The following is a 72089-nucleotide window of genomic DNA, read 5'->3' on the forward strand; positions in this document are numbered from 1 at the left end:
ACTTGACTGGACCAGAGGTGAGATTCTTCCTAGACGTCGGTCAGGGGGCCTGAAGATGGCGTAATGTAGTGCTGAAACTGACTGCTCAAATAAAATAGACGGCAGAATGTGTTTTGATTGGACATTTTATATTGAAGAGCCGAAGTTCCGTAACCATCTGTACAAACAGACTTGAATCAATATTTTGTCCGACTTTTCCCGGAAAGTGCTCTCTCCAAATTTCAATAGTAAGCCATTCCATGACGCATAACGCCTCTCTTGTAACGTCTGCCATTGGAGTGTGTTGAGCATCTCTGTAACGCTTTCGCGCCGACTAAACGATGCCATGACGATACGCGCCGCTCTACGTTGCATTTTCTCTACCTCTTCTATCAGTCGTACCTGGTAAGGATCCCAAATTGATGAACAGTATTCAAGAATCGGTCGAACAAGCGCCTTGTACGCCACTTCCTTCGTGAATGAGCTACATTTCTTTAAGATTCTTCCTACAAATCTCAGTCTTGCATCTGATTTTCGTGCTATTCGTTTTACATGATTAATCCACTTACGTCGCTCTGGATAGCTACTCGTAGATATTTCACGGTGGTTACTATTTCTAGTAAATTGTCATCGATAGTGTAGTTGATCAATACTGGATTTATTTTCCTATGTATGCGCAATATGTTACCTTCATTTATCTTAAGGGTCAACTGCCAGAGCCAGCATCATTCATCACTCCCCTACAGGTCATTCTGCAAATCGATACTGTCTTCTGGGGTTGCTACTTCCTTATAGACAACCACATCATCAGCAAACAGTCTTAAAGAGCTTCCGACCCTTTCTACTATATCATTTATATGCATTTTAAGCAGTAAAGGTCCTGTCACACTTCCTTGGGATATCCCCGAATTTATCTGTGCATTTGTCGATTTTGTTCCATTAGGAGCGACCTATCGAATTTTATTTGTAAGAAAGTCTTGAATCTAGGCGGAAACCCGGGCCGATACTCGGTAAGTTCGTATTTTTTTTTATTTTTTTATTTTTTATTTTTTTTTCACTGAACGGCAGTGCCGAACGATGCCTTCCTGAAGTCAAGGAACACGGCTTCGACCTGAGCGCCGTTGTCTACAGACTTACGGATCTCATGAAAGAACAGAGCGAGCTTAGTTTCGCAAGATCTTTGTTTGCGGAATCCATGTTGATTTCTATAGAGAAGGTCTTTGTTCTCCAAAAACATCATAATTCTTGAGCATAAAAATGCTCCGTAATTCTACACCAGATTGAAGTCGAGGTATACGCCTAAAATTATGTGCAGCTGACCTGCGAACCTTCTTCAAAACGGGAACGACCTTCGCGTTTTTCTAGTCGCTAGATACCCTTCGTTGCTCGAGTGAAGTACGATAAACTGCTGCTAGAAGGGGAGCAAGTTTTTTGGCATAATCTTTATAGAATCTTTTAGGTATCTCATCTGGTCCAGATACCATTGCGCTACTAAGCGACTGCATTTCCTATTTTATTCAGTAGTACTGAAACTGAACGACATGCTCACTATGAAATAGATTTCATTTTTGTGGTACGTTCTGACTTTCCCACCATATGAGTCCGAATAATTCTGTGATTTGAAAAAGATCCTCCGTTTTAACATGCCCCGGCAGCAGCATTTTTTTTTATATGTTCGATTGTACTGTGTATGTAAGTTTTCTCATATAATTTTGCTGTTGTCACGAATGTCATCTTTAAGCGGTATTTTCCTCTTCCACACTGCCGACCTTCTTTTGATGCCTCGTAGTCCGATTAACTCCACGAGTATGGGTAAGAGCTTTGAGACGTGGTCTACTCGGATGCTGCTCGTCCGTTGAAGCCTTTCACCAGTGGATGTTCATATTCGTTACATCCCTGTTGTATGGCTCTGAGCACTATGGGACTCAACATCTGAGGTCATCAATCCCCTAGAACTTAGAACTACTTAAACCTAACTAACCTAAGGACATCACACACATGCATGCCCGAAGCAGGATTCGAACCTGCGACCGTAGCAGTCACGCGGTTCCGGACTGCAGTGCCTAGAACCGCGCGGCCACCGCGGCCGGCCCCTGTTGTAAAGATAAAGGGTATCCAGTAGTAAGTTTTAGTCAGTGACAGATTTACATTTACCAGACTTACATACCCATTTAAGTGCTCAAATTTGTTAAATATTTCCATTATGTTTATAAACTTTGTTATTATTTCATCCATGTTGCTTTTACTGTTCGGTTTATTGTGTATTACAGCACATGGACTAATAATCTGATTCATGGATTTCCATTATTCTGTTGTTGTGGCTTGCAGAATATAAATTAATAACACTGTGACATTCCATTCCACAATTTTTTAGTTCGCACGATCGTGCTCCAAGTTGATTTGGGATTGCCTATGCTTGTGCAAGGAGAAAAATCTGCGTGTTTTAAAGACAATGATGATATATTTTGTGAGGCGTCTCTTTGCAGAAAGAAGTAAAAAGGTATGTCCTGATTTGTGATCTGTTCATTTCTGTATTGTGTGAAGGATGATCCTATCAGACGAGGGATTTCCATTCCTTCTTTCAATTAATGTATATGCTCAACCAGCCAATTTAACGTGCGTTTCGAGGAGCAATAAAGCTTGTGGGGTTTAGAGCCTGTCTAGTCGACACAGAAGTCTTTAGACACGAAATTTTTAACTGCCCTCCACCATCCCCCCCCCCCCCCCCCCCAACAATTTTAAGACTTTCTTGGGACTAAGTTGTGTATCTCTATCAATTTAGCATTAAATTTCAAACACTAAATCACAGCACAATGGCAATCATAAACATAAGAGGATGGAAAAGTCACGTTCGAACTCGGGAGTGCTAGGAATATAACCCAGAGGCAACGAAGCGGCTTTACATTAACTAAATAGCTGTAACTGAAAACATCAGTAATTACAAGACTGTTCAACCATTTGTTACAAGAGACGGGTCCCTACACGCTCCTAGGTGTCAGCGATCACCTGCAGTAACATGAACAGTCTGCTTGCAGGGTGCCACAGGTGACTTCTAAACATGCCGCGCGGGATTAGCCGAGCGGTCAGCCGGCACGGTAGCTCAGCGTGTTCGGTCAGAGGGTTAACAGCCCTCTGTAATAAAAAAACTGAGCTAATCGATCAACAACGAACTTCAACGGATGTCTTACGACGTCCGCCACGAGCAGATGCAACGAACAAAATGAGATTAAAAAAAAAAAAAAGCGGTCTGAAGGCGCTGCAGTCATGGACTGTGCGGCTGATCCCGGCGGAGGTTCGAGTCCTCCCTCGGGCATGGGTGTATGTGTTTGTCCTTAGGACATTTTAGGTTAAGTAGTGTGTAAGCTTAGGGACTAATGACCTTAGCAGTTAAGTCCCATAAAATTTCACACACTTTTGAACATTTGAAGTAAAACCCTATTTTTAAATGCAGTCAGCACATTGGCTGATAAACTTACTATACAAGAAAAGATATTAATGTAAAACTAATAAAGATCGTTGTAGTTGGACACAGGACGAGAACACACACAAACAATCAAATCACGGGCAAGGAACAACGTTCATTTCATAGACTTGCAAATGGTCATCCTTACGTAGTGAAAGCTTGCCTATATCCAACTTCGTACAATAATTTTTCACAAGGCAAAACTCCCATCGTGAAGCCAACTAAAGGTGCGTCCCATCCACAGTAGACCACATTTTGGAAGCCACACAGTGCCATCGACCAGTGCGGTCACAACGGCCGACTCAACTCGATGCAATGTGGGGCTTACTTCAATACAGGACGGCGTATCTACATCTACATCTACATCCATACTCCGCAAGCCACCTGAAGGTGTGTGGCGGAGAGTACTTTGGGTACCTCTATCGGTTCTCCCTTCTGTTCCAGTCTCGTATTGTTCGTGGAAAGAAAGATTGTCGGAATGCCTCTGTGTGGGCTCTAATCTCTCTGATTTCATCATCATGGTCTCTTCACGAGATATACGTAGGAGGTGGCAATATACTGCTTGACTCCTCGGTGAAGGTATGTTCTCGAAACTTCAACAAAAGCCCGTACCGAGCTACCGAGCGTCTCTCCTGCAGAGTCTTCCACTGGAGTTTATCTATCATCTCCGTAACGCTTTCGCGATAACTAAATGATCCTGTAACGAAGCGCGCTGCTCTCCGTTGGATCTTCTCTGTCTCTTCTATCAACCCTATCTGGTACGGATCCCACACTGCTGAGCAATATTCAAGCGGTGAGCGAACAAGTGTGCTGTAACCTACTTCCTTTGTTTTCAGATTGCATTTCCTTAGGATTCTTCCAATGAATCTCAGTCTGGCATCTGCCTTACTGACGATCAACTTTATATGATTACTCAATTTTAAATCACTCCTAATGCCTACTCCCAGATAATTTATGGAATTAACTGCTTCCAGTTCCTGACCTGCTATATTGTAGCTAAATGATAAAGGATCTTTGTTTCTGTGTATTCGCAGCACATTACACTTCTCTACATTGAGATTCAATTGCCATTCCCTGCACCATGCGTCAATTCGTTGCAGATCCTCCTGCATTTCAGTACAATTTTCCATTGTTACAACCTCTCGATACACCACAGCATCATCCGCAAAAAGCCTCAGTGAACTTCCGATGTTATCCACAAGGTCATTTATGTATATTGTGAATAGCAACGGTCCTACGACACTCCCCTGTGGCACACCTGAAATCACTCTTACTTCGGAAGACTTCTCTCATTGAGAATGACATGCTGCGTTCTGTTATCTAGGAGCTCTTCAATCCAATCACACAATTGGTCTGATAGTCCATATGCTCTTACTTTGCTCATTAAACGACTGTGGGGAACTGTACCGAACGCCTTGCGGAAGTCAAGAAACACGGCATCTACCTGGGAACCCGTGTCTATGGCCCTCTGAGTCTCGTGGACAAATAGCGCGAGCTGGGTTTCACACGACCGTCTTTTTCGAAACCCATGCTGATTCCTACAGAGTAGATTTCTAGTCTCCAGAAAAGTCATTATACTCGCACATAATACGTGTTCCAAAATTCTACAACTGATCGACGTTAGAGATATAGGTCTACAGTTCTGCACATCTGTTCGACGTCCCTTCTTGAAAACGGGGACGACCTGTGCCCTTTTCCAATCCTTTGGAACGCTACGCTCTTCTAGAGACCTACGGTACACCGCTGCAAGAAGGGGGGCAAGTTCCTTCGCGTACTCTGTGTAAAATCTAACTGATATCCCATCAGGTCCAGCGGCCTTTCCTCTTTTGAGCGATTTTAATCGTTTCTCTATCCCTCTGTCGTCTATTTCGATATCTAGCATTTTGTCATCTGTGCGACAATCTAGAGAAGGAACTACAGTGCAGTCTTCCTCTGTGAAACAGCTTTGGAAAAAGACATTTAGTATTTCGGCCTTTAGTCTGTCATCCTCTGTTTCAGTACCATTTTGGTCACAGAGTGTCTGGACATTTTGTTTTGATCCACCTACCGCTTTGAATAAGACCAAAATTTCTTAGGATTTTCTGCCAAGTCAGTACATAGAACTTTACTTTCGAATTCATTGAACGCCTCTCGCATAGCCCTCCTCACACTACATTTCGCTTCGCGTAATTTTTGTTTGTCTGCAAGGCTTTGGCTATGTTTATGTTTGCTGTGAAGTTCCCTTTGCTTCCGCAGCAGTTTTCTAACTCGGTTGTTGTACCACGGTGGCTCTTTTCCACCTCTTACGATCTTGCTTGGCACATACTCATCTAATGCACATTGTGCGATGGTTTTGAATTTTGTCAACTGATCCTCAACACTATCTGTACTTGAGGCAAAACTTTTGTTTTGAGCCGTCAAGTGCATTGAAATCTGCTTTTTGTCACTTTTGCTAAACAGAAAAATCTTCCTACCTTTTCTAATATTTCTATTTACGGCAGAAATGGTTCAAAAAAATGGTTCAAATGGCTCTGAGCACTATGGGACTTAACATCTGTGGTCATCAGTCCCCTAGAACTTAGAACTACTTAAACCTAACTAACCTAAGGACATCACACACATCCATGCCCGAGGCAGGATTCGAACCTGCGACCGTAGCAGTCGCGCGGTTCCGGACTGAGCGCATAGAACCGCTTTTTTTTTTTTTAGTCTCGTTTTGTTCGCTTTTGTTCGTTGCATCTGGTCGGGGCGGACGTCGTAAGACATCCATTTATGTTCGTTGTTGATCGATTGACTCAGTTTTTTTTATTACAGAGGGCACGTTACCCTCTGACCGAACACGCTGAGCTACCGTGCCGGTGCTAGACCACCGCGGCCGGCTACGGCAGAAATCATCGATTCAGTAACCGCTTTATGATCCCAATGCAAGCCCTTGCAAGACGGGCAAATAACACTTCGGCGGCCAGCCTCGGTGGCCGTGCGGTTCTAGGCGCTTCAGTCCGGAACCGCGCTGCTGCTACGGTCGCAGGTTCGAATCCTGCCACGGGCATGGATGTGTGTGATGTCCTTAGGTTAGTTAGGTTTAAGTAGTTCTCAGTTCTAGGGGACTGATGACCTCAGATGTTAAGTCCCATAGTGCTCAGAGCCATTTGAACTATTTTAACACTTCGGCTGGTACACCTTCCAGACATCACACTGCCAACACAGCTGCCGTCATATACACATTCCTCGACCTCGGCTGCTGTCTACCACAATCATTAGGGCACTCTTCCGCGCCACATTATCTAGTGCCCGTCCGTAAACCAATAACAGAGCGGAGCACAGCGAACTACTTGGTCTCCCAACCGTGATATTCGTTTGAACATCCAGAAGTGCACTCCCTCTACACGAAATGTGTCTCGTTCATTCGTGCTTTCGGCACGCAGTGCCCTTCACCTAGCGGCGAGCGAAATATCGCGCGAGGAAAACAAAACAATCTCTGGAATTTTCCTACAGTATGTGATCACAGACCATCTCAATGATATCCCCAACTGGATACGCATGCCGAAGGAAATCGCCTGGGACCTCGTTCGAGCAACCACCATTGCGTTCTCCGGTCGGGTACTTGAAGCCTCTTCCTTTGAATATGAATGCAACGCCCTAGCGAACGATCACCACATTGATTCGAGTCGTTAAGTCTTGTGTGAATGTTTTAGTGTGTATAGCACAGAGAATACTGCCTCATGTCAGATCTCCACAGCATTTTTATCTACTCTGCACTGTCATCATGAAGATCTTTAAAGAGGCTACAGGAAACTTATTCATTCACTTAACGGGAGAAAACTAGGTGAGCAACGAAATTAATTGTATTAGCAGTAGAGTTCGGAGACTGTAGGTTGATGTTTGTCATAATGGCAAGTCATACTCCCGAATGCGACACTACTCGTCACATCTTTGCGATACACGTTGCTTTGAGTTTCCTCGGAATAGGGTAGTATAGAGGGAAGTAGACACAACCAGTCACAGTACTGATGCTTCAGACATGATCTATGGCTAGAGAGAAGAATCATCAAAAGAGAATATTAACCACGAAACGTCGTATTAAACAATAATATAAGTACTTGACGTTCTGGACACATGCTGTAGGAAAATGAGTTGGTGCACATACCAAAACTGAGCGACAAGGTGCAGTCAGTGGTTAACGCACTGGACTCTCATTCTTGACGGACATGGTTCAAATTCAGTGGTTCAAATTCATATCAGGTCACCCTGATTTAGGTTGCCTTAAATCGCTTAAGGCGAGTGCCGCTTAAGGCAAGTTCCAAGAAGGTTTCCTTGAAAAAGACACGGTCGATTTCCTTCCACACCCTCGCCCTATTTGAGTGTGTCCCCAGTTTCTGAAGGTTTCATCGACGACGGCACGCTAAACGCTAGTCTTTCTTTTCACCTCCTTTTTTTTCGTAACGAGATTGAAATTGAGATTAATACAGGTACTTTGCCGTGAAACAGGCGTCACGTCTGTTCGCTATTGTAAGTGACTGTGTAAACTTGTTTCCATAGAAGTTTACCGTCAAAAAACGTTTGTGGTTGCAGCAAAAGCTCCTGAAATTAAACCTAATTTTCTCAGTAAATGAAAACGATTTATTAGATAGGAGCAGCAACTTTATTTGCTAATCTGAATTCAGCTACTCTTCATTACTTTCATCTTCCTTCGGTTTGCTCTCAATCCATAGTGTAACCCTGCAACCCATACAAGGTTTCGTTTGCAGTAACAGTAAAGAAGGCAGACATTCAGATACGTTGGAACTGATTCACGATCAGTGTGTTCTTCGCCAGGTCAGTTGTATGTTGTACTTACACGAACTGGCAGTTCAGAAAACCATTTCATATCCTTACCAAACAGTATCAAAAAGAAAAAGAAAAACGTATATTCTGAAGTTTTGCAACTTTATTGTGTACACTTCTTTTAAAAAAACTGAAAAATAATAGAAATAAAAAACGAAAACAAAGGAGTCTTTCTCATCCATATTTTTTTAATGATTTATTGTAGTTTCGAGTTCCATACCTTTAAAGTGGAATGAGTCGCAAGGAGGAGCCGATATTTGCATCCGTACACAATTCCCAGGGATGCCCCAGATTAGGACACGTATACATTTCCCGTATATATTTAGCAGCTGTGTAGCATTGTAGGCTTCGCTAGTTATTGTAATAAAACTACCGACATATCAGCTGCTACTGCATATAGCCTTCCTCAGCGTGAATGCTTGTGGTTGTGATTACTGCGTTATATAATTTGTTTGAAAATGGGTGGGCATCCTAACAGGATGAAGGGGGAGTTGTATCACATGAATATCGCTGGGAATATTTATTATTAATTTTTATTGGTGGTCATCGGCGAATCATACAGTCCCTGAAGGGCTAGCGCAAAGACATCCAATTGACATCAGTTAATAAAGTGTAGCTGCAGCAAAATTCTATTTAGAGATATATTTTGGCGCTTTTAAGTAGCACATTACATATTTATGTGACTTTTATAATTAGATAACATGTAAGAGGCAACAGGAAATTTATTTGTCTCTTTATCTGCCTATCTATCTCTATCTATATTGCCCTATAATAACCATAGTATCTTTGCTCGAAATACTGATTAATGAAGATAAACTCTTAAGGCCAATAATGGCACACAGATTATTTCAAATTTTATTGGGTAGCAGCTACTCGCTGCAGTATTACACCCCTTACCATAGCTGGAGTTCGTACGTCAGCGAGAATTCCTGTACGAACGGTACAAGTCTGAACTAAGATTCTCGTGTCTATAAGCTATATCTCCATCGCCACAATGTTTTGCTTAGCTGCGTAACTTCTATTAGGAATGATGGTCCTTTTTCATTTTTTCATTAGCTTAAAAGCTCGCGTGACAATGAAGCCCCGGGAGGTTCAGTAACATTGCCCAGCCCGCCGAACTAGATGGCATCTGGCGTTGATACAAGTTTGCCACCGTTGCCAGTGAATTACATGTGGAATGTATCTGAAGGTTGACATTTCGGAGCTATCGACTGTGACCATCACACGCCTGCTTTCTGTTTACTTGCGCTCACATTATTATAGTATTTTAGAAACATAACACGTTCCGCTTGGAATGTGGCTTAATATGTTTATTTATTTGATAGTCGCTATTTTGTCACGTGTGTCATTCTTTAGTGACAACCTCCTATGAAATGCGTCAACACGCATTCTTGCGTTTACGAATCCAAACGCATGTTCATTCATATAAACATTTTTTCACTTCACTTGCACTTCCGATGTCATTTGCGTAATAAGTAAATACAGTAATCCAAGCGGAACATGCTGTCACTTCTCATGTTTCACGTCTGTTGAAGTGTTGTTGCTGCTGACTTGAAACACGAATAGCGCTGCTATGTAGGTACCGCAATCGAGAGGTGCCATGAGGTACTAGAATGGTATCTACCTCTACGCAGAAGGATATGCTAACCACGTTCGCGCCACGGTAGAATGGCTGGTAGAATATATCGCATTCTGAGTACGGTTCTTCTCACTTGTACAGCTACTTTCGAGCACCTGCAAAAATATTATCCGGTCCCACTGAAAAAGTAAGGTTCTTTTGAAACGCCCTGCTAAACCCGCAGGACAGGACAGGTAGTTGGAATTGTGGAAAGGGGCCAAAATGAGCGGCTGTCAGTTACACTCGAACACATATAACTTTATTTATTTGACCAAACATTACAGTACAAATTCTTGAATTTAGTTATCGGCTGAATACGCCACACTATCTTATGCCTTAAGGGCGCAACCACTTTAATTAAAAAAAAAAAAACGTCTAAAAGCCATTAACCCAAAATTCAGACACCCAAAGAGAATATTTAGAGGGCAGAAGGCCTCACGTTTAGTAAGTTCCACAATTTGGCTGAGGCCCAAAATCTAACACTTGAAAAGCAACAACCTTAATTTAAAGACGGCTGAAGGCCGATGATTTAAGACTCAGGGTAAAATTAAATAAAAAAACACAAGGCGGAAGGCCTTATCTTCAATTAAGCAAAAGGCCCCAAACAGTTTGATGCTCGAAAGACAAAGATCCTTAATTAAAAAACGGTTGAAGGCCCCATGACTCAAAATTCAAGATAAAATAAATTTAAACAACAAAGCCTTACCTTAAATTAGGCTGAAGGCCCCACACAATATAATACTTGACAAGCAAGGAACTTTGATTTTAAAACGGCTGAAGGCCCACGACTTAAAACACAACTAACATAATTTTCAATAGGCAGAAGGCCCAAGGCTTTATCTTAAAACAATATATTAATCAGGCTGAAGGCCCAAACAATCTAAATTCACTCTTATTCAAACCATAGAGAAATTATGAACGTTTAAGTCAGAAAGGACACAGACATAGATTCAGACCATTACCTGGTAGGAATAAAACTAGGCCCAAAACTTATACATGAACAATACCGACTCAGACGCAAATAGGAAATCAAGCAATACACACTGGTCAAGATTCTATGGTCACAGTAAAAGAATGAACCCAGAGAAACAAATAATCACTTTCTCTGAGAACAGAAATAAAGCCGAAAAGGACACGATGGAATGGATTGCTGTGATCAAAATTGGTCTGAAACTGGCCGGAATTACAACAGAAGACGTCAAAAACTGCAGAATCTTTAGGTGCAAAATTCACAAATGGCAAGCTGACTGAGAGGAGAAACCAAACAAGAATGAAATGAAATGGTCTGAAGAGAGAAAGGGACACCACAGGAAGACAATGTAATAAATATGGGCGCAATAGAAAGCAAATTCCCACTTCTAAGTATTTTGAGTAGTCTTAATGATCTTATTCACCAATAAAAATAAAAAAAATATTGTGGTACAGGCAACATTTAACTAAATTGCATAAAAGAACTGCTGGTGATTAGAATTCCAGCACCAACAATCGTAGCAAACACTGAAATTTTTACTAATTGTGTGCATATAATATAATAGGACGAACGTGTAGTGTTTGTGATTGACGGGGAGAACACACTGCCATTGATTTATCCAGGTAGCCAATAACAATGGAACTATTGAGTCTAATAGCACTGGAATGTTCTAGCAGGTAGGTGCTGACGTTGCACTGGAATGTCGGATGCGGGTAATCTTTGTCACTGCATACGGATGTTCGTGTGAGGATAAAATCCTTGGTGACAATGTCAAGTGAGTCAGTAAGCTCTGAGAGAAGTCACAGACAAGATCCCGCTAAGTGCTGTGCTGCGGTGGACTTCAAATGATTGACCGTAAGGTGTGGCCAGTGTAGAACATGGAGTGTTCTCCGACTGAGGAGCTGTTGGGCGCAGACGGCGTAAACCCGGAGTGTGATGTGACTACAGAGCAGTCACAAACATAAGCCCTTCCTGTGTTTGACTATGACGCAGATTGAGCGCTTGATGCGCTTTTCCTGCAGTGCTTCTTGTCGATGATGATGTTGTGACTCCCTTTATGGATCTTCCTCTGGTGTGACTGCGAAGCGGCGACCTAAATACTCGTCCGGCGGAAGGATACCGTCGGTGGCATGTGATTCACAGAAACGAGGTACTGCTCCGATGACAGTGCTGTTTGCAGAAAGGCTTATGCCTCTAGTGGCGAGGCTGATTCCATATAGTACCGTGGCGGCTGCTGGAGGTTCGGTTGTAAACATCCTGATGTATCTGTGTTGTTGAAGATTGTTTTCATCTGAGCTCCAGAGGAAGTGTCGTTAGTGGACCAGAACTATGGCACCCAGCTACACAGGTATGTTGTTAGTGGCTGTGTCAGTGGGGGATACAGCATCCCTTGCTGCAACGTAGCCATCTCGAAGATGTGGATGCTGAAGGGAGTCAGAGAGGTGGTCCCTAGGATGGATGCTCACGGCTGTGGAGGCGTTGTACATAGGTAGCATTGGCCAAAAGCAGGTATGCTAATGTGACCATGAAGAATGAGTCTGGGTTGGATGAGAGCCGGTAGGAGCAAACCTCAAAATGAGAGACGAACAGTCTCGTTGGGTTGGAAGGCTGATCTGGCCAATGAACACAGCGATGGTGGCAGGACACAGCGTAGACCACGTTTGCATCTCAGTGCACAACTGAGGGCCAGGAACGTCTTACTGAGGGCCTAATTGGAGTGTCCAGATGAGAAACACCTGCAGCTCTGTGCAATGCAAGAAGATCCTGAGGCAGCACACGGTGCCACTGGTGTGAGGAGTCCTAGAGGCGACCAAGCAGGGGCAGCACAGGGCGTGGATTTCAGAATGTGCGTCGCTTCTAGCAGTGTTGTCATCTGTAAACAGAGCAACAGTGTGAGATGTTTGATGTGTCTGAAATAAAGGAGATAGGAGAAGTATGTGAGATCCAGTGGAATGGTACAGAAGGGGCTTCACAAGGATGGATCATGGGCACACACATCGGTGGATGGAATGCGAGAGGCAGGCTGGCAGTGTTTAGGGTCTGCAGCATGCTGCAGAGGCGATGGTGTCCCTGGGGGCTGATGGTACCACTGGAGGCAAAGGTGTCATGGAGGAGAAGACGCCACTGGAGGTGAGGGTGCCATTGCAGGTGATGGTGTCATTGGAGATAATGGTTCCATTGGAACCGGAGGCAATGATATCACTGGAGAGAATGCCACTGGAGGCAAAGGAACCATTGAAGGAGATGGTACTGCTCAATGTGATGGAGCCACTGGAGGTGATGGTGCTGCTGAAGGCTAAGATGTTGCTGGAGGTAATGGTGTCTCTGGAAGCAATGGTGCTGCTGGTGGCAATGGGACCACTGTAGGTGATGATACAAATGGAGGTGATGTGCCACTAGAGGTGATAGTGCCACTGGAGATGATGGTGCCGCTGGAGGTGCTGATGGATGTGGCGTGATTGCTCTGGAAGGGGCTGATGCCAAGAGAAGTGGAGAACACAAGAGGGAAGGAAATGACGTGAGAGCATCTAACATGTGTGAGACTGGTTCTGCTCTATCTTCCTACCACAGTTGCACAAGGACACTCTGTGAGTGTTTTAAGAATTTGTGTTGAACCTACGGCCTGCAAGGTAGGAAGACAACAGCTCACCATGCAGAGTTCAGAAGAGTGCAGCAGTAAGTACAGTGATGTAATCAGACAATGATCTCAATGTCAGTTCCACTACACTCCCTGCAAAGGAAACGTTATCGCTAACAGAAATTATTGTACTGGTTCAGACATAACTATATGTTAGCAAAAAAATGAAAATCTTAGATTTTCGCTATTAAGGTTTATATTTTATTCTAAGTATGACTTTATGACATATCAATCATAACTGCAATACGTACAGGATGGTAAAATATTGATATTGGGTGTTTACAACTGTGAAGCGAAATTCTTAACTATTCTAAGGTTCTTTAATTGTAAGATGGTTGATGACCATGTCTGAGTCCACCCTTGGTAGCTAAGTGGACAGCGCGACGGAATGTCATACCTAACGGCCCGGGTTCGATTCCCGGCTGGGTCGGAGATTTTCTCCGCTCAGGGACTGGGTGTTGTGTTGTCCTTATCGTCAACATTTCATCCCCATCGACACGCAAGTCGCCGAAGCGGCGTCAAATCGAAAGACTTGCACCCGGCGAACGGCCGACCCGACGGGAGGCCCCAGCCACACGGCATTTCCATTACCATGTCTGAGGGTCGATAAAATACGAACAAATTAAATTCTATTGGGGCCAGAGTATCAATTAAGCTAAAAATGCACAATGAAAATACTAAAAAATTAATGGGGTCTATATAGGGTACGTAAACATCACTGCAAATATAGTTGCACAATTAAAACAGTTTAATAACTTCAGAGTATAAAGCACTCTACAGTGGCTGATCAATCCTTTCTGTTAGATCGGATGACTCGCGTTTCTGCTTCAATTAAGCCCTACAATCGTGAATATGTTTAACTACAGGTCATGGTTGAATGTGCGAAAGAATAGAAGACACGGAGACGACCGCAGTTCTGAGTGTCAACTGAATGTCACTTGCTGGCGTAGCTCGAGCGCGCTTGTTTACCTTTCGTCGGCGGCGGCAGTGGCTGGTGTCGGCGCGAGCTGCGAACCTGAGAATCTATTTTAAATCTCTCTCGACTGTTAAACACCAGTCTGATGCATTTCTTGCGTCTTCAGTGAAGCCGAGACTCCTAGTAGTTCCCTAGCTTAAGTTAATTGGCATGTTACACGCTATTTGGCTGGAATAGCGCGTACACCGTTGTCCTCAAATGGCTTGCAAGCATTAACTGTCAGTGGTCGGCGCAGTTCTACGTACTAGGAAACTTTGCAGTATAACTCCTTGAGAGCTGGTGAACAAGTGTTCACATAATTAATCTCACAATCGTGTCAGTGCAGCGTGAGTCGTCTTGCTCAAAAACTCGGCGATTTGCTGCAAGAGAAAAAGCGAATTTTTCTGCCTGCAAATCGCCTATAAGAAAGCCGGTGGCCACGCTTTTTCTTACTGGCTAATCAGAGCTTTCTTATTTGTTATAACTCCACCCACTAGAGTTTCTGTAGCCTGTCACAGGCATCGTTTCTTTTGTAGGGCAGAGTTTAACTTCTGCTACGTAATACTGAGATAAACAGCTTCTTTCCACGTGGGTTTTTACTGAGGTGGCTACAGTGAGTACCAGTGTTTCGAGTTGGATTTCTCCGGACGTTTATCTACCATCTCCAGCCTTGTTCCTGTAGAAAGGCTCTCTGAAGGGTCGTCGCTAAAAGCAGGGACAAGTGCGGCTTTTGCTGACGGTCCGGGGTCAGGTTTCGGCCTAACAACGGGAGGGGCGTTGCCTTGTAAAATTCTCTTTCCCACAGAACTGCGTCTCGTTGCTCGGGGTCTGGGAAATTATTTCCATACAATTACTAGTGTGAGTGTTAGTGGTTTATATTCAGGAGATGTCAGTTTGTTTATTCGATTTGCATATCAATAAGATTCGTACAATTTCACTTAACTATGTAGTGTGGCATATCGATTTAACCGGAATTTTTTCGGGAATTCAGTTTAAGGTGTGTTATTTGTTTGACACCTTACAATCATGTATACACATCATCATCAAAAATAGTCCTTTTCGTTGTAGAAACGATGTATACATCTCAAAAATAAGCCTTTTCACTGTAGAAATGATGTTATGGTATATTTACAGTGTAAGGCTTACTTATGATGATGATACACATGTCGGAGGATTTTGAAGTCTGGCATGTGCTGAAGCAAAATCTTTTGCAGTGTCACTTGAAAAAGGCCCAAAGGCTGATACTACAGTTTTGAAATATGATGTCCTTTAACAAGAAGTTCGTGTTTTCTTACACTTCCTCACGCTAATGACGCCGTTGCTTCTCCTCCAGAAATTCATATCCAGCGCTAGTGATCTTTGTTGTTGCCTCTTATTCATCTATCGAGTCTCTGAAGTGTATGGCTAATACTCTCAACATTTGTCTTACAGATAAAATGGCTGATTTCTTTCGTATAACTTTGCTTCCCAATACAGACTTCAATCAGCGAGTTGCACAGCTATCACGGCTGTTCTTGCTGTTTCAGGGGTAGAATGGCGCCTAAATGTGGACGCTTTCCAGCTTTTCATAGACTTAGGAATCACTTCGTAACATGTTGCATCCTATCTCCAAATATTTCGTTTTATTTGTATTGAATTTTTAGGTCCCAATTTTCTCAGTGTTTCTTAGTTTTCGAAACATCTCTGTTATATCTGCTGTGCCTCCAGCTGCAAACACCTGATCATCGTTAAAAAGAACCGTGCACACGATGTAACACCTCCTCAAACTTCCATGATACCTCGTTCTCTTCTTTGTGTCGTAAGAGATCAATAGATGTATATCTCAAAGATAGTGGCGGATTGTAATCATGCCTCAATCTCTTTGAGACCATAGACTCTGAAGAAACTTTGTTCCATAGATTTACCATGTAAGAATACCATGTATAAGTGCATTTCGCAGCTGTTTTAAATGTAATTGAGACAATAATGCAATCTTATCCGAGTCATGTTTTGAAGAATTCGTAAGATATGTAAGGCAATGAAAGTTTCATTGGAAGTTTCTTTACAAAATTTCTCCTACAAATACGTTATGGTGTTGGCCAGTACTACGAAAATCGTCAGATTCTGCTTCAAAGTTCGGTACTGTTTAGGATGACAATCAAATCTACGGTGGGTGGTTAGTTATGTGGCAAATTTGAGCGCAAGATTACCCAAGGCCACTCGAGTTTACAGTGGACGCAAGCTAGTGAACCAACAAAGTTTACGCCTCTGCACGCGGTATTTACATTAAGCTGTGACGAGCTGCCGACTGCAAGGCGCGCGTGGTTCGAGCAGCGTGCATATTATAGTGCCCTCTCAGTTCTCGCAAGAACAATTAACTAATAGCCGGCCGGAGTGGCCGTGCGGTTCTGGGCGCTGCAGTCTGGAGCCGAGCGACCGCTACGGTCGCAGGTTCGAATCCTGCCTCGGGCATGGATGTGTGTGATGTCCTTAGGTTAGTTAGGTTTAATTAGTTCTAAGTTCTAGGCCACCTCAGAAGTTAAGTCGCATAGTGCTCAGAACCATTTGAACCAATTAACTAATAGGAGCATTCCTCTTATTTTCTGGAAACTCTCTCTACCAGTCGCAATGTTTCTTCTATCAAACTGTGTCGAAACTGCACTATTTTTCTGCTTCCTAGTGCGTTTCCGCCAATCAGACGTTTTCTGTCCGTTCTAGACATCTAAAGTACATTGACCCTTTCCGTGTGTCGCACTTGCTGGACAGGTGATCGAAATGCGTTACTAGTTTTTGTTCATATCCCATTGGAATTCCGAAACGCAGCTTTCTAAAGCTTTTTCTCTGTCCCTTATGCAGATGTGCCGCCACATGTGGTCCTACCTCCTGAATCATCTGGTCAGGGTCACTGACCTTCCTCCTGCCACCCCTTTAAGTGGTTTCCGTCGTAGCCCCTGCAGCCCACTTTCACTACGCCATTGTCTGCCTGGCTTTTCAAACTAAAAACAACTCGTGTTGCCGCCGGCCGGAATGGCCAAGCGGTTAAAGGCGCTACAGTCTGGAACCGCGCGACCGCTACGGTCGCAGGTTCGAATCCTGCCTCGGGCATGGATGTGTGTGATGTCCTTAGGTTAGTTAGGTTTAAGTAGTTCTAAGTTCTAGGGGACTGATGATCTTAGAAGTTAAGTCACATAGTGCTCAGAGCCATTTGAACCAACTCGTGTTGCCTGTTCCACCTTCCTCTCAAAGACATGCATAGGACATGTGTAGGAACAGTATGTTAATTACCGTCAATCGACTGTCATCCTTTTTTGCATTACATACTGATAGGCAAATGTTCTCATAACCACCTAATTATGTTGTACTCCTCTAACCATAGCAGATCTACATACACTCATCAGCCAAAACATTATGGCCACCGACCTGCTATCGATATAAGCCCGTCCAGGCGACTGCAGCATCACCTGGCAAGGAGGGACTGCTAATCAGACACACACACAGTGTATGTATGCAGTATCAGCGAGTATGCTGTCTGTATGTAGAATGGGAAAGACGCTTGACCTGTCCGAGTTTGACCATAGGCAGACTGGGATGGCCCAGAGGCTAGTCATGAGTATTTCGGAAACTGCACGACTTGTTGAGTGTTCAAGGAGTGCTTTGGTGAGTGTTTTCAACACGTGGTGAAACCAAGATGAAACCACGTCCAAACGTCATGGGGTTGGGAGGCCACCTCTCGTTATAAATGTCAGACATTGTAGGCTGGGCAGACTGGTAAAATAGGATAGGCGGAACTAACATCAAACATTAATGCTGAGCAGAGTTCAAGTGTGTCTGAACACACAGTGCTCCGAACACTCCTAACAATGGGCCTCTGCAGCCGATGACCCATGCATGTGATCAATGTGTAGGTGAAGGTAGTAAGTCTTGACACTGACGCTGTTGATTTTGTTTGAAATGGTGGCTAGTTGAAAATCTTTTGCGTACTCGACTTCTCAGTGTCTGTGGCATGGGATACTGAGTGCGAGCCAACACAATGAGATGCCTCCGCTGTCTTGTGTTTGCAGGCATGCCGCAGAAGTAGTGTCACGTCGAGAGATTTTCACCGAGTTATTTTACATATATTTCGCAAAAATACTATCTGGCGCCCTGTAGTTTCCAAGACGCCTACTTGCTATCGGAAATTGGAAATTTGTGGTAAGGTGTTACGGGGACCAAACTGCTGAGGTCATCGGTCCCTAAGCTTACACACTTTTTAATCTAACTTAAACTAACTTACGCTAAGGACAACACACACACCCATGCCCGAGGGAGGACTCGAACTTCTGACAGGGAGAGCCGCGCGGACCGTGACAAGACGCCTTAGACCACGCGGCTACCCCGGGCGGCTCTCGCTGATGGCGATACTGTTTCTTTTCAAAAAGGAACAAGTATTTAACCAACTGTGCTATTCGCATATACATGTGCAGCTATACTTCGCAAAACGCTGTGAGGCCGCTGCTCATTGTACCCGTTATTTAAATTTCGTCCCATTTCTTCACGTACGAAGAATGGGACGAAAGATTGGTTAGTGCTTCTATGGTGCTGTAATTAGTCTTATCTTGTTTTCGCTTTCCCTAGGGTAGTGAAATGTAGTGAGTTGTCATAAATTTTCAGATTCCTGACGTAATGGTGGCTCTTGAAATTCTCGGGGGGGGGGGGGGGGGGCACTTTCGTTTGTATTCAAGCGTCAGATATTTATTTCAGTCATCTCCCCTATTATTACGAATAACTGTTATCAAGTGCACTTTTTAGCAATGTACGCTAGTATAGCGCAACCACTATAAGCAAGAAGAAAGATTAATAGTACTCGTTTCATTCTTGTACCTCCTAGTCGATAATGCGGCTAGCTGAAAAACATGGTTCAGTGTCAGGTTAAATATCATGTCTAGGATTTTGATTGGGTTTGATAATTTAAATTCACACACCGCTTGTTTCGGTTCCATCCATCCGATGTTTTATTTTCTTCATTTCATATTTCCACTTAGCATCGCAAATCACTCTCCGTGCCATTACAGACAAATACCAACGCCATATTTCTCCATACCAATACTACTACCAATCGCACCATGCCAAGTGTTAACTCCAGAAGCATACATTTTTACGTTGTATTTAATACAGTATTATATTACTATTTGATCATTCGAAAACTCAAATTTACGTAGTTTCTGAAAACTGTTTACGTATAGGATTGTCTAATTCTCCAACTGCGTCGGTAAAAACAAAAAGTAACGAAATTACAACCATTAAGCGGTTCCATCACACAGTTCAGGTTTTTCAGCATCTTCGAGTCACTCTTCCGTGGGTCGAACAAACCTATGACTATCAGCGTTGCCATTCTTTGTATACGCTTTATATCCCCTACTAGCCCAATTTGGCGTAAATCTCCACATCTGATCAATATTCTAGGGTGGCTAACACAAGTAATTTGTAAACAGTCTGCTTTGTAAATGGCTTGCATCTTCCCAGCATCGTACCTATAAATCGAAGTCTGTCACCTGTTTTATATATGACTGAGCCTATTTGATCGGTCTATTTCACATAGGTTCAAATTGTCACACCCAGTTATTTGAAGAGTTGACTGATTCCAGCTGTGACTCACTGATATTGTAGTCGTAGTATACTACGTTTTTTCATTTCGTGAAGTGCACAGTTTCATATTTCCGAACATTTAAAAAAATATGGCAATGTACGACCTTGATATCTTATTAACATGTGACTAAATATTTGGCATTTCTTGCACACAGTATTTCATTATAGTTTACTGGATGATCTGTGGAAGTTCAAATGTAACTATTAATATTGTCTGCAAGGTCATTGATATAGGACATGAACAATAAGGGTCGCAACACACTTCCATGTTGCACACCTGAAATTAGTTTAAAGTCTGTCGATGGCTCTCCATCCAAAATAAACTGCATTCGCCATACTAGGAAATTCTCAATCCAGTCACAAACTTCGTTTAATATCCATTTATAAACGTAGATATGGTGCTGAGTGAAACACTTTTCGGAAGTCAACAAACACTGCAACTACACTCCTGGAAATGGAAAAAAGAACACATTGACACTGGTGTGTCAGACCCACCATACTTGCTCCGGACACTGCGAGAGGGCTGTACAAGCAATGATCACACGCACGGCACAGCGGACACACCAGGAACCGCGGTGTTGGCCGTCGAATGGCGCTAGCTGCGCAGCATTTGTGCACCGCCGCCGTCAGTGTCAGCCAGTTTGCCGTGGCATACGGAGCTCCATCGCAGTCTTTAACACTGGTAGCATGCCGCGACAGCGTGGACGTGAACCGTATGTGCAGTTGACGGACTTTGAGCGAGGGCGTATAGTGGGCATGCGGGAGGCCGGGTGGACGTACCGCCGAATTGCTCAACACGTGGGGCGTGAGGTCTCCACAGTACATCGATGTTGTCGCCAGTGGTCGGCGGAAGGTGCACGTGCCCGTCGACCTGGGACCGGACCGCAGCGACGCACGGATGCACGCCAAGACCGTAGGATCCTACGCAGTGCCGTAGGGGACCGCACCGCCACTTCCCAGCAAATTAGGGACACTGTTGCTCCTGGAGTATCGGCGAGGACCATTCGCAACCGTCTCCATGAAGCTGGGCTACGGTCCCGCACACCGTTAGGCCGTCTTCCGCTCACGCCCCAACATCGTGCAGCCCGCCTCCAGTGGTGTCGCGACAGGCGTGAATGGAGGGACGAATGGAGACGTGTCGTCTTCAGCGATGAGAGTCACTTCTGCCTTGGTGCCAATGATGGTCGTATGCATGTTTGGCGCCGTGCAGGTGAGCGCCACAATCAGGACTGCATACGACCGAGGCACACAGGGCCAACACCCGGCATCATGGTGTGGGGAGCGATCTCCTACACTGGCCGTACACCACTGGTGATCGTCGAGGGGACACTGAATAGTGCACGGTACATCCAAACCGTCATAGAACCCATCGTTCTACCATTCCTAGACCGGCAAGGGAACTTGCTGTTCCAACAGGACAATGCACGTCCGCATGTATCCCGTGCCACCCAACGTGCTCTAGAAGGTGTAAGTCAACTACCCTGGCCAGCAAGATCTCCGGATCTGTCCCCCATTGAGCATGTTTGGGACTGGATGAAGCGTCGTCTCACGCGGTCTGCACGTCCAGCACGAACGCTGGTCCAACTGAGGCGCCAGGTGGAAATGGCACGGCAAGCCGTTCCACAGGACTACATCCAGCATCTCTACGATCGTCTCCATGGGAGAATAGCAGCTTGCATTGCTGCGAAAGGTGGATATACACTGTACTAGTGCCGACATTGTGCATGCTCTGTTGCCTGTGTCTATGTGCCTGTGGTTCTGTCAGTGTGATCATGTGATGTATCTGACTCCAGGAATGTGTCAATAAAGTTTCCCCTTCCTGGGACAATGAATTCACGGTGTTCTTATTTCAATTTCCAGGAGTGTAGCTGACTGGCTTGATCCATGGATTTCAGGACATCGTGTGAGAAAAGCTTGAGTGGAGTTTCGCATGACCGTTGTTTGCGGAATCCAAGCTGGTTGCTATGGAGAACGTCTCTATGTCGAAATACCTGGAAGCTTAGATAACTGCGCATTCGGTTTCGCCAGTGCAACACGCCAGCTGCCGGGACCCCTCTTAGACACACCGATGCTGGTGTTGCAGCGATGGTGCGCTGCTAATGGTCGATGCTGGTACTGCTGGCTGGTGTTACGGTTGTGGCTGTGGCCGCCCAGGACAACGGCTTCGATTCCAGCGGTGACCCTCAGGTTTCACCAGAGGTCCTCGAGTTCTTCCAGAGCTGGCGATACTTTGAGACCGAGTGAGTAACTTTACTTTGCCTTGGTCTGCTTTTCCTTAAGATTAATTCTATTAAAAAGTCTACTGAGTAGCTCCCAGACCAGCGGTGTGCGCCGGCCGCCGTGGCCGTGCGGTTCTAGGCACTTCAGTCCAGAACCGTGGGACTGCTACGGTCGCAGGTTCGAATCCTACCTCGGGCATGGATGTGTGTGATGTCCTTAGGTTAGTTAGGTTTAAGTAGTTCTAAGTCTAGGTGTAGGTGACCTAAGATGTTAAGTCCCATAGTGCTCAGAGCCATTTGATCCATTTTTTTGAACCAGCGGTGTATACCTGTAGAAGCATTGACTGTAAGAAGGGATCGGTTAATAGGAAATTCCTGAGACATCAAGGAACTGTCAGTTTGGTAATGCAAGCAAGTGTTTGTGTGGGCGGGAGATGGAATTGTAGAGGGAGACTTAGGACTGAGTACAGTAAGCAGGTTCGTGTACTTATCGATAATGAGAAAATACTTCTATGTAGTTCTCAGTGACAGAAACTTGCACATGCCAAAGTTCTATTGTGATATGTGCCGTAACTAAGCTGAGTTTACATGACTACCTACAACGCACTGACGGTAGCTGCACTGTTAGCTTGTATCTAGATCTGCAATAAAATACAGATGATATTACTATCGATGCTGACCTTCATTCTATCGTGCATACGAGATTGTTCTACTAAGTAGCGAGGGAAAAATAAACTACATTGCCATGATAAATTTTTCCTTGAGTTATACAAAAAAGGATGGCACAAGGAGAAACCTTCTAAGATTACATACATATTATTATATACAGTCGTGCAAAATTGACAATTTCTCGTTGTCTTCGCATCTTTGGACGAATATTCGACGGATTGGGCCGCTCTGATATTCGATGATAATATCATGTATTATTTTGTTCTTTGAATAGAGATTCACGATAATCCTCAACTTGATGCCGAATATTTCTTTGTGTTGTAGCTGTCCTCTTACTTCATGGCGTTCATGATCGCTGTACAAATAATAATAGTAGAATGAGGCGTAACGATTCTGCGCTATGTACGCTGTATTGTGGGTGGAGCGGGGGAAGGCAGCAGAGCAATATTTAATGCGTCTGCATCACTGCGTTTCGTTGCGTTACAGTGCTGCAACTGATGAACGACCTTCAGGAGTTCGTCTACGGCCCTAACGCCACTACTGACACTAACTAGCTGGCGCTTCGCCCACTGATGTGAGTACCGCAGATACTGTACTGCACTATCATACTCAGTGTTCTGTATGGGGGACTGATGACCATAGATGTTAAGTCCCATAGTGCTCAGAGCCATTTGAACCATTTGTTCTGTATGCCCAAATCAGTTTCCGTGACCCATAAAAGTCCTATTCCTTTCACTCATGTCTGCTTTCATAACAGGTCGATCATGCCTTACAAAGAAGGAACGCACAGCTACTGAAGTCGTTTTCTAGGTAGCAAATTAATGTTGTTCCGTGTCTACGTAGATGTGTGGTCTACTCTAAAGTTATTTCATACTAATGTACTCCACTGTAACAATTTTCCCGAATTTTGTTTCAACTGTAACTCAGAATATACACTCCTGGAAATTGAAATAAGAACACCGTGAATTCATTGTCCCAGGAAGGGGAAACTTTATTGACACATTCCTGGGGTCAGATACATCACATGATCACACTGACAGAACCACAGGCACATAGACACAGGCAACAGAGCATGCACAATGTCGGCACTAGTACAGTGTATATCCACCTTTCGCAGCAATGCAGGCTGCTATTCTCCCATGGAGACGATCGTAGAGATGCTGGATGTAGTCCTGTGGAACGGCTTGCCATGCCATTTCCACCTGGCGCCTCAGTTGGACCAGCGTTCGTGCTGGACGTGCAGACCGCGTGAGACGACGCTTCATCCAGTCCCAAACATGCTCAATGGGGGACAGATCCGGAGATCTTGCTGGCCAGGGTAGTTGACTTACACCTTCTAGAGCACGTTGGGTGGCACGGGATACATGCGGACGTGCATTGTCCTGTTGGAACAGCAAGTTCCCTTGCCGGTCTAGGAATGGTAGAACGATGGGTTCGATGACGGTTTGGATGTACCGTGCACTATTCAGTGTCCCCTCGACGATCACCAGTGGTGTACGGCCAGTGTAGAAGATCGCTCCCCACACCATGATGCCGGGTGTTGGCCCTGTGTGCCTCGGTCGTATGCAGTCCTGATTGTGGCGCTCACCTGCACGGCGCCAAACACGCATACGACCATCATTGGCACCAAGGCAGAAGCGACTCTCACCGCTGAAGACGACACGTCTCCATTCGTCCCTCCATTCACGCCTGTCGCGACACCACTGGAGGCGGGCTGCACGATGTTGGGGCGTGAGCGGAAGACGGCCTAACGGTGTGCGGGACCATAGCCCAGCTTCATGGAGACGGTTGCGAATGGTCCTCGCCGATACCCCAGGAGCAACAGTGTCCCTAATTTGCTGGGAAGTGGCGGTGCGGTCCCCTACGGCACTGCGTAGGATCCTACGGTCTTGGCGTGCATCCGTGCGTCGCTGCGGTCCGGTCCCAGGTCGACGGGCACGTGCACCTTCCGCCGACCACTGGCGACAACATCGATGTACTGTGGAGACCTCACGCCCCACGTGTTGAGCAATTCGGCGGTACGTCCACCCGGCCTCCCGCATGCCCACTATACGCCCTCGCTCAAAGTCCGTCAACTGCACATACGGTTCACGTCCACGCTGTCGCGGCATGCTACCAGTGTTAAAGACTGCGATGGAGCTCCGTATGCCACGGCAAACTGGCTGACACTGACGGCGGCGGTGCACAAATGCTGCGCAGCTAGCGCCATTCGACGGCCAACACCGCGGTTCCTGGTGTGTCCGCTGTGCCGTGCGTGTGATCATTGCTTGTACAGCCCTCTGGCAGTGTCCGGAGCAAGTATGGTGGGTCTGACACACCGGTGTCAATGTGTTCTTTTTTCCATTTCCAGGAGTGTATTTCCTACATTGTCGTCTCTTCCTACATCAGAATTCAGACAGCTTCCTATGAAGGAAGGAGTATTAGGTTTCACAAGATAGCTAGAGACGGGAATCAAACCAGGATTGGAAATGGACGCGAAGCAAATCGGCTGTGTTCTTTTCAAAGTGGTCTCCCCGTTCCCAGGAAGTATTTTCACTCTGCAGCGGAAAGTGCGCTGATTTGAAACCTCCTGGCGGATTAATACTCTGTGACTCGAATCTGGGACCATTGCCTTTCGTAGGCAAGCGCTCTACCGGCTAAGCTACGCAAACACGATCCACAACCCCCTCTCCACTCCCCCCTCCCCCTCTCCCCGTATTTTGAGAATATGTTTGTCTATGTTGTATACGTATGTAGGTGATAAACATTGCAATATCACTGGTTAATGTAAGTGCGAGATAAGCTATTGTAAATGTGTAATGCCGGTACATTAATAACCTGTGCAATCGCCGGAATATGGAGTACAAGAATGCAAACGTGCATGCATTGTGTTGTACAGATGCCGGATGTTAGTTTATGGGATGGAAATCAATACCTCTCTCACTTCGTCGCTCAATACAGGGACGGTTAATGTTGTTTGTGGATGACGCTGGAGTTGTCTTCCAGTGATTTTCTATATGTGTTCGATTGGAGACAGATATTGTGTTCGAGCAGGCCAAGGCAACATGTCAACACTCTGTAGAACGTGTTGGGCTACAACAGCACTATATGGGCAAGCGTTATCCTGTTGGAAAAAACCTCCTGGAGTGCTGCCCATAATGCAAACGTGCATGCATTGTGTTGTACAGATGCCGGATGTTAGTTTATAGGATGGAAATCAATACCTCTCTCACTTCGTCGCTCAATACAGGGACGGTTAATGCTGTTTGTGGATGACGCTGGAGTTGTCTTCCAGTGATTTTCTATATGTGTTCGATTGGAGACAGATATTGTGTTCGAGCAGGCCAAGGCAACATGTCAACACTCTGTAGAACGTGTTGGGCTACAACAGCACTATGTGGGCAAGCGTTATCCTGTTGGAAAAAATCTCCTGGAGTGCTGCTTATGAGTGGCAGCACAACAGCTCGAATCACCAGACTGATGTATAATTTTGCAGTCAGGATGCGTGGGGTAACCACAAGAGTGCTCCTGTGAACCCGAGACCGTAACTCCAGGTGTATCTGCCACGCAGACAGGTTGGATGCAGGCCCTCAACTGGCCTCCTTCTAACCAACACACGACCATCACTGGCACCGAGGCAGAAACAGCTTTCATCAGAAAACACAACAGACTTCCATCCTGCCCTTCAATGAGCTCTCGCTTGACACCACTGAAGTCGCAAATGTGGTGGTTTGGGAGTCAGTCGAATGCACGCTACAGGGCGCCTGGCTCTTACCTGTCCTTGATGTAACCGATTTGTAACAGTTCGTTGCGTCACTGTGATGCCAGCTTCTTCTCAAACTGCTGCTACAGATGCGGTACTATGAGCCAGCGTCCTACTCCGAACACGGCGGTCTTCCCTCTCGTTAGTGTCACGTGGCCGTCTGGAGCCCAGTCTCCTGGCTACCGAACGTTCTTGTGACCACCGCTGCCAGCAATCACTTACAGTGGCTACGTTCCTGCCAAGTGTCCCAGCAATATCGCAGAAGCAACATCCAGCTTCTCGTAGACCTATTACATGATCAAACTCAGTGAGCTGTTGATAATGGCGTCTTTCTCGCCTTAAAGGCATTCTTGACTAACGTCAACTCACCACGTCCCGTTTCTAAGGTAACTAACGCTCACGCTCACAACCTGATTTGCATCCTCATAGTGGCTCCGCTAGCGCCATTCTTATGCGACTAGCGCGAAATTTGAATAGACATCATCTTCCAAATTTTGGAACACGCTTACCAACTTTCGTTTATGTCATACATACAACTCCTTCTGAGTGCTGCGATTTCTTTGCCGTCGGCGTAAGTTTTCCCCACATTTTCATCAAAGAACTGTAATGTCTGGTATCTGTCTCCCGGGGTTTCTAATTCTATTACGATTTTGTTTTGCTTTCTTCGCTGCTTTTTTGACTCATAACTAACATATCAGTGACATAAGAGTGGCTTGTTCATTTCACATCGTTATTGTTCCTACATGTATTAGCTTTTTGGTATACATGTTTTTTATATATACAAGCAATCGCGGGAGGAATTGTCGATATACAGGGCTATGGCAGGAATGAACATCCGAAGCAAAAAAGAAGTGTTTTCTTCAAGAGCTATGAGTAGTTATTCATCTTCGATACTGTAAGACAAATCTCTTCTACTGCAAGCTCTTAGCTTCCCGTATTTTGAGAGGTGGTAGTATGGACCAATGCAAGAAAAAGTGTAAACTGGCGTCTAAAGTGCGTACCTTAAGAGCTATGCGCACTTGTTAAGCGGAAAAGACGTGTTCCACATTAGCGAAGATAAAGATGTGCTCATAGCTCTTTAAACTATGAATTTTAGAGCCCCTGTTTGCTAGATATTTTGCTTGGAATGATCATTTATCATATCCCTGAATATTGACCATTCATTCCTACAGGTACGCCCTGTATACTGTGAGTGACTCAATTATTGCTGTGCTTCTGCTCGATTGTTACGCCTTCCTTTTACAGTACGTGCAAATTCTTGAACTATGGTGCGCATGCATGAAGTACAAAGTCTGTAATTTTCTGTATGATAATTCTGTTGCAGTACATACACGTATAAACTGGTTCTCATTTTTGATGAGTAGTGTGTTTATAAAGTTTGTTTTGGACTATGAAATCTAGAGTTTATAAATTGACATATGAGTTTCAGGCTTACTGCCGTGACCTTTTATGTTTTCTTGTACTAGTGTGTATGCTCTCTGTTTACAGATGGGTTCTCAGAGCTGTACCGAAACCTCCTCGCTCGGTGTGGTCCATATTAGCAGCACTACAGCTCGTCTTTATCTGATTTGGCTTTCACTTACCATGACCTTGGTAGCCGTGACCGGTTGGTGTCATATATGTCATTCACAGTCGTTTCAGTGGTAAATAAAGAATAGTGCGAAATACCACAATATTTGCTCTATGAAACCCTGAGGTTGCGCATCCATGCTATAATGGGCGATGAGATAACAATCGCCTTTCTCCTTCATTTGTTAACAGCTAACTTTATGACCCCAGCAATGCGAGGTGCGACATAACTAATGCTGTTCAACCTCATCAGTCAAGTTTGAGGGCTTGGAGCCTCTCCAAAGCGACTTTATTTATAACTCAGCAACACAGCAGGAGTCGGTGCGCTTCTACATAAACAATGGCTTAATAAGAATAACTTATTTGACTACTTGGAGACTTCTGTGGGCACACAGCATGTTTTCCTTTAAGGCACAGTGTTATAAAATTTGGATTTAAAGCCAAAATTCGCAGCGTTTTATATGCCTAATTAAATAATTTGGTGAGTATATTAAACGGCTTCGTTAATTCGACTTCCGCGAAATGCTCGAAATGAGTGTATTCATGTGTTTAAATCTGACACGCAAGGTTTTTCTTTTTTTTACTCGGACTGGAAAGGCGAGAGGCTGCTCCCCTCTCCTCGTTCCATGACACACACTACTAACTGGACGGGAAAAGCAAGATGACAGTGAAACTTCTGCTGACCGTAATCTGTACACAAATAATCCTATTCTGAGCTCAAGCGAGGAATCACGTGAAAATGTTTACAAAGATTCTACTTTATGAAATAAAATTCTGATTTTAGAAATTATGTGAAAACTAAGGAAATATACGAAATATAGAAGGAATAATGAGTGGAAATTTATGGAGAAAGTACAGATTACAAGTTTACGAATACGTTTAGACACTTATGATCATTTTGAATCCACCACAGCGCCGAGTATCAAGGCTCCCACACTAAGGAGAAGAAACCCGAGTTCTGTATCAGTTAATCACTGGTAACGTCACTCATGCGAAGTTCTAACAATGACATATTTGTTGCGATGCAATGGCAATGGTTCCGAAAACGTGAACCGAAGCTCAAATATGTTATATTTGCCAGGGGCATTGCTCGAGCAATACTTCAGATTCATACACACCGAGCAGGCGTAGAAATTAACTGACAGCAACGCTGAACTCGAAAGTGTACTGCACGTACGAATCGTTCTGTGTGTCTGTCCACTGTTGCAAACGATCCGGCAGTTGTCGCGGTCGTGCAGCTGTTCAGAAACCACTGTTGATAAGAATACATGCGCAACGTCGATGAACTGGTGAAAGAAACGACTGCACAGTCTGCAAGGAAGTGAAAAAAGATTTTTAGAAAAAGAAGATGTACTAGGATTTAATGTCTTACCGACGACGAGGCCATTAGATAGAGATGAAGCACAATCTAGGATCGCGTAAGGCACAATCCAGGCATTTACGTGAGCCTTTAGGGAAGTCGCAGAAAACTTAAACCTGACTGGCCGTGCGAAGACTGGAACTGGTATCCTTCTAAATCAGAGTCCAGAGTGCAACTCTTGCGCCACTTTCAACTCTTATATTCGCTCGGTGGTTATTTGGTGTGATGTGTACGCGATGTGACGCTCATGGAGCTGTGTGTATCTAAGAGGTGCCTAAAGAATTTTTACCAGCATTTGCCGTCGCATCAGTGAAATTCGATGAAAGTGATGCGTTGATCTCAGATAATTTATCCTGGTTTGGACTGTGACCACGAGCCATAGTCGACACAAAAATGGACGCATGCGTTCATGAAAATACACTACTGGCCATTAACATTGCTACACCACGAAGATGACGTGCTACAGACGCGAAATTTAACCGACAGGAAGAAGATGCTGTGATATGCAAATGATTAGCTTTTCAGAGCATTCACACAAGGTTGGCGCCGGTGGCGACTCCTACAACGTGCTGACATGAGGAAAGTTTCCAACCGATTTCTCATACACAAACAGCAGTTGACCGGCGTTGCCTGGTCAAACGTTGTTGTGATGCCTCGTGTAAGGAGGAGAAACGCGTACCATCACGATTCCGCCTTTGATAATGGTCGGATTGTAGCCTATCGCGATTGCGGTTTATCATATCGCGACGTTGCTGCTCGCGTTGGTCGAGATCCAATCAATGACTGTTAGCAGAATATGGAATCGGTCGGTTCAGGAGGGTAATACGGAACGCCGTGCCGGATCCCAACGGCCTCGTATCACTAGCAGTCGAGATGACAGGCATCTTATTCGCATGACTGTAACGGATCGTGCAGCCACGTCTCGATCCCTGAGTCAACAGATGGGGACGTTTGCAAGGCAACAACAATCTGCACGAACAGTTCGACGACGTTTGCAGCAGCATGGACTATCAGCTCGGAGACCATGGCTGCGGTTACCCTTGACGTTGCATCACAGACAGGAGCGCCTGCGATGGTGTAGTCAACGATGAACCTGGGTGCACGAATGGCAAAACGTCATTTTTTCGGATGAATCCAGGTTCCGTTTACAGCATCATTGGCCGAGCGGTTCTATGCGCTTAAGTCTGGAACCGCGCGACCGCTACGGTCGTTCTAAGTTCTAGGGGACTGATGATCTCAGATGTTAAGTCCCATAGTGCTCAGAGCCATTTGAACCATTTTTGAGCAGCATCATGATGGTCGCATCCGTGTTTGGCGACATCGCGGTGAACGCACATTGGAAGCGTGTACTCGTCATCGCCATACTGACGTTATCACCCGGCGTGATGGTATGGGGTGCCACTGGTTACACGTCTCGGTCACCTCTTGTTTGCACTGACGGCACTTTGAACAGTGGACGTTATATTTCAGATGTGTTACGACCTGTGGCTCTACCCTTCATTCGATCCCTGTAAAACCCTACATTTCAGCAGGATAATGCACGACCGCATGTTGCAGGTCCTGTACGGGCCTTTCTGGATACAGAAAATGTTCGACTGCTGCCCTGGCCAGCACATTCTCCCGATCTCTCACCAATTGAAAACGTCTGGTCAATGGTGGGCGAGCAACTGTCTCGTCACAATACGCCAGTCACTACTCTTGATGAACTGTGGTGTCGTGTTGAAGCTGCATGGGCAGCTGTACCTGTAAACGCCATCCAAGCTCTGTTTGACTCAATGCCCAGACGTATCAAGGCCGTTATTACGGCCAGAATTGGTTGTTCTGGGTACTGATTTCTCAGGATCTATGCACCCAAATTGGTTGAAAATGTTATCACATGTCAGTTCTACTATAATATATTTGTCCAATGAATACCCGTTTATCTTCTGCATTTCTTCTTGCTGTAGCAATTTTAATGGGCAGTAGTGTACATTCCCATAATCATAAAAGATTAAAATAAGTTAGTAGTTTCAATTTTATGATTTTATGGTATGTCCACGTTATTATCAATCAGCCATTAATCGTCTTAATGAAGTTATTTTCGTCGGTTTGCTAGAAAAATTTGCTTCTATTACTCTTTTCCGCTGAGGCAGTCAATTTATTTGAAACGAAGTTTTTTCATTCCACACTATTGGCTAGTTTCAACTGCACATTTTCATTTTATGGCACGATTGGCATTATACTACAATAAAAAACCAAACATGTGGCAATAAATTACTGGTACTCGAAGAAAACTGGTATCCCGAAAACCACGTAGGACAACTGAATATCAGGTACTTCAGTGTGTATCTAGACATACAAATGTGCACTTTAATCCGAATTAAGGATTTTAGTACGGTTTACGAAATTCCGATGTTCTTGGAGTAGCCTCTGATGTCCTGTTTCTTTCAGGACACTGTAAGATTTCTTAATGCTGTACATGTAGTATGATACGTAAATATTCACTTGAAGCTGACTAAGCAGGTAAATTTGGTCAGCAGTTTTGCATTAAATACTATGTTTCAAATCTGTTGACAGCATTAGCAGAATTTTACAAATCTGCCTTCCGAGAAACACAATGTTTTTCGATCACAAGACACTTGACTAGTACTTCCTCTAGGCTTGAAGTTATTTCTTAATTTATGTTGTTTACATCTTAGATTTATGAAATGCCATTCTATGCTAAATTGGAGACTAGCAGCATATCGTGTTTTATCTTTTGAACTCCCCACGTGTCTTTATATTTATTCCTAGGGTAGAATATAAACTGTCAGTTGGGCCTGTTTTCTGGCGCTCTCTGGCAACTATCCTATCCCCCGTGTGCCGGCCTGCCACACACACAGTTGTGGCTTCTGCAATGCTGGAACGAGCGGAAACACTCACTCAAGGTGGTCGTCGGATCACAATGAAACACCATGCTGCAAAACTGGACATCTCTGTCGGTAGCACCGACACGCGTCCAAGAGTTGGGGTACTCAAAGGTGTATTATGCTACCTTCAAGAAATTGAAGTAATGACTTCAGCGTGTTCGTCGCCACAAAAATGCAAACGAACTTGCCATCCTCAACGTCAATAATGCCTCACACATGTCTGCGCACCCTAAAGGACCTCACAAAACTTCATTGCACTTTTCTTCCTCATCCACCCAACGGCCCGGATCCCGCACCTTCCGACTTCCATCCGTTTAACCCACGGAAGGATGCACTTCGCGGGAAGCAGTACGTGGGTCATTGGGAGGTTACCGATGCAGCAAGATGTTGGCTCCGACGTCGACCAGTAGAGCGGTACCATGCGGGCACACAGGGCCCTCCCAGTAAGGTGGCGTAAAACACGAGTTTTGGAGCCAAAAGAGCAGGGTATAGTATGGTGTATTGTAATCCTGAATAAGACCAACATGCCATCTGGGGAGACAGATGGCAGAATTTTGAGAGTGGACGATCTGGACGTGTGTCCATCAGAAAGAGTAAATTTGTAATACTGGATATCATGAACTGATTGATATATATATATATATATATATATATATATATGATTTTTGAACATTATTAAGGTAAATACATTGTTTGTTCTCTATCAAAATCTTTCATTTGCTAACTATGCCTATCAGTAATTAGTGCCTTCAGTAGTTAGAATCTTTTATTTAGCTGGCAGTATTGGCGCTTGCTGTATTGCAGTAGTTCGAGTAACGAAGTTTTTTGTGAGGTAAGTGGTTCATGAAAGGTATAGGTTATTGTTAGTCACGGCCATTCTTTTGTAGGGATTATTGAAAGTCAGGTTGCGTTGCGCTAAAAATATTGTGTATCAGTTTAGTGTTGATCAGAATAGGTAAAGAGAGAAATGTCTGAGTACGTTCAGTTCTGCTAAGCTGTTTGAAAATCAATAACGTAGAGGTTTATCAGCACAATCATTCATAAATTTTTCTAAGGGGAGGTTTCATAGTGTGTAAGTCTAGGGATCGATGACCTCAGCAGTTTGGTCCCCTAGGAATTCACACATACCATTCCTCCTGCGACGTCCTGTATAATGAACTATTTATAAAGTAATCATAACTTACACATCATTTGTTTCAAAATAATTCCTAATAGTACAGTTATCGAAAGAAAATTATTGATTTCCACTTAATAATTAAGACAGCTCTTTTTTCAAGTTCTGCAAAAGCACCTGGCTACTGAGTGTCCTGTCATGGTCGTCAAGGTGGCAGTAAGGTGGGAGTGAGAATGTGATTGGATGAGGGGGGGGGGGGGAGGAGATAAGGGGATATCCTTTGGAGAGATGTTGCTGTGCATGTTAAATTAATTCACACGTTCAAAAATGGTTCAAATGGCTCTAAGCACTATGGGACTCAACATCTGAGGTCATCAGTCCCCTAGAACTTAGAACTACTTAAACCTAACTAACCTAAGGACATCACACACATCCATGCCGGAGGCAGGATTCGAACCTGCGACCGTAGTGGACTAAAGCGACTAGAACCGCTCGGCCACACCAGCCGGCTAATTCACACGTAATGAGGATGAGTATGTAATATATTCTTTCCACTACAGTTCAGAGTTATTCACCTACTTGCAGGAGAAGTTCATCTCATGTGATTTTGGTGATAAACGATTTCCTGTTTGCCGTGTCTTGGAAATGGATAAGGTATTTACTTCCTGCTGCCATTATTCAACACAATAAGAAGTTATATTTATCAGAAAAAAGTAGAAGTTATTAATACCTTCAGCAGTGAGAACATATTTGATACTGGACTACTAGAACTGTTTGTTATATTTAGCCAGCACCCAACTGCGTGGATTGAAATTTAATTAATGGTATGATGGAGCACGCACGTACACATACGAGGAGTAGTCAAATCAAAAGTGAACACCCGTCCCGAAAAGACCATCGAGTGGTTCCAATCAAAAGTAATCACCACATGCATTAAGACACTTATCCCACTGCGATACGATATGATTAATTCCTGTTTCGTAGAACGCAGTCGGCCACAGACTGATCCACAACCGCACCCCTCCCTTGCACTTCTTCGTCCGACTGAAACCGATGACCATAATGCCACCGAAGATGTGAAAAACACACAGTGAAAGATCCAGACACTACGGAAGACGTTGCAGTGTTTCGCAAGCAAATCGCTGAAGCGCAGCCTTCGTCCAATTGGATCGTGCAAGAGGCTGATTCCGTCTGACAACGTTCCTGGCCGTTTTGATTTTGTGGCGCGTCGCAATCCTACAAAGTGTCTTCATAGCGCTGCGCACTGATTGTGGTTTCACGCTCGGGGAACCCGACGGGCAGAACGTCCCTGCAGTCGAAGGTCATCTTGATATCTCGTGGTGTCATCTTTTTCTCTCCCGCCAAAGAAATCCAAAGCAGTTCACACATGTTCCTTTAAGGTCATGAGGACATTTTTCTTCGACTGCAGGAGTCCTCTGCTCCTCGGGCGTGGAACCACAATCAACGCGCTGCGCTATGAAGACAGTTTGCAGAAACTGCGAATCGCCACAAAGTCAAAACGGCCAGGAACGCTGTCAGACGGAATCATATTGCTGCACGATAACACTCGCCCCCACACCGGCAGTCGGCTAAAGGCTGCGCTTCAGCGATTTAGTTGGGAAACGCAGCAATATTCTCTGTACAGCCCGAATCTTTCACGGTGTGATATTCACAGCTTTGGCGACCTGAAGAAAGACATGCTTGGTCGTCGGTTTAAGTCAGACGAGGAAGTGCAAGAGTGGGTGCGGTTGTCCACCTGTCAGTGGCCGACCGCGTTCTATGAAACAGAAATTGTTCGTCTCGTCTCTCAGCAGGAAAATTTCTTAACACGTGTGGTGATTACTTTTGAATGGAACCATACCATGGCCCCGTGCGGCGGGTATTCGGTTTTCATTTGACTGTCCCTTATCTATTATACAGAAAACCTGGAAATAAGGCGTTGCTCTAGTACAGCTAGTCACCCCAAGGAGCACTTCATGAAGGGCCTACCCATAGCTTACAGGATGGGGTAGGCAGCAAGAAAAAGTAATGACGAGACAGGGTCACCACATGTTCGTATGGGAGCGTCGACGCAGACGGATCAAGAACGTCTGTATAACTGATCTTTGAACAAGAAGTTGCTCACGGCTTTACAGCATCGTCGTTCAAATTTGTCCAGAGTGACCTGAAAGAACCACCCCTGAGGAAGCATCTCATACAGTTGCTGTGTGTGTGGGGGGGGGGGGGGGGGTGAAGATAACGTTTCTCTGGGAACTGAGGTTTTAAATTCGCTTGTACAGGGCTTACATGGTGCAGTTTTGCCTTGAAAACGGTAGACTGTGCTCCTGCCGAAATATCGGCTATTGTCGACGACTTCAACCGGCTGCGTCCCCGTAAGTTATCTGAACATTTTCTAAGCTGGGAAAAACTAACACTTGACATTACAGTTAATTTAAATAAATGTGTTAACTATGTCGTACTTCATGGGATGAAAGTGGAAGTGGGGAAAGTTTAGTGAGGGGATTAATTGTTCTAGGAATTTACAATTATTACGTTTACACTATGTGATCAAAAGTATCCGAACACCTGGCTGAAAATGACTTACAAGTTCGTGGCGCCCTCCATTGGTAATGCTGGAATTCAGTATGGTGTTGGCCCACCCTTACCCTTGATGACAGCTTCCACTCTCGCAGGCATACGTTCAGTCGGGTGCTGGAAGGTTTCGTGGTAGTGGTAGCCCATTCTTCACGGATGCTGCACTGAGGAGAGGTTTCGATGTCAGTCGGTGAGGCGTGGCACCAAGTCGGCGTTCCAAAACAACCCAAAGGTGTTCTATAGAATTCAGGTCAAGACTCTGTGCAGGCCAGTCCATTACAGGGATGTTGTTGTCGTGTAATCACTCCGCCGCAGGCCGTGCATTATGAACAGGTGCTCGATCGTGTTGAAACATGCAATCGCCATCCCCGAATTGCTCTTCAACAGTGGGAAGCTAGAAGGTGCTTAAAACACCAATGTAGGCCTGTTCTGTGATAGTGCCACGCAAAACAACATGGGGTGCAAGCGCCCTCCATGAAAAACAGCACCACACCATAACACCACCGCATCCGAATTTTACTGTTGGCACTACACACGCTGACAGATGACGTTCACCAGGCGAATGATGACGTGATTCGTCACTGTACACGTTTTTCCACTGTTCAAAAAAAAAAAAAAATGTTCAGATGTGTGTGAAATCTTATGGGACTTAACTGCTAAGGTCATCAGTCCCCAAGCTTACAAACTAATTAAGCTAAATTATCCTAAGGACAAACACACACATCCATGCCCGAGGCACGACTCGAACCTCCGCCGGGACCAGCCGTACAGTCCATGACTGCAGCGCCTGAGACCGCTCGCATAATCCCGTGCGGCTTTTTCCACTGTTCAATCGTCCAATATTTACGCCCCTTATACCAAGCGAGGCGTCGTTTGGCATTCACCGGCGTGATGTGTGGTTTACGAGCAGCCTCTCGACCACGAAATCCAAGTTTTCTCAGCTCCCACCTAACTGTCATAATACTTGCGGTGGATCCTGATGCAGTTTGGAATTCCTGTGTGATGGTCTGGATAGATGTCTGCATATTACACATTACGATCCTCTTCAACTGACAGCGGTCTCTGTCAGTCAACAGACGAGGTCGGCCTGTACGCTTTTGTGCTGTGCGTGTCCCTTCACGTTTCCATTTCACTATAACATCGGAAACAGTGGACCTGGGGATGTTTATGAGTGTGGAAATCTCGCGTACAGACATTATTACACACGTGTCACCGAATCACCTGACCACGTTCGAAGTCCGTGAGTTCCGCGGAGCGCCCCCAAAAAAAATGGTTCAAATGGCTCTGAGCACTATGGGACTCAACTGCTGAGGTCATTAGTCCCCTAGAACTTAGAACTAGTTAAACCTAACTAACCTAAGGACATCACAAACATCCATGCCCGAGGCAGGATTCGAACTTGCGACCGTAGCGGTCTTGCGGTTCCAGGCTGCAGCGCCTTTAACCACACGGCCACTTCGGTAGGCGGAGCGCCCCATTCTGCTCTCTCACGATGAGGTCACTGAAATGGAGTACTTGGCAGTAGGTGGCAGCACAATGCACCTAACATGAAAAAGTTTGTTTTTGGGGGTTGTCGGATACTTTTGATCCCATAGTGTAATTGGCTGATTATAGATTGATGCTACTAAGGAAAGCGCATTGTAATTATTTCTGATGAGTGCAATTGGCAGTCCTCTCCTAATTTGTATATTTCCGCCAGATATTTTTAAAAAGAGAACGGCAGCTACAGTCTCTCGCATCTGTTTTGGAAACGAATTGCTACAACAAGTATGTGTGATCAGACGATATTGTATGAGATGAGTGTTGATATCTGTGGTGGGAGGCTGCATTCACTGCCAGTACTCAGCATGCCATGTACTCCTGCAATCGATGCATGTTTGTAGTCCTTCCATCCCTTTGTTTCCTTCCTCCCACGACTTTCTGAGTAAAGATGTAGATGAAAATGTAGCACACAAAGTGGCACATCCTCAATGGCCCAAACAACGCAGAAACTAGATCAACGACCCCAATGATGTGTTCTTGAGACTGGAAGGTGGAGTTCAGTTCAGATGTGATGTTTAGGGTTTGGCATCCGTAGCATGGCTCGGAGCAAGTCATTCAGTTAGTGTGGCATTCTGAATGGCCAAGCATTGCACTTTCTTCTGCATTCATGATACGTACGTTGCCATATTTCAAGGTGAGAACAGCCGTGTTCACAAGGCTGCACACACACTTTAGTGATTTGACGATCTCTTAGGTGCTTTATCGCACCTCGACTGACTCGATATATCACCCGATCTTAATCCAATTGAAAATGTCTGGGATTGTGTGGAACAGCGGGTGAAATGGAGGACTCAACATCCCCATAGTTTGGTAGCTATTTGAGAGCTAATCATCAGTGAGGGCTCCATTTGGGTGTGGCAGATCTGAACAAAGTTGATGGTTCTCTTTCTTGCCGAACTGAGGAAATTATTAGTTTAGAGCCTTTTTCTCACAGTGTCCTCCTGGCGGGGACAAATTGTTTGTCTGCTGTGGTTGGTAAGCACATGCTCCACCAGAAGGAGCTGCGATTGAGTGATACCTGGCTTCTACCGTTAACATCACTGAAACGTCAATGACAACCATATTTTAATCGAAGTATATATTTGTCTACCTCCTGCTGATAGTTTAAATATTCAGTTGTGACCACTACAGCTCATTTGAAAAATGGTACAATGTAGACCTTACTTCAAAATAAAATACATTTTATGGTTTGGTTTTACTTTCACTCCTGGATCTCTCTTCATTCCTACTAGTGCCTCACAGACACTAGTTTTGGCTATGTACAGAATTGTACCAATTCCTCGTTCAAATTCGTTTTGTCTCTTCCCTCTCATCACTTTATAATAGCTCTGCCCATAAGGTATCCCTTCGCTGAAACCACAAGAAGCGGCTGCATTGTAGTTCAGGAGCTTGAAAGGTAGTTTCGATATCGAGGTCCTCACTGGCCAAGTACTGCAATGGTGTATATGTGCGCGTAGTGTAGTGCATAGACAGAGATGGGGAATACTGTTCAGTGTCGCTAGTGTGGTCTCTGTCTCTGTACCACACCACACACACACACACACACACACATCAAATTGGCAACACTGTGGTAAGTGCCATACGGGGCTCCTGTTTCTGCTTCTCATTATCCCTCGAAAAAGTTATACGCTCTGAATACTATCGTTGTAGCTTCTTAGCTTAATACTTCTCGTATTTGCTTTATGCGATTGACAATCATGACTACAGTGGCAAGTATCTTCACTATACGTAAACTAACATTAACAACCAACACTGAATGTCTACAGCAATTCTGAAACACACACTGCAGACAGAGGTGGCGTGATGACGCTATAGACTAGAGCCTCACGCACTACACTGCTTCTTGCCACATCGCATTCTTACATGAACATCACTGTAACTGGGATGCACAAACAACGAAAGAATTCGTTCATAGCCTTGGCTCAAGGAAAAGTCTCAGTATTATTCTGAAGAGATTTAGGAAAATCACAGAGAACGTTATGACCAGACAAGGAATTAGCCCCCACTCTTTCCAAATACGTGTCAGATGTTAGCTACAGCATTGTGGCCACATCATGGCTAGACATCCGAAGAGTGGAAATGCCAAACGTTATAAGTGCGATAGTTTCACGAAACGTTTTCTCCGAGCTATTGTTTTCTCAGTACTCATATTGTTTCATCCAAATCCCAAATCATGGAGGAGATGTTTCAAAGATGGTGAAAGGTAGAAGGAAAGTAAGAAAGTCCTTTGTTACACAAGATATAAACAAGACTGTTGAATCAGCTTGTGAACCGCCGTGGTGATTGTATCACATGATGTGTGTAAGTGTGGGTGCCCAATGATGTCTCCACAGCGGAATTCTTACGCCTACAAATGATTAAGATGACCATGCCGTTGGCGATCTACACCTAGGGATTTCCACAAAATGAAGTAACGTGTTGTGGTTTCACTTCACTTCAGTTTTGGTACATTAAACCAATCATTTCTATTGGGATGCTACTGGAATGAATCACAACGGGCGTATTGTAAATTACTTATTTTCAAAAAACATGTAGAGTGGAGCAAATTGTATGAACATGAAGTACAAAATACCGGATTCTACCATACACGCAATTTCCAGATTGGCAAAACGTATGTTTGATTCTCTTTGGACCGCGCGCCCCGTTATTACAGGGACACAAAGTTGGCTGATACCGTTTGCCTAGAGAAACAGAAGACCTTTACTCTGACCTGCAGGTTCAGAAAACGTTCAGTGGACAAGCAAATGGAAGTCAGCACTATGAGTGTCTCCCTGTCTTTCGAATCGGAGTGCGCATGTCACCTATTCAAGTACGAACAGCAGATTTATTGCAGCGTCATCTGCTCGTTGGGGCGTTGGCCACTGTGCAGATGACGTACGTGCCGTACCTGCAGTTCTCTGCCTACACAGTGGACGGAATATGCCGTCTGCAAACTCCTAGGGCTGAAATTACCTCAGTACAAGACAGAACACGAGTGAAGCTTTCTGTTTTCTCACTAGCCAGGAAAAAAAATCCGACTCAAGTACTGTCCTGTATAAAAGCAATGTTTGTCAGACTCCACAGAGCGCTAAATAATCGTCACTTGAGTGAACAGAACAACAACTCTGTCTCGGAGAAACGACCACATGCGCTCCCTGTGTCGAAAGCAACCTTTCTCGAAATCTAAACACCTGATTCTCCACTGTGGCTCTCGCCAGCGAAGTCTTTAGCCCGATCCCCTGAGGGAACTGTCTTCGATCGATCCCGGCGGGGATGTGTTCTCGATCGATTCCCGGAGGGAAGTCCTTGCTCACGTCAGACTCTGCACCCTCCTGAACATGCGGCGTTTGCGTTTGCACTCCAACGACGAATCCCAGCAGCCGTTACAGAAAGTCACGAATCTGTCAGCCAGAGTCGTGAGCCCATTCCAAGAAATTCCGATCCATAGAACCAACTTCTTTTATAGCGAGGATGCTGCTGAAACATTATAGTCATGGCAGGCAAGCAAAATCTTCAAATATAGTACGATCAAAGTGTCTCATATTCAGGCATCTCAAATAGGTTCTACAAGTTCTTACTATGAAACAGAAGAACGGAAAAATGTCAAAGATCATCCGCATCTGATGCAAATCAGAATGACTCATGACGATGTTGCTATATGAGTTCAATTGAACTGAATTATTTATTTACCTGAAAACAACTGTTGAGTTGTACAAGGCACGATCAGTATGTACACAGTCATACAAATAATTAAAACATATAAATATTATTATGTAGATATTGCTTATCTTGTGCTCATCACTTAAGCAGTTGTGTCACACAGATTATAAAGATCACAAATTAGATTGTTTGCCGTGTCATAATGTTCTTTGTTCACATTAGCTTTAATAATAAGAGATCATTTTTTTCATTACATATAAACTCATTTGTATATAGAATGCTTTATCTTCCAACCATGTCTCCATCGCCATTTTGAAATTATTTTCATGCAGTGCCCTAGGGTCATGTAGTATATTGTTGACAAATATTTATCCAGTAGGTAAAAATTTATTTTGGACTTAAGCGAGTGGAAGGAATATCCAGTAAGGTCCTGTTTCATGTTTCATATTAGTGCGTATCTGATGTACTTTCGTACAAGTGGACATTCCGTTTTGGTTGCAAAAGTATTTTGAGTATGCATAGACTGGGGACTGTAAGTATTTTGAACCCAATAAAGTGCTCTCTGCAAGAAGTTAAACTGTTCAAACCCAAAACACATCTAAAGGCTTTCTTCTGGCTGTCGAAAACCTCTTTTGCCTCAGCAGGGTTCTCCCAAAGAAGTATCCCATAATGGAAATGTCTATGAAAAAAGGCATATTATGCCATGAGCATGAGTTCTTTATTCACTAAGTCCTTCAGTCCCGTAAGTCTTGCCAACTTATTTCAGTGGTTTTCTGTGTGGGTATTCCAATAAAATTTACTATAAGATGTATAACTAAAATTTTTATAGAATGTCCATTATTAATACGAAAGAGAAATTTTCAGATCTTTTCTAGAACTGGTGCCTTAACCACCCCCCTTTTTTTCTTCATTTTGTTCGTTGTTCTCCGCGTTTCGTATAGGCGGACGTGGGCTGCCACTCCTTCAATTCGATAGTTGAATTTTTCATTTAGTTAACAGGATGCAGCAAGCCCTGTGACGAAAGACGCCGAGCTACCGTGCCGGCTCAGCCATCTGAGCTCCCTTCATGCCCAGCCCGAATTCCCACATGCCGCAGACTACAGACGAAGTGCACTCCGTCCGTTATCCCCTGTATGCTCGAAGCTATTCAGCTGAATACCGCAAGGGTTCGGAATGTTTTTACAAAGATTTTAGGGAGAGGATTTTAATTTGCTCACTGTGTGACAAGCTCGCCATATTTTATGTAAGTGGCCAGCCAATAACAATTTCCTGTGACATTCTTGTTGCTATGTTTCCCCTTTCCTTAGGTTTTACTTTCTTGTGCAGCATTTTCCTTCTTTTCCTGCTTTCTTTGAGTGAGTGCTTCAGTTTTATTAGGTCTGTCCACATTCGTTCCTTTTAATGTGTGTCAGGGCGCTCATGACCTCGATGTTGAGCGCCCATAAGCCCCAACACACCACACCACATCGAGTGAGTGCACCCGCTCAGAAGATATTTTGCCGTCAAAGCGCATATATGTACATATTTATACAGGGTGCTCCATTGATCGTGATCGGGCCAAATATCTCACGAAATAAGCGTCAAACGAAAAAACTACAAAAAACGAAACTCGTCTAGCTTGAAGCGGGAAACCAGATGGCGCTATGGTTGGCCCGCTAGACGTCGCTGCTATAGGTCAAACGGATATCAACTGCGTTTTTTAAATAGGAACCCCCATTTTTTATTACATATTCGTGTAGTACGTAAAGAAATATGAATGTTTTAATGTGCATTTTCAACTTCTCGCGGCGTGATGAATAGTTCATTAAATTTCGGGCATGCAGCCGCGCAAATAAAATTTCCTCCACTGATATTTCGGCCGCGTATCGTCCGGCCATCCTCAGAGTGAGTCACAAGACTTCAACTATGAATGTTTTAGTTGGACCACTTTTTTCGCTTTGTGATAGATGGCGCTGTAATAGTCACAAATGTATGGCTCACAATTTTAAACGAACAGGTGGTAACAGGTAGGTTTTTTAAATTAAAATACAGAACGTACGTACGTTTGAATATTTTATTTCGGTTGTTCCAATGAGATACATGTACCTTTGTGAACTTATCATTTCTGAGAACGCATGCTGTTACAGCTTGATTACCTGTAAATACCACATTAATGCAATAAATGCTCAAAATGATGTCCGTCAACCTCAATGCATTTGGCAATACGTGTAACGACATTCCTCTCAACAGCGAGTAGTTTGCCTTCCGTAATGTTCGCACATGCATTGACAAAGCGCTGACGCATGTTGTTAGGTATTGTCGGTGGATCACGATAGCAAATATCGTTCAACTTCCCCCACAGAAAGAAATCCGGAGACGTCAGATCAGGTGAACGTGCGGGGCATGGTATGGTGCTTCGGCGACCAATCCACCTGTCATGAAATACGCTATTCAATACCGCTTCTACCGCACGCGAGCTATGTGCCGGACATCCATCATGTTGGAAGTACATCGCCATTCTGTCATGCAGTGAAACATTTTCTAGTAATATCGGTAGAACATTACGTAGGAAATCAGCATTGTCCGCAGCTCGTGGTCGTGCGGTAGCGTTCTCGCTTCCCACGCCCGGGTTCCCGGGTTCGATTCTCGGCGGGTCAGGGATTTTCTCTGCCTCGTGATGACTGGGTGTTGTGTGATGTCCTTAGGTTAGTTAGGTTTAAGTGGTTCTAAGTTCTAGGAGACTGATGACCATAGATGTTAAGTCACATAGTGCTCAGAGCCATTTGAACCATTTGAAATCAGCATACATTGCACCATTTAGATTGCCATCGATACAATGAGGGCCAATTATCCTTCCTCCCATAATGCCGCACCATACATTAACCTGCCAAGGTGGCTGATGTTCCACTTGTCGCAGCCATCATGGATTTTCCGTTGCTCAATAGTGCATATAATGCCGGTTAACGTTACCGCTGTTGGTGAATGACGCTTCGTCGCTAAATAGAACGCGTGCAAAAAATCTGTCATCGTCCCGTAATTTCTCTTGTGCCCAGTGACAGAACTGTACACGACGTTCAAAGTCATTGCCATGCAATTCCTGGTGCATAGAAATACGGTACTGGTGCAATCGATGTTGATGTAGCATTCTCAACACCGACGCTTTTGAGGTTCCCGATTCTCGGGCAATTTGTCTGCTACTGGTGTGCGGATTAGCCGCGGCAGCAGTTAAAACACCTACTTGGGCATCATCATTTGTTGCAGGTCGTGATTGACGTTTCACATGTGGCTGAACACTTCCTGTTTACTTAAATAACATAACTATCCGGCGAACGGTCCGGACACTTGGATGATGTCGTCCAGGATACCGAGCAGCATACATAGCACATTGGGCATTTTTATGACAATAGCCATACATCAACACGATATCGACCTTTTCCGCAATTGGTAAACGGTCCATTTTAACACGGGTGATGTATCACGAAGCAAATACCGTCCGCACTGGCGGATTGCTACGTGATATCACATACTTATACGTTTGTGACTATTACAGCGCCATCTATCACAAAACAAAAAAGTGGTCCAGCTAAAACATTCTTATTTCTTTACGTACTACACGAATATGTTATAAAAATGGGGGTTCCTATTTAAAAAAAACGCAGTTGATATGCGTTTGGCATATGGCAGCGCCATCTAACGGGCCAACCATAGCGCCATCTGGTTTCCCCCTTCGAGCTAGACGAGTTTCGTTCTTTGTAGTTTTTTCGTTTGGTGCTTATTTCGTGAGATATTTGGCCCGGTCACTATCAATGGACTACCCTGTACATGTGGCGTCTGTTCTTTCGAATATGAGTGATGTCTGACACAAAAGAAACGAGACTGATGCTCCAAATTTGTGTTCTAATCGATTAGTACAGCTAGTAGATGCCCTCTTCAACGAAAGACGCATTTGAGTCGATACACGTCTGCCACTGCTCTGAACATTCCTGCATGTCATTTTCCGTAATAAATCACAGCAGCTCCGCTGTGTTTGCCTTTCCACAAAGCGAGGGAATATGTAATTAAACTGCTCGCCTCCTGTCACTAAACCGACAGCTCTTGTTGAAACTCTTCACAGCTTAAGGACTATGTTCCAGATCACGAAAGAGTCACATCTAATTTTCCTCAGCGTATAGTTCCTCAGTAATGAAAACAGCATCGGTTCTTTAGTGTCTTCACCGTGTGTCGACTTCAGTGTGATGGTGGTCGGATAACATAGGCAGCGCACTACCACCAGGTATGCAAACGGCCACTCAATATTTTAAGGACGTAAATAGAAATTATTAGGTACGATAGAGTTTAAGGCTCGCCAATACCCAGCAATATAATTGTCTAAATGGTTGATGAATAACTGCCTCAATGGACAATTATACCGTTCAAAAAGTCGGTCAGACCCATACTGAAAGACGTTGAGGACATTGCCGTCCTAGGCAAGACCTAGTGGTGGTTTGCCGCTACCTTCCTCCGATCTGTGATGAACTGTCAAGTGTGTACGAGGTCTGTTCAAAAAATTCCGCAACTTTGTCCACAAAATTTTTCTACGCTTATCTCTTATTTATTGTACATGGTCTCCTTCGAAATACTCTCCTCCACAATTGATACACCGCTCCGAACGCCGTTTCCAATTCCAGAAGCTGTCTTGGTATGCCTCTTGCTGGATTGCACGAAACGCCGTCTACGATTTTTCTTTAATCTCGTCTATCGTTGCAAATGTTCGTCCTTTCAAAGGGATTTTCAACTTTGGAAATAAAAAAAAAATCCGCAGGGGCCAGGTCTGATGAGTACGGAGGATGAGACATCACAGTGAATTCGTTTTTTGTGCAAGTCACGCACCAACAGAGATGAACGCGCGGGCGCGTTATGTGGTGCAAGAGCCATGATTTGTCTCGCCACATTTCACGCCGTTTCCTTCCACAGGATTTGACATGATCCAACTGAAATGTTACATTCTTCTGCAGTCTCTCGGACAGTAAGTCTTCGATTGGCACGCACCATTTTATTGACGTTCCTGATCCGAGCATCGTCGGTAGATGTCGAAGGGTGTCCTGAACGAGGGTCACCTTTAACTTATGTCCGGCCATTTTTAAACAGTGTGAACCATTCGAAACACCGAATACGACTTAAGCACTCATCACCGTAGATTTCCTGCATCATTTGGTGTGTCTCTGTAAATGTTTTCTTGAGTTTCACGGAAATATTAATGCAGACGCGTTGTTTCTCTAACTCTGCCATCTCGAAATTCGCAAACTGTGCGACACAACGTTCTAGTCAGTACAGAACTGAACAATAACTAACAGACATACAACAATGAAACTTCCGGCAGTTACAATTAGACACAGGCGAGTGCAGGGATACCAACCGCATGTCTCTCCAACACACCACTGGCTCGAAATGAATATTGTGGAACCTTGTATCTGTCGTGTGGATGATTGCTTGCACGGCATAGTGCAGTGTATGGGTTGATGTGGATGAGGGAATTGGAGAGGATGAAGCCGGTGCTTTTACACAGTCTACTCCTCTTGAACAGCACCAAACTAACCGCCTCACTTAACGTCCCTATTCTACAGCTGTTTAACTGTCAACAGTCACATACGTGCACTCCATTGGGACTGTGGAGAGGATGCTGAAGTCTGGTAACCAGCAAGCGTACGCCATACACTCTCTTCCCCTTTCCAGGTACGTACTGAACTTGAGTCGACTTAAGTTGATTCCTGACAGTTGCTGTGGGCTGGACGCGGCGGGTTCGCAGTCCTATGTCAACCAATAGCGTAACGCGAATTTGTAAACGCCCCTGTGGCAGCCCTTCCGTGTTGCCTCACCTCTGTAGACGGCTACTTCTTTCGCCTGCAGCAGTTCATGCTTCGCAGTTTAAAGCTAGCAACAGCGCTACAAGCTGTCAGGGCTCTTTCTATGCGGTCTCGACTATAGCGACGAAAATTTCTTCCATTACCAGGATTCGGAGACACTGCCTCTACGTCGAGCGTCTCTGCAGAGGCGTGCTTTAGCGATCGCGGCTACAGAGGCTGGCCAACTATAAAGTAGGAAGAAATAAAATAATTAAGAACGCACTGTGTAATTATTAACTTCAGATCGACTGCTATGACCGACAAACATGGAGGTAACCATTTTGAGTGTGCTGGACACTTACCGTGCAGCGTACATCCAACGACAGCTGTCTTAACTACTGATTTTACTTTTCATTCACCATATTTTATTTAGTGAAAGAGAGGAGAACGGTTTTCATCGACATCGCTAATATTGGTTATTTTGTTTCTGTGTGTTGATCAAATGACCTGTGGACGAACAAGTACCCTGCAAGGAAGTAATAGACGAGACTGAAAAAGAATCAGGCAGGTTTAACAAGCAAGGGTTCCAACATCTCAGCTGGAGACCACAGAACTCGTATGTTGCGTCTGTCTACGAGCTAGTGTTCGTTGCCGTTTTCCAATGGACCTTCCAGCCTCTCACTGAACTACTGCATCTCCATGACCTGTGGACCCCCTTGTATGACAATAAATTTGCTTCCATGTGGTTCCATTTTGTAGTTTCTCTACTTGGAGGGGCACAGAACATTCGGTTTTATTAATAGTTTTAAAATTTATTTACATCTTCAATTTCAGACTTTTTCTAGCTTTATGTTTCAGACATATCTGTATGCCAAATGTCTGCACTCTGTTGTGTATTTTTTTCCAATAAAATGTTCAGAAAATCTATTCTAACACTTTTTTTCGAGCAAGACTTTATTATAAACAGTTGTGCCATCTGTAACAAATATGAAAATGCATAAGATGTTGCACACTAATAATTTTATATATTACATGAAGAGCCGTGAATGGGGGCATTGAAAGGGTGACAAGGGTGAAAGGAATTCCTGCCGTTTTTCAGTGACTTGTACAGCTTTCTGATGACGATAAGATCAAATGAAGAGGACAACACAAACACTCAGTCCCCATGCGAATAAAATCTCAGATCTGAACCCACAGAATCGAAACCAGGACCTCAAGGTCTGAAGCAATGGTAGTCAACCTGAGTGGTTGGTTGTTGTGGGGGAGGAGACAAGACAGCGAGGTCAGGAAGTCAGCCGTGACCTTTCAAAGGAACCATCCATGCATTTGCCTGGAGCGATTTAGGGAAATCACGGGAAACCTAAATCAGGATAGCCGGAGGCGGGTTTGAACCGTCGTCCTCCCGAATGCGAGTCCAGTGTGCTAACCACTGCACCACCTCGTTCGGTCAGTCAACCTGGTTCCAACCGCACACTAGTGAGGATTCTGGCTTTCATGGTGGATAGTAGGGTCTTTACAAACATTTTCATTAGGTTCTCACAAAATTTTGACGTAAGGAATTCGGTAATTAATTATTATAACTATATGCTGTGCAAATTTTATAAAGTAAAGAAACTTCCCTACTTCAAAATCACCATTACTTCGGAACCAGTGGACGATAAGAAAATTTTACTACTAACAGCAATACAAAAGTAGGCGGTAGGTAAAAAATAAAAATGTTGACTATCCCAATCTGGAGGCATCGACTCTGACCCCATTTTTTTTTTGGCGGGGGGAGGGGGGGGGAGGGGGGGGAGGTGATGGGTCACAATTCTTACTTTTTCGTCAGTGGCCCTGTGCAAATGTCGTATGACATCTTCGAAGTTCACCCAGTTTTTTTATTACAAAAGGTGGACAGTTACCTGTTCGCACACACTGAGCTACTGCGCTGACATTACTCTACCAGGAGATGCGAACTGTGGACCTGTACTAGTACTGAAAAGAAACATTATACGTGGGGATCCGCAGCAGATAACCCCTCCATGCCCCATGTTGACTCAACGACATCGTCAGTTAGGATTGCAGTGAGGACAAGATCATCAGTACTGGATCGTGTTGCCTGGTAGGATGAGTCTTGTTTTTTAGTACACTATGTTGATGACCATGTTCATATACACCATCATCCAGGCAAACGGCTGTTCTAAAGATACACTGTGACACAGAAACAGACTGGTGGTGGAAGTATTATAGTGTGAGGGACATTCACCAGGACTTCCACGGGACCTGTGGTAGTAATCGAAGGCTCCATGACGGCTGTGGATTACGTGCACATTATCAACAACAAGCTGCATTCCTTTATGAATGATGTCCTCCCTGACAAAGATGGCGTCTTCCAGCAGGATAACACTGTCCATGTCGAAGGCCAGGTGCGCGCCTCATTGATTTGAAAACCATGGAACTGAAATCACGTTGACACCTTCGCCACCAAATTCAGCTAAACAGTATCTTACAGAACCCATCTGCAGCACAATCGGGCACCCACAGACCACCGTCCCCTAATTTACGGAAGTTGGTGACACGTGTGAGACAGGGTAAACCTGGGAGAGATGGTGCACATTTTCAGAATCACATATGTATAGTACCAAGATCAACTTCTACTAATATTCTTTTGTGCAACTAAACACACCAGTTGTCAATGACATACTTTTTTAATTTTTCATTGCTAACATTTAAACATAATATTTGACCATGAAAACATCTTTACATTGCGGCGTCAATCTTTTATGCTGTGGGCGTTATGCCGCGTGCTAAAAACCGCAGAACTACCCTGGTTTTTTTTAAGCCAAAACCTGTTACAAATGTGTTCTGAGGTGAAAAAAACTATTAAGTGTTAACAATAGTTTTTTTTAATAGCTTAGTTATATACCTAAGCAGTTCACTAGTTTAGATAGGACAAAACCTGTTACAAATGTGTTCTGAGGTGAAAAAAAACTATGAAGTGTTAACAATAGTTTTTTAATAGCTTAGTTATATACCTAAGCAGTTCACTAGTTTAGATAACTTGTTAACTTACTGATAGACGAAAACATTAAAACTAAGACATATAATCCATTTATTTTTAGTTAACACGCTTAATAAATCCTGATGAAATATTAAAACAAAAACAAAAGTAATATTTACAACCTTAGTTCATTTGTTTGATTTTCTTTCTATTTTCTCGGCCACAATCAACACAAACATACCAAAAACTGTGCAGTCTTCGTGTAACCAAAACTTGCAAGTTGCGCAACATAATCAATCTTTTTTTTTTCCCACTCCCCTTACACATAGTCCGCAGCTTGTGGTCTAGTGGCGAGCGTTGCTGCCTCTGGATCACGGGATCGCGTGTTCGATTCCCGGTCAGGTTGGGGATTTTCTCTCCCCAGGGACTGTGTGTTTGTGTTGTCCTCAACCTTTCATCATCATTCGTGACAGTGGCTAGATTGGATTGGGTAAAAAAATTGAACTGTGTAAAAATTGAGACTTTGTACGGTCGCTGATGACGCGCACTTGAGCGACCCGCAAACCAGCCATCGTTATCATCCTTACGTAAATCTACGGATACTTTTTTTTTATTTTTGTGGCGTCATCTGGGGCATTGGGATCTGAAAAGTTGTGCATGCTAATCCATCTGAACGAAAATACGAACAAAACAGAAATGTTTTCACTTATTTTTAAATATGATTTGATTTTTGCAGGAAGTATCCCTAACGAAAAAATGTGCGGCTATGTATGGAATTTTATTGCGGCGTGTATCCCGATCTGTAGGGCAGAGACGCCGCAAATTATAAATTCATGACCTTGATAGCCAAGATGGCCGCACTAAATCAAAACACGCGCAATAAAACTTACTTTTAAAACAACTACTCATTATTTGGAAGTACTTAACTATTTAGCATACACTAAGTATTAATCGTGACGCTATAGAAGGTTTTGAACGGTTATTGATACACTTACTTCAGTTATTCCCCCAAACCTTATTTACCAAGATCGGAACGTAAACACTATTATAGCCTGGCGTTCACCGAGCAACTGCAGTGCCGACGCGCACACTCAGTCGGTGTTTACCTGAACTACGAAGGGTGCACAGTCTACACCGCATGCTGCGCCTGTCCCAGTTTACCCTGTCTTGTGCTACATACCATCGGAAATCCACCAATGACTTGTCGAATCCATGCCATGCAGAATCGCTGATGTACTGCGTTCGAAAGGTGGACCAACACGCTATTAAGCAGTTAATCATAATATTGTAGCTCATCGTTATATATATCCCTAATGTATCTCAGTTTCATTGTATGTATATTACAGATTATACGTAGCCTATACAGGTACCTGTACTGTAATTCTGACGCAATGTGTCCACTAACGACTGGTGACTGGTTAAAATACCATAATAAATGCTAATATTTATGACTCTTACGGTACCGGTATCACGTTAGAAGAGTTGGAGAGGGGTTTAGTAGGACAGGTTTCCTACATGGTTTCCAAGGGAAAGGTCATTTTTCTGTGTGATGGTTACTACATTTGAGCTCGAATATAATGGAAAACATTACTACAAATAGATGTGAGTGATACATGACGACAGATCTGTGGTTCAATTCTGTTGCCTTTTCTGTAGAACATCACCTGTGGTCTCTTCTATCAACTGCGAACAATTTTCTTTTCGAGAAATGTGCAGTAATTTATGATCAAGCAGGTTGCTAAATCTCTCATATTTTTGGTGTAGAACTTACTATGAACTCTGGCATGCTTCTTGCTAAGGATTCAGCAAGTTTTCAACTTCCATAGTGCTGATATCTGTAGCATTCGTCTTTGCAATAGTTCTGTAACTGAGTGACATAATCCCATGCTTTTCCTTGACGAAGGAACATTTCAAGATAGAGTTGCTTTTGATTTGCAGTTGTATGTTCCAGACCCTGTGTCATCTGCTCATACCAGTATGTGTACAGTAATGTTTAGGCAATGACACCCTTAAACAGACAATCAAAATTTCTTGCCGGTTTGGAAGAGGTCTGCGATAACATTTCACTGTAATAGTTATTCACGATTTGTACTTTTGTGGCGGGGTTCGTAGCGACAAATACTTCGCTGTAGAAACGGCTTAAAAAGTCACCGCCACACTTTTAATAGCGGGCCGACCGGTCCGCTGGAACAGTGAACAGAAAGATGAAAACCCAAACACTCTGATTAAATAAAAGTCGGTACTTATCTTTATTAACGAAGATACAGAAACACAGTAGTGAACTCCGTGTCTACAAAAATCTGTCTAGTTCGAGTCGGAGCGGCTAGGTCAGCGTCGGCTGACGACAAACAACAACTCTGCTGCGATGAACACACAGCTGACTAGCAAGTACACAAATCGGTGGCGAGTATACAACTGAGCGGCGAATACAGAACTGTCCTAGCGCTCGCGACTCCAGCGCTTAAGAAGCCAGAAGCCAGCGGTGGCGCGCGCAGACTTGCGGCGATTTCCTGTCTCGCTGGCGCTGCTTATGCGGACGGCGTCCGGACTTTGATGCTGCCAACCTTTTGGCAGCGGGCTCGGTTGGCATTACTGGCTAGGATATAACATGTACATCGTCCTGGTGTCGTAGAATGTTTCGTTTAAAGTCTACTCTCAGCAGTTTTACGCACTTCAACCCAACGTGCAACTGCGTTGCTTTTCTTAAGACAATTTCCTGCTGTTTTATCAGATAGAACTATATTACGAGATCAAAATTATTCGTATAGGGCACTCAGTGTATTTGGAAGAGATACAAGCTACTGATTACCTGGAGTTATCGATAACTTTTTACTATTAGTGGATTCCACGTCATTAGGCAGATGTAGCATGATCCGCACTACTGCATGCACGAGAAATCTGTGACAAGAGAATGTGCCATAGTAAAACAGTAAATTGAAAGAGCAGATCCGATGAAACTAGAGAAGTACAACTCTGGCTTCAGCTAGATCACCTAAATATATTTAGAATCTACCAGATGGACAAGAGTTCCCATCTGGCAATCTGTTTATGAAAGCGTTGAATAATATGTCTCTAGTGCGATTAAAAGCCATCTGGTGCGTAGCTTCTTTAATTGCCGCCAGCACTCAAGAGCAGTTCGTTGTTCGCTCAACATAATGCCAGCTGCGCTACCTGGGGTGAGCTAGTCAAATCTACATACTTGGGCATGTGCAAGAGCTTCCCATCGCTTCCGCCGGTAGCGCCAGCTGCTGCCACCATACCGAGGAGATTCGAAGAATCTTAGGCCGGTATTACACTATCAAATTTCTTTGTCAAAGATTTGATCAAAGATGTGATCCAATATTCCGTCCACTATATTTGACAAAGATCTTTGACGTAGCGCTAGAGGGGGTATTACACTGTCATCAAATTTTTCGTCCAAGTTCAAGATGGCTGACAACAACTTGTTACTAACCGCAGCAGTTCTACGTACTCCAATTGCATTGTGTGCACATGTGGAAAAGAAGTGGGGGAAAAAATGGAACCATACATACGAGGTTGACAGTCTTAAAAGTCCTGGGATTACAACTTGATAATAAATTCAGTTGGGAGGAGCACACCACAAAACTGCAGAAAGGCCTTAACAAATCTGTATTTGCAATTCGAGTGTTAGCAGACATAGGAAACATAAAAATGAAAAAGCTTGCATACTTTCATTCCATAATGTCATATGGGATAATATTTTGGGGTAAATCTTGAAGTCAAACAAGTTTTCAAGGTCCAAAAGCGTGTAATACGTATTATTTGTGGAGTAAATTCACGGACCTCCTGCAGAAACCTCTTCAAAGAACTGGGTATACTAACTACTGCCTCTCAGTATATTTACTTCTTAATGAAATTTGTCGTAAATAATATATCTCTTTTTCCAATAAACAACTCAGTTCATACATACAATACCAGGAACAAAAATGATCTGCACAAGGACTTAAAAGCGTCTGTGATCTATTCTGTTACTCGTTTTTATTCTCAGTGGGTGTTTTTAGTATTTGGAAAAAGGGACCGATGACCATCGTAGTCTGGTCCCTTTAATCCCACAAACCAACCAACTTACTTTAGTTCAAAAAGGGGTCCACTACTCAGGAACACTCATCTTCAATAATTTGCCAGGAAATATAAAAAATTTAGTTAGAAATAAAGATCAGTTTAAAAGGAGCCTGAAAGACTTACTACTGGCCAACTCCTTCTACTCCATTGGCGAAATTTTTAATAGAAACAAATGATGTATTGTATTTGTTCATACTATTAGTATTGTTATTTCAGCTTAAAAAAAATCGACATGTTCCACATCCATGAGGCTCTCCTCAGCACGGATCTATGGAACGAAAAACTAATCTAATCTGGGTGAAGCTGAGGGTTTTACGACGACACGATAAAAGCATTCAACAAAACTTGTTACGTGAGCTTACAGTGGAAGACATCAAGTCGTACATCAATTACTTAAGAATGGATGAGCATACATTTCTGTATGTGCTCAATGAAGTGTATCCTCATACCACAAAGCACAATATTCACTTAAGAACTGCTACATCTTTAGAAGACAGGCTCACTGTAACACTCCCATTCCTTGCTACAGGAGCTTCGACCATAGATACTATATTTATGGTCGAAGTACAGAAGAGGGTTATGTTAGGTTAGGTTAGGTTAGATCAGGTTAGGTCTCCAATCTTCTTAATCTATTTTTGTATTCATGGTGCCTCACGTTGTAAAGCGCCTCATCAACTTCAGACATCTCTATTAATCTTGTAGTTGTCGGCACACACCAATTGTATTTACCGGCAATGGTTATAAAAACACTACAGACGACAGTACGCTGCAGCGATGCTAGCGCTCCATGTGGTAACATGTCACATTGCAGTGAACAGAAGACAAGAGGTTTCTTTGATCAAATATACAGCGAGGCCCTAGATTTGATCAAATATTGGACGACATTTGACAAAGTCCCTATTACACTATCAAATATCTTTGACAAAGATATTGGACAAAGAAATTTGATAGTGTAATACCGGCCTTACTCACGAACTAGGGAGCAGGTAAGGCTGGTATTAACTATCAATTTTCTTTGTCCAATATCTTTGTCCAATATCTTTGTCAAAGATATTTGATAGTGTAATAGGGACTTTGTCAAATGTCGTCCAATATTTGATCAAATCTAGGGCCTCGCTGTATATTTGATCAAAGAAACCGCTTGTCTTCTGTTCACTGCAATGTGACATGTTACCACCACGGGAGTGCAAATGCGACCTCCCACTCTTTTCTCCGCCATGATGAATCTCGAGCTGTGACGTCACCTGGCAGCTACTGCAGTTTATTTACAACGGTGTCGCTCAGTATTTCAATCGAAGGCGTGCATGTGAGTTTGTGTTACACGTTAGTTTGTGTGTAATTCTTGTCCTGTCGAGCGTTCAGTTGGAAAGGAATTGTTCTGTGAGTCTTGTAGCTTCGTTCTTGGAATTATGTCTACAAATACGTCGTATTGTGCAGTTGCTGAATGTAGTAATAGTGGACGTAAGAGTGAAGGCGTAATTTATCATCGTTTTCCAAAAAATGTTGAACTATAGCGTAAATGGATTGCTCGTTGTAAACGAGAGGACAAAATTAATGTTAATAATGCAAGAGTATGTTCTGAACATTTTTGTGAAAGCGATTACAAACGCGACTTGCAGAATGAATTGTTAGGTCTACCTACACGGAAACTGCTACAGGATAATGCTGTTCCGTCTCTAAAAATACCAAACTGGCACGGAAATATATTCGAAGTTCCAGGTCCCAGCACCGCGAATGTTACCGGTAGTGTTCTAACAGAGAGGAACGTCGCTGTGACACTAGAACAGTAAAAAAAAGAGCTCTCTTAACACTGAAAACTTTATCTCCAAGGAAAAGTAAGCTGGACAAATCCAGCAACACAGACGTTTTTACTGATCCGCTAATTTCACTTAAAGACCATGAAATTCAAGCACTGAAGAAAGAATTGGTTAGTTTGAAGATTAAAAATGTTTGATTGGAACAAAGAATTAAGTCCATGAAAGAAGTTATAAAGCAAGCTACATCTATAAAACGTAATGTGTCTCACACTAAGAAGCACAAATGTGTATGCTCGGAGGTGAGAAGTACACTTTCTCAGTGTTTCACACCAGGACAAATTCGTTGCCTGTTAAAGAAGAGGAAGCAAGCAAAGTGGTGCGCAGAGGACATTGCAAATGCTCTCACATTGAGAGCTTTGTCTCCTAAAGCATATGCCTATCTGAGGCGGAAGCTTCGACGAGATGAGCATTAACGGTCGTGTAGCTTACGATTCGTCCGACGATGTAGTACTCGGATTACACAACAATGTCCAAGTCGTCATGGCTCGCAGCTTGTTTTCAAAGTGGAAGCAGCCAGTGTATTATGACTTTGATGTTGCAATGTCTAGTGATTTGTTGCAGAAATGTCATAAAAGAAGTTGAAACAACAGGATTCCATATCGTAGCTGTTACGTGTGACATGGGACCAAAAAATAGGAATGTGTGGAAGCAACTTGGTATGTCTACATCCAAGACATTCTTTTCAAACCCTGTTGATCATAGGAGAAAAGTCTGGGTTATTTTTGATGTTCCACATTTGCTTAAATTATTAAGAAATCATTTTCTTGATGACGGAATCACTTTGCCTGATGGTACTGTGATTACAAAAATGGTTATAGAAGATCTTCTTCGACATCAGAAAGGTGATCTTTCGATCAATCACCACATATCGGAGGTTCATCTTAACGTTAGTGGACGTGATCGTCAGAATGTCCGAAGGGCTGCACAGATATTTTCACGTCGCACTGCCCAAGCTGTGAGATATGTTCTGCATAAAGATTGCGAAGGAAGCTTCATTGAGCTCGTGAACGAAGTTTTCGATGTGCTGAATTCGAGATACCCTCAAGATGAGAAAGCTCCCCTTAGAAGTGGTTACAGATTTATTATCAGAAGTCAGGAAAACTCTCTAAAAAGGCTTCTTGAAATGTGTTCTAATATGCGAATAGGAAAAAGAAACAGTCTTCCCCAGTTTCAGAAGGGATTCATTATAACAATAAATTCACTTTTTGGACTTTACAATGACATGAAAGATTCCGGAGCTACTTATATATTGACAGCCAGACTTAATCAAGACTGTCTGGAAAATTTCTTTTCCAGAATCCGTGGCCTTCGTGTCTTTTACATCAATCCCACACTTTTCGAGGTGAAAAACAGAATTCGTTTATTGATACTGACTGGAAGTGCAAGTGAAATACCTTTGTCTTCCGGTGCTTCGACTTCAGAGGACAGAAATGAGAATTCTGCTTCTGAAAACCACCCAACACCAGCTGATGAAACTGAGGAAAAATCTTTCTCTCAAGTGATTTATGTATCAGAGTAACTGATAAATCATTTGAGGTCGCTACAGATGACGAAAACTTGCTCTTAGATTTCGAGCTCAGTGATTCAGTATGTACCAGTGAAGACGTGAATGATGATGCTTTAAAATATCTAGCAGGATATATAGCATTCAAGTGCAAAAACGTTGACAGTTCTTTGGGAAACACAGCAGGGCAGTGTGTTGTTGATACAGAATTAAGTCTGAAGCAAGACTGGATTACTATTATTTCAAAACGGGGCCTCATTTCTGCCTCTACTGACTGGTTTGCTAAAATACGTGAGTTAGAAATTATATTTTCTGCTTTTCATGGATCAAATATTTTTCATTGTAATAGAGTGATGGCAACCTAAGCAGATCATGTAAGTGCGAAATTTCCCGAACTTAATAGCAGAATAGTTCAATTATATGTCAGAACAAGAACTTTTATATGGATTAGACATTTAAACAAAAGCGCCAAAATTGATGCAATGAAACGGAATTCGGCAAGGAAGAATCGGCTCTGGTCAGCGTCGCCTTCAGCATCTTCGACGTAGCTTCTGCATCAGCTTTGTAAGGTAAGTTCGAAGATTACTATCTTTTTATTTACAAAAACATGTGTAAAATAGGCAGTACCCAATTGTAAAACATTTACCGTAGTCATATGCCTAAAACACGAGCATGAATGCGGATGCGAACATCGGCCACTAGTTTTGCGTGGCGATATATCATCATTACTACTAATATTTAACGCTTTTCTTTCGGAAACCTTGTATATAATATTAACATGAAGTGTGTTCAACCCTGTGAGCGCGAAACTTTAGGTTATATGAGAAGAAAAGAGACGTGAAAACAATTATTTTGCAATCTCTCATATTCTACGAACGGAGACTGCTGCCGTCTGGCTGCCGCGTGACGTAACAAGTCGCTGACCAATGAGAGCGCACTAAGCCAATCTGGCATACCTTTTTTATTCTATATTCGTTGGTTACCACATGGAGCGCTAGCATCGCTGCAGCGTACTGTCGTCTGTAGTGTTTTTATAACCATTGCCGGTAAATACAATTGGTGTGTGCCGACAACTACAAAATTAATAGAGATGTCTGAAGCTGATGAGGCGCTTTACAACGTGAGGCACCATGAATACAAAAATAGATTAAGAAGATTGGAGACCTAACCTGATCTAACCTAACCTAACCTAACATAACCCTCTCCTGTACTTCGACCATAAATATAGTATCTATGGTCGAAGCTCCTGTAGCAAGGAATGGGAGTGTTACAGTGAGCCTGTCTTCTAAAGATGTAGCAGTTCTTAAGTGAATATTGTGCTTTGTGATATGAGAATACACTTCATTGAGCACATACAGAAATGTATGCTCATCCATTCTTAAGTAATTGATGTACGACTTGACGTCTTCCACTGTAAGCTCACATAACAAGTTTTGTTGAATGCTTTTATCGTGTCGTCGTAAAACCCACGGCTTCACCCAGATTAGATTAGTTTTTCGTTCCATAGATCCGTGCTGAGGAGAGCCTCGTGGATGTGGAACATGTCGATTTTTTTTAAGCTGAAATAACAATACTAATACACTCCTGGAAAATGAAATAAGAACACCGTGAATTCATTGTCCCAGGAAGGGGAAACTTTATTGACACATTCCTGGGGTCAGATACATCACATGATCACACTGACAGAACCACAGGCACATAGACACAGGCAACAGAGCATGCACAATGTCGGCACTAGTACAGTGTATATCCACTTTTCGCAGCAATGCAGGCTGCTATTCTCCCATGGAGACGATCGTAGAGATGCTGGATGTAGTCTTGTGGAACGGCTTGCCATGCCATTTCCACCTGGCGCCTCAGTTGGACCAGCGTTCGTGCTGGACGTGCAGACCGCGTGAGACGACGCTTCATCCAGTCCCAAACATGCTCAATGGGGGACAGATCAGGAGATCTTGCTGGCCAGGGTAGTTGACTTACACCTTCTAGAGCACGTTGGGTGGCACGGGATACATGCGGACGCGCATTGTCCTGTTGGAACAGCAAGTTCCCTTGCCGGTCTAGGAATGGTAGAACGATGGGTTCGATGACGGTTTGGATGTACCGTGCACTATTCAGTGTCCCCTCGACGATCACCAGTGGTGTACGGCCAGTGTAGGAGATCGCTCCCCACACCATGATGCCGGGTGTTGGCCCTGTGTGCCTCGGTCGTATGCAGTCCTGATTGTGGCGCTCACCTGCACCGCGCCAAACACGCATACGACCATCATTGGCACCAAGGCAGAAGCGACTCTCATCGCTGAAGACGACACGTCTCCATTCGTCCCTCCATTCACGCCTGTCGCGACACCACTGGAGGCGGGCTGCACGATGTTGGGGTGTGAGCGGAAGACGGCCTAACGGTGTGCGGGACCGTAGCCCAGCTTCATGGAGACGGTTGCGAATGGTCCTCGCCGATACCCCAGGAGCAACAGTGTCCCTAATTTGCTGGGAAGTGGCGGTGCGGTCCCCTACGGCACTGCGTAGGATCCTACGGTCTTGGCGTGCATCCGTGCGTCGCTGCGGTCCGGTCCCAGGTCGACGGGCACGTGCACCTTCCGCCGACCACTGGCGACAACATCGATGTACTGTGGAGACCTCACGCCCCACGTGTTGAGCAATTCGGCGGTACGTCCACCCGGCCTCCCGCATGCCCACTATACGCCCTCGCTCAAAGTCCGTCAACTGCACATACGGTTCACGTCCACGCTGTCGCGGCATGCTACCAGTGTTAAAGACTGCGATGGAGCTCCGTATGCCACGGCGAACTGGCTGACACTGACGGCGGCGGTGCACAAATGCTGCGCAGCTAGCGCCATTCGACGGCCAACACCGCGGTTCCTGGTGTGTCCGCTGTGCCGTGCGTGTGATCATTGCTTGTACAGCCCTCTCGCAGTGTCCGGAGCAAGTATGGTGGGTCTGACACACCGGTGTCAATGTGTTCTTTTTTCCATTTCCAGTAGTGTAGTATGAATAAATACAATACATCATTTGTTTCTATTAAAAATTTCGCCAATGGAGTAGAAGGAGTTGGCCAGCAGTAAGTCTTTCAGGCTCCTTTTAAACTGATCTTTATTTCTAACTAAATTTTTTATATTTCCTGGCAAATTATTGAAGATGAGTGTTCCTGAGTAGTGGACCCCTTTTTGAACTAAAGTAAGTTGGTTGGTTTGTGGGATTAAAGGGACCAGACTGCGATGGTCATCGGTCCCTTTTTCCAAATACTAAAAACACCCACAGAGAATAAAAACGAGTAACAGAATAGATCACAGACACTTTTAAGTCCTTGTGCAGATCATTTTTGTTCCTGGTATTGTATGTATGAACTGAGTTGTTTCTTGGAAAAAGAGATATATTATTTACGACAAATTTCATTAAGAAGTAAATATACTGAGAGGCAGTAGTTAGTATACCCAGTTCTTTGAAGAGGTTTCTGCAGGAGGTCCGTGAATTTACTCCACAAATAATACGTATTACACGCTTTTGGACCTTGAAAACTTGTTCGACTTCAAAATTTATCCCAAAATATTATCCCATATGACATTATGGAGTGAAAGTATGCAAGCTTTTTCATTTTTATGTTTCCTATGTCTGCTAACACTCGAATTGCAAATACAGATTTGTTAAGGCCTTTCTGCAGTTTTGTGGTGTGCTCCTCCCAACTGAATTTATTATCAAGTTGTAATCCCAGGACTTTTAAGACTGTCAACCTCGTATGTATGGTTCCATTTTTCCCCCACTTCTTTTCCGCATGTGCACACAAAGCAATTGGAGTACGTAGAACTGCTGCGGTTAGTAACAAGTTGTTGTCAGCCATCTTGAACTTGGACGAAAAATTTGATGACAGTGTAAAACCCCCTCTAGCGCTACGTCAAAGATCTTTGTCAAATATATTGGACGGAATACTGGATCACATCTTTGATCAAATCTTTGACAAAGAAATTTGATAGTGTAATACCGGCCTAACTGCTGCTAGTGCGACAGTGTAGTTTGCAGCAGTTGGGATAGGTGGTCTATACTGGAATAAGCTGGGGCGCTATGAAATTTATATTAAAACATTCGAACCAAGAAAACTGCTGTATGAGAAAATAAAGGCAAAAAGGCTGCACAGAAGTACCGGTACATAAAATTACTGTCAGTGGTAAAACGGGTGGGAAGACTCGGTTCACTTATAGAGAGTACTGCGAAAAAGCAGTGAGTCTTCAAAGAGACTGATTACAAAACAGCTCAAATGATCACAGGTTTGCTGACTCATGGGAGAGTGTCATGGAAAATCTGAAAACGCTGAACTAGAACGTGTCTGGAGATAGACGCCGACTGTTCCACGATAGTCTACTCACAGTTTCAGAAAGCAATACTGAGAAATCCAGGAACATACTACAGTCATCTATGTATCAGCCCCTCACAGACCTCAAAGACCAGATTAGATTAACTGTAACGTGCACAGAAGCAATTACCGTATACTTCGGCAGATAAGACGACCTTCAGATAAGACGAGATATAAATTTTCGTCGGAGATATGTAGTTTTACCGTATGCCCGACCTGTAAGGCGATCCCCGAACTGCAAATTTAGTTTAGAACTGTATCATCTGGATTATAATACGCGCACGAATTCCGGTAATGAGCTTGAGTACTTTTAAAAGCATCATATTAGCTATTTATTTTTGCGGACATATCCGCTCTGTACTACTAAATAACTGGTGCTGTTGTACTCGTCATAAAACAAAAAGCCTCCTTCAACATTGTTAGGTTTTGCCAGCAGAAGCACACGCCTAATAACGAACTCTTGTGTACAGTCGTCAAGTATTGTTGCAGTGTTGTGTGTTCAAACAATTTGTGCTGTGTTCAAACAATTTGTGCTGTAAGTGTAATCGACATAGAACCTGTAAAGCGTGTGCCTAGTGATGGACCTAACGAAAAGAAGGAAATACAATGCTAGATTCAAGTTCAAGGTCATAAAACAGGCTAAAGAATCGAACTGTGCTGCAGAAGGGGCTTCCGATAGAACAGAGAAGATGGTAAGAGATCGGCGAAAGAATGAAAATGCTATTTAAAAAACGCCAATGAAAAAGTATTCCATGAGGAGAGTAATAGCTTGCTGGGCAGATTTAGAAAATAGCTTTGCGGAATGGGTACAAGAACAGAGGCAGTACTGTTACGTTGATATAAGCAATTTGACGGGCTTAAGAATTGAAATGGGCACTAGCCAATCCAGGGAGCGACAAGGAATTTAAAACAACAGTAGGTTGGTGCAGTCGTTTCATGAGCGGAAAAAATCTGGTAACACGGCAGAAAACAAAAATTGCTCGGAAATTACCGAAAGATCTCAACCATAAAGTTACGAGTTTTCATAAGTTTATTATTCGTATGAGGCAAAAATACAACTTTCCACTATCTTACATTGGAAATTTGAATGAAACACCGGTGAACTTCGATATCATAAATAATAGAACTGTGGAAACAAAAGGCATAAAAACCGTTGAAGTCAGAAGTACAGGCCATTCCTAAAGTAAATTCTCCACCGGGCATTTTTGTACATTTTTACGAAAAGGGGTGGATGGACAAGAATGGTGTGAAATTGTGGATGGAAAATCTGTGGTAGAGGCAACCAGGTGTTCTACTAAATAACTAACTTTGTTGGTGTGGGGTATGTTTCGCAGTCACATAAGTGAGGATTCCAAAAATCACGTAGCACGAAGCAATATCGAGACTGCTGAATACCGGGCGGTTTAACTTCGATGCTACAACCTTTACACGTCTCTCTGAGTACAACATTCAAAGACCACATGGGTTAACAATGGAACAATTGGATGATGAGTGGCGAGGACTCGTGTGCGAAATGCAGAATATGCGGGTTGCATCAGAATATGCCGGCTGCATCATTTGATGTTTTCTGTGATTTCGTGATCAAATCACAGGAAAAGTGAAAGAGGAAACAACGATCAAATCCTTCAAGAAGTGTAGGATTTCGAATGTTATGGATAGCACCGAGACAATTTGTTATGGGATAACGATGACGAATCGAAAATCGATTGACAAGATGAAGAATGGAACCCACATGACAACTTTCTCAACATCGAAAATCAGGATGTACTGAGGAGCTGCTTTCCTTAGATGATGATTGTGACGATTCTGCAGTGTTTTAAATGCACTGGTGAGTGATTTAATTTATTTTATAATGGTTTTAATTTATCTAAATTTCAGTCTATGTTTTATATCTGTCATACAAGACGACCCCGATTTTGGGTGCCTCTTTTCTTATACTTCAAGTATCGTCTTATCTATTGAAATACACGCTGTTACCTTAGTCATTTTTCATGCGCTCCTTACGCAGAAGTTAAGGTCAATCTCCCCACCGAATTCGGAGCCCTGCGTGACCTGCTCAAGAAAGTCTTTGAAAGAAGAGGAGAGAAATTCTATATGGAGGAAATCTATACACAGTCTGTCCTGGCTAATGGGCGAATTGCGTCAGACTGGAAGACTACCTAATGCCTGATTCAATAGGAAGTAGCCTCTGCCACGCACCTCAGAGTCGTTTGCAGAGCACGGATGTAAATGTACATTTTGCTATTTGGTGAAACATTGGTGCACAAGGCAATTTCTCTCTCTCTCTCTCTCTCTCTCTCTCTCTCTCTCTCTCAAACACACACACAGGGAGAGAGAGAGAGAGGGGGGGGGGGGAGGAGAGATACGCAGTCTAAATGTACAAAGAAAGAACGTCTTATCCCACACATCCCGTGGGGTTGTTCAGCTGCCCTTTGTTGCTCTGCTCACAATGGACCCTTTCCATGCAACGTATGACGATTGTGTATTAAGCGCTTCTGTTGAGTATGGCTGACTGTGATGAGAGTGGGTATGGTCTGACATCCTGTTTATGTTGCATTGTAGTGACAGTGGGGAGTAAGTGAAACCAGGTGCCAGCAAGTAGCCTACCCCTCTTGGATAGCATCGAGTGGACCGTCGGGCTTAACGACTTCTCCCACCCAATGATCATTCACGATCAACAGTGTCATGTGCCTCGACTTCAAGAGATTCTACAGAGAGGTTTGAAATTTAACCCAGACTACTGGCGCAAAGTTTCATAATCAAGGATCACCTAGGCACGTCGTACGTGTAGGGCATAAATACGGAAGGAAGGTCACCTTCTCAACAATGGAGGCTGTAGACAGGATACTGTTAAGGTCCATCTCCCCACCGAATTCGGAGCCCTGCGTGACCTGCTCAAGAAAGTCTTTGAAAGAAGAGGAGAGAAATTCTATATGGAGGAAATCTATACACAGTCTGTCCTGGCTAATGGGCGAATTGCGTCAGACTGGAACAAGGCCTGGCCTGTTTGCAACTTTCATACATATTTCCCATAGTGATAATTGGAATCACGATAGGACAAATCAACACTCACAATAGTCGACTAGTCATGCAGGAGCTGCGAGGGATAGTGGAGGAGTGGAGATTGGACGTAATTTGCCTGTAGGAGCCATATTCTTGGGCTGGGCAAATTCCTTTCATGTCTGCCTTATGGCAGGTAATCTCCATTAGAGAAGAGTCCAAGGCAGTCCTAATTATAGCTAACAAGGGGTTAAGGGCCACAATAATAATTCAGTTATCCAATAGCCACTGCAACATTGTGGAGTTACAGACACCAATGGGAACGGTATACGTCATAAATCTGTATTTTCAATATGGAGGGAACTTCGATGACTTCCTGGGCCACCTTACAAGAGTCACCATGGCATTGCACGGGCGGAGGGTCATTGTTATGGCTGATATGAATGCAAAATCGCCCCTGTGGTATAGCCGCATTAGGGATGTAAATGGCGAGAAGGCTGAGGAGCTGATCATGACCTCACAGCTTATTGTGGCTAATAAACAGGAAAATCCCCCCACCTGTAGGGGTGGAGGTGGATCAGGGACCAACGTAGATGTCACCTTGGCCACACCTAATTTAATCAGCAACATTAAAAATTGGGAAGTTAAAGGTAACTTATCCTTTTTCGTCTTAGTGACGAGGAGTGCCACACAACAAAACAGATTGGGAGTGCCTAGCTCGAGAGTGTGACGTTCCTCCATTGCCTGAGGGTGACCTAGACGTGGATATCTACGCCGAAGAACTGGTGGGGTCAGTACTTAGGGTGATAAAAGCTGCTGTGCGGTCTCCCCACCACCATGGACTGCCGACCACGAACGTTTGCACCAGTCTGTGAAACGGGCGAGGAAGTACTACCAGCGAAGTGCCGTCTGGCAAGAAAAACAGTATTGGTTGCAGCAATACAGAGAAGCAAAAGACGTCTTTCAAAAAGAACTGAAGGATGTAAGAATCAAACGCTGGGAGGGATATGTACTGAGGCAACTATCAACTGACCCTTGGGGAGTCCCCTACAAGTTAGTCAGGGAAAAGATAAAGCCTCCTGCGGTTCTCTCTACAGTCAGAGATGGCGGCCGAACAACAGAGTCCTGGTGAGAGACTGCTCAGGTCCTCCTGCGGACTCTGCTGACAGATGACGAGGACAATGGGGAAATGGGGAGCTCCAACAGCAAATCTGCACAGCAGATCTGGAGGAGTACACTAATGACACCATGGTGTACCCCTTCTCTAAGGAAGAAGTTGCTGCACACATTAGGTCACTAAAACGGGGAAAGACACCAGGGCCAGACATTACAGTAGCGGAGGTTGTACAGTTCCTCGCCCCACAGCTAATAGCACCTTTCATGGGGTTGTTTAATGAATGTCTTAGGACCAATAAATTTCCAAAAATTTGGGAACGAGCAAACGTGGTTATTATAAAAAAAGGGCAAGGACAAGGATCCCATGGAGCCAAAGTCCTACAGGCAATTATGTCTCCTGGACATCATGGGGAAATTGTTGGAGAAGCTATAAGCTGACAGACTGACAGCACGTTGGACACTGTATGGGATGAGCGACAGGCAGTTCAGCTTCCAGCTGGGGCGATCGGCGTCTAACGCAATTGCCCTGGCGGCTGAGGTCTGCAGCTCAGCGCCGCATTAGTACATGGTGGGCATCATGGTGGACATCAGTGGCACCTTTGACAACCTGTGGTGGCCCTCGCTCTTCTCCCGCTTTGCATGAGAAGGAGTGTGCAGGGCCCCTCTATGGCTGCCTGAGGAGCTATTGTATGGACAGGGAGGCTTGGCTATCATCGCCTAGCCAGAAAATAAGCAAAACCATCATGAAGGGGTATCCCCAGGGCTTCGTTCTGGAGCCACTCTTTTGAGACGTCAATATAGAACCGCTACTGGAGAAACTGCAACTCAGAGAGGAAGTGCTAGACGTGATAGCCTACGCTGAAAACCTCCTCCTGGTGGTTGGCAGCCGTAGCCGAGAGGACCTCGAACCAAATGTAGAACGTGCAGTAACGCTACTCACTGAGTGGTGCCAACAAGCCAAGATGATGGTTGCACCACATAAGTCTACATGTCTTTTACTGAAAGGCAGTCTGACCAGGAATCCTACAGTCAGAGTAGAAGGAACACCAGTTCTTCGGTGCAGCAAGGCACGATATCTAGGAGTCGTTATTGATGAAAAATGGAACTATACGTCTCACATAGAAATCACAACGCAATGAGCCCTAAAAGTCTTAAATAATCTATCAACATAGGACACAAGAGATTTCATCTGCCACCTGAATTAATCAAGTTCTGTTACAACAGCATTTTGTCATCAATAGTAGGATATGCGTGTGGGGTCTGGGCACACAGGCTCACGAGGGTGATGCCTGCCATGACTGCAAGAAAGGTGCAGCGAAACATGATACTACGATCTGTTGGAGCATATAGAGCAACTCCTGGGGGGGGGGGGGGGCTCTACTGGTGCTAATGGGGTTATGTCCACAAGACATAAAGATACGAGAGCAGGCAGCATGGTATTGGGTTACCAAAGGAAAAATAGACAGGACTAGAGACATCTTGGGGGTGCAGGTAGGGGACAAGTTTGCTGTTAAAAGAATGAGTTATGGCAACAATCCTGGGAAAATGAAGATACCGGCAGAAGGATCTTCCAACTTTGCCCAACATTAAGGAAAGAGGATGAGTTATTTCGAGCCAAGTAGGGAGGTGCTGCACTTTCTCACAGGACATAGGCCATATCCGACATATCTGTGTCGATTTGGAAAACGAGCTACACCAGCCTGTGGCTGTGGCGCTCAAGAACGTACACCTGAGCACATCATCTACAACTGCTTGTTATATGATGATGTGGCGCATGATTTAAGAATTCAGTTACCGAAAAACGACACTTACGCCCTAATACGACGAGCCGATACCTTCAATGTCCTCAACATTCTGGCTAACGAGGTATCACAGAAGATCTTGAGGGATTTCATTAGTAACCAAAATGGTTAATAGAAAAACCGATAAAGACTGAGGTGTACCCTCCATACCGTCAGGTGCGGAACTGGCCAGTCGCTCCTATGACTGGAATCCGCCTCACTACTGGATTAGGCCAGCGGGTGCGTCATCTCACAGACAAATAACCATTGCACTCTCATTTTAAGTACTAGGTTTTAGTAGTAGTATTAGGTAGAATTAGAACACTAACCAAGTAGGGACTGAAGCCACTCAAACTAATTTGGCCAGCCCAGTGCCAAGGGCACACTCACTGGGATTAGCTCGGTGAGCAGGTCACAGCAGTAGGTTTATATATGAACTGGACAACTGTAATCGCTGCAGAGTAGATTAGATTAGAATTAGAGTAAATTAATAAAATAGATTAACCTTGCTCATAGTTATGCCAGTATTTGAAAGGTTTTGTAACAATGCTGCTTTGCTTCATGTTGAGTCATATATAGACCCACTAATTAGTTAAGGTGGTGGGTTTTGTTGTATCATTATATTGTACATTGTATTAATAAAGATTTAAAAAAAATGAAAAATAAAAAAGTCAAGAACCTTATGCCATCACATCTTCTCCCCTTACCGGCTGTTTACTAAGGTTTAATACTTCTTCCTCCATCAGGATTCGAAGCAGTTACCTTCGAATCGAGCACTGCCGCACATTTTATTTATTATCATGCCAGAAGTACATAACATATAATCAACAAAAGGAAATCGATCACTGATATCAGTTTATACATTGGTTGACCAGAAATTGGCCACGTCAAATGCATTCGGTATCGCCCTGATCACGTCTCTCATGTTGCACGTGACTGGAGATAAGGAACACTCTAGTAGATGGTTGTTGATCTGCACAGTACCACACTTGTGAGAAACTGACTCCTTAGGAAGGCCCTACCACTGCAGGTTGAGCTTGCATCTTACAGTATAAGAGTGTCGTCTATTGAGAGTCTTCCACGTTGTCCACTTCTCTGAATGACTTAGAGGTAACTCTTCTATCAGACCCATTTATTTCTCCAAATGTTGATAGTTTCCCCACCACTTTGAGATACTCTATGCAGGTGGTTTCTGGCAGGCAATAGTTTTGAACTGAAAACCTAAACCCGCCAGAAACACACATTCCAATATGAAATACACTTGTCTAAGTATTTTACTCAGAATATACAATGTTCCTCTGAAATCAGTCGACAAACTTTCAGAAATTGATATGCCGTACACCTTTTGTTGCATGGATGATGCCCCTGATCTCTAGTAGCTCGTTGCACAAGAGGTCACCACCTTTTTCACTCGAAGTAGTTTTGTGCAGTGTTTAAGGAGTTGATACTGCTTGGTAGTCAGTGTGATATTGTTTATTTATTGTTTCTTGTGTTTTGATGTGTCTGCATGGTGCCACGAATTAGGTTTGATTGGGTGGTCGGTCTCCCATGGCCCTACTGCCTGTCAAGCAGGGCCATGGGTCACTTTTAGCGGCCGGCAACCTCGTTGCACCCTCCAAGGATGTGGGAAGTTCTCACCTTCCTGTAAAACTTCATGCGTGTTCTTTAAATTAGTCAAGCACGAATTTCTTATCGGATGTGTCGTGCAGGTATGCCACTGGGAAGTTTCTCAGGACATGATATATCCATCTTAGAGCTTTTTTTTTTTTTTTTTGGAGGCATTGGAGTTTGGTGAGATGAGTTTTTAATTTTCGCAGCTGTTACCCAGACAGGGCAATCGTAATCCATTAGGGGCCAGATGTAAGATCTGTAAATCTGAAGGCCACATGCAATGGAGAGAACTGAAGGCTTATTGACAAGCGGATATAGGTCGCCCAGGGTGTTGGTCGTCTTCTTATGGAATTCCTCGACATGGTGCTTCTGTAGGAGTCGGTAGTCCAAAGTCACACCAAGGTACTTTACAGTTGATGTCCACGGAATCAGCAAGTTGAAGAGCACAATGTTTGGGATACTTGGCAGACGCCTCCTAGTCAGTAGTAGAGCTTGACTTTTTGTAGCATTAAAACCCGTGCATTGATCTCAGTGCAAGCAGTTTGTCATCTTCTCTGGACAGCTGCCGGTCACCGGCTCCAGCAGATGAGCGCAGTGGCATCAGTGTAAACGTATCTGGTGGCACGGACGACGTAGGGAGGTCGGCGGTATATACATTATACAAGACAGGGCCTATTACAGATACCTGTAGTGCTCCTACACGTACTTCTTAGGGAGTTGATTGAGCGTGAGTGATCCTGATGACGAAGGTCCTGTCTTCGAGCTTAACACGAGTAGCTTCAGCAATAAGCCAGTCATTCCCTGTCCATAAAGCTTGTTCAAGGCCTTGGATGCCAGATACTGTCGAAAGCGCCCTTGACGTCTAAGAATATGATGAATTTGTTCGGATGGCGTTACTCATTTTCCATTTTCACTGTCGATCATGCTCGTCATTGGAACTTTACTGCGCACCTACGAACACTGTGCTCCATTCAGCCCTCGTCTGAGCCGCTATGCGCTGCCCTGCGTCACGTCCATCTGGAGTGGACGCGGTTATTGCACTCCAGTGCAAGTGCCGTCTAACAGCGAATGTGTAACGTCTTTTCAAATATGTTTCCTTTGATCCACTGCTGACAACACAGTTAAATAAATACCCTCGCGCCCTTCCGCATCCATACTTGAACTCTGACAATGGTAGGACATTATTGTGTCCATAACATAAAATAGCTAGAATTTACATGAGAAAGAGAAATAAAACAAACCTTTTGCTACATATTACAGGACATAGCGGTACAGAACCCGTTCTTTATAGTATCTGATCAATATGCCACCCATCATGAGCACAATAAAGGGTGCAGCAACATATCGTGGCCTGTCTTGCTTATACAAGAATCCTAGAAGCTTGGTGTACTACTTTGGTGGCTACAGCAATTGTATACAACAGACCTATCCCAGTATCGACTGGAGTCTTCTAAACTAGGCTATTCACATGACCTCACAAGAGTGAGAACATTAGTTTTATGTTCAGTAGCCAAGATGGACATGTAATAGTGCCAGCATGGCCTATACATTGTTGCCCAAACTGTAAATCAATGTCAATACTTTCATCGATAGCAATGTACGTCAGTGTCTCGGCATTTTAAATCCACGTACGCTGACAAGTTTTCAGTGACACATGGTTCCATAGGCAAATAATTATAATGCATCAGAAGTCTATGGTGTGGAAGCAAAAAACCATTGACAACGATATTTTAAATCCACATAACCTGAAAAATTTTCTGTGGCATGTGGTTCCATAGGCAAGTAATTGTAGTGTGTCAGAAGTCCAGGGTATGGAAGACAATAGATTCGTCAGAAATTACTGTCGAAGGCTTGAAACACCGATTTATGTGTTTTCGTTCAACATCCTTGGCTATTCCTTCTGTTGAAAATACTATATATTGTAAACATGGTTTACTACACAGCGCTAGTTAGTTAGTTTTTTGTTCTCAGGACCAAACTGCATTATAAATCGTAATGACATGGAATGAGTAATTTTACTTTCACATCATAAATTAATTTGTACATATGGCTATGCGCTAAACATTTATAAAGTTTTTTTATATACGTATTGCAGATGTGAATTAGTAATTTCCGTCCACCACCTTTTTACACTTCATGATACTCGAAATTCTTTTAGAGAATAGGAGTTGTCAAGGACAAATATTTTTAATTTGTTTTTATATTATAGTTTGCCATCTGTCACACATATTTTATATCACCTAGTAGAGTGATCAAAAATTTTAGTTGCTACATTGTGAACCTCTTTTTGTGATAAAGATAACCTTAATGTGGAGTAATGAATGTCATTTTTCCTTCTCATATTGTAATTACGTACATCATTATTCCTTTTGAACTGTAATGGATTATTTACAACAAACTTCATGAGGAAATAAATATACTTTGAAGCAGTAATCAGAATGCCCAATTTCTGAAACAGATGTCTACAAGATGATTGTGGATGTGCACCACATATTATTCTTACAGCACGTTTTTGAGCAAGGAAGACTTTCTTTTCTAAAAATGAGTTACCCCAGAACATTATTCCATATGACATTATTGAATGAAAATATGCAAAATATGCCAACTTACTGATTTGCCACTCCCAAGATTTGCATTGATTCTAAGTGCAAATGTGGCTGAAGTAAGTTGTTGCAGGGGTTCCAAAA

Source organism: Schistocerca cancellata, chromosome 1, assembly GCF_023864275.1.
Source record: "Schistocerca cancellata isolate TAMUIC-IGC-003103 chromosome 1, iqSchCanc2.1, whole genome shotgun sequence".
Classification (NCBI taxonomy): domain Eukaryota; kingdom Metazoa; phylum Arthropoda; class Insecta; order Orthoptera; family Acrididae; genus Schistocerca; species Schistocerca cancellata.